This window comes from Sciurus carolinensis, chromosome 13 (genome assembly GCF_902686445.1).
Source record: "Sciurus carolinensis chromosome 13, mSciCar1.2, whole genome shotgun sequence".
Classification (NCBI taxonomy): domain Eukaryota; kingdom Metazoa; phylum Chordata; class Mammalia; order Rodentia; family Sciuridae; genus Sciurus; species Sciurus carolinensis.
In genome coordinates, this window is record NC_062225.1 from 15,790,151 (window position 1) to 15,861,347 (window position 71,197).

The 71,197-nt window shown below is 46.1% G+C and overlaps 2 protein-coding genes and 1 long non-coding RNA gene across 5 annotated transcripts in view; 2 read left to right on the forward strand and 1 right to left on the reverse strand.

The window, feature by feature from the left end:
- The window catches only part of LOC124963552 (collagen alpha-1(III) chain-like), a 22,274-nt gene extending 15,109 nt beyond the window's left edge, over nt 1-7,165 (forward strand). Inside the window, exons 4-5 of the mRNA XM_047523292.1 lie at nt 4,034-4,241; nt 6,713-7,165. Of these exons, the coding sequence (XP_047379248.1) occupies nt 4,034-4,124 (91 nt within the window). The 3' untranslated portion in view covers nt 4,125-4,241; nt 6,713-7,165. The remainder of the gene's footprint in view (nt 1-4,033; nt 4,242-6,712) is intronic.
- A 25,163-nt stretch (nt 7,166-32,328) lies between these two features.
- On the forward strand, nt 32,329-43,961 carry LOC124963215 (TBC1 domain family member 8-like). 3 transcript variants are annotated; one of them, XR_007104681.1, is made up of 6 exons: nt 32,329-32,770; nt 34,175-34,330; nt 36,486-36,604; nt 40,639-40,797; nt 42,509-42,705; nt 43,327-43,961. XR_007104681.1 is itself a non-coding variant. In XM_047522792.1 (5 exons), exons 1-5 carry the CDS (start codon nt 32,692-32,694, stop codon nt 42,644-42,646), a joined length of 651 nt encoding a protein of 216 aa, XP_047378748.1. In that variant the 5' UTR covers nt 32,329-32,691; the 3' UTR covers nt 42,647-42,904. The 3 variants fall into 3 exon arrangements, 2 of the variants coding, with proteins under 2 accessions (XP_047378748.1, XP_047378750.1); XM_047522792.1 differs by lacking the exon at nt 43,327-43,961 and having other exon boundaries at nt 42,509-42,904; XM_047522794.1 differs by lacking the exons at nt 42,509-42,705; nt 43,327-43,961 and adding an exon at nt 41,921-42,001.
- Nucleotides 43,962-44,802: 841 nt separating this feature from the next.
- LOC124963417 (uncharacterized) lies at nt 44,803-48,755 on the reverse strand. The gene is made up of 3 exons (XR_007104736.1): nt 48,004-48,755; nt 46,894-46,970; nt 44,803-44,878 (listed from the first exon to the last, which is right to left on the reverse strand). It is a non-coding gene; the product is annotated as an uncharacterized LOC124963417 (long non-coding RNA).
- Between the last annotated feature and the right edge of the window lie 22,442 nt (nt 48,756-71,197).

Sequence of the window (71,197 nt, forward strand, 5' to 3'; positions counted from 1 at the left end):
TTGTAATAAAAGTTTCTTCTTGGTACTCACAGTGAGTTGCATATATTCCTAAATATATATCCTGTCTGACACTGCTCTGGTGCACAAGGGAAGGTGGACATTAACTGCAAATAGTTTCTTATTCTAATTTTCATATGTAGACTTTCCTTGCTGACATCGTTGATCTGGGACATCTAGTCCTAGAAGAAGAAAGTGTGTTAGTAACTTATAAGTTACCAATAAAGTAGTCCTTAATCTGGAACCTAAGCTGTGATGTTTATTCAAATGCCCTGAGAATGTATACAACTCCAGATTCTGACTTACCAGGGCTGGATGGGTGCCAACCACCCATTCAGCCATTGTGTGAAGCACCTGTAGACTGTGAAGACTTTTGATGATGAGTTCATGTATGGAGGCTGAAATTCTTCATAGGTCTTTGCATTTGGCAAGTCACGGACAGTATCTGAGAAGGTAATCATTTACAACCATGTCCACAAAAATCTCCTGTAGTATGCATAACAGCTCTTGATTGGGTATAGATTATATTTCCTTCTTTGTACTTAAGATAGCTAATAATGACATAGTATTATGTCCTTGTTTCTTCCTTTAAGTATCCCTATGTCTACACCAAGCATTATTGTTGGTAGGTAGGAAGGGAAGAACTTGAAATCATGAAATTTTTTTTTTTTTTTTTTTTTTTTTTTTTTTTTTTTGCAGTGCAGGGGATTGAACCCAGGGCCTTGTGCTTGCAAGGCAAGCACTCTACCGACTGAGCTATCTCCCCAGCCCTGAATTCAGGAATTTTACTGGCATGTTTTAATCTCCTGTTTCTAAATGATTACTTTTAACATATGGAGATTTGCCTCCACTACAGTTTTTGCTGTTGACTTTCCCAGCAGTGGGCATCCAGGTCATCCTTTCACTGGGAAGTGAGCACAGGTGAGGTGTCTTAGGGAACATGAGCATAAATATCCCTCTGCATGTTTCCTTCAGAAACTGCTTAAGCATCATTAGGTTGTGTACCCACAGGTGGAATTTCTGGATCAAAGAATGTATGTTTACTTTTTTTTTTAAATTTGTTTTTATTGTACACAAATAGAATACATACTGTTTCTCTATATATGAAGTAAAGTCCTACCATTTGTGTAGTCATATTTTTACATAGGATAATAGTGTTTGATTCATTCTGTTATTTTTTCCTTGACCCCCACCCCTCCCACCCCTCTTTTCCTTCTATATAGTCCTCCTTCCTTCTTTCTTACCGCCCTACGCCCCACAACATGTGTCATCATTCACTGATCAGGGAGCTCATTTGTCCTTTGGTTTTTTGAGATTGGCTTATCTCATTTAGTATGATATTCTCCAATTTCATCCATTTGCCTGCAAATGCCATAGTTTTATTCCTCTTTATGGCTGAGTAATATTCCATTGTATACGTATACCTCAGTTTCTTTATCCATTCATCAATTGAAGGACATCTAGGTTGGTTCCACAGTCTGGCTATTGTGAATTGAGCAGCTATGAACATTGATGTGGCTGCATCTCTGTAGTATGCTGATTTTAAGTCCTTTGGGTATAGACCAAGGAGTGGGATAGCTGGGTCAAATGGTGGTTCCATTCCAAGTTTTCTAAGGAATCTGCACACTGCTTTCCAGAGTGGCTGCACTAATTTGCAGCCTCACCAGCAATGTATGAGTGTACCTTTTTCCCCCCACATCCTCGCCAACACCTGTTGTTGCTTGTATTCTTGATAATCGCCATTGTAATTTGGGTGAGATGGAATCTTAGGGTAGTTTTGTTTTGCATTTCTCTTATTACTAGAGGTGTTGAACATTTTTTCATATATCTGTTGATTGTGTGTAGATCTTCTTCTGTGAAGTGTCTGTTCTTTTCGTTAGCCAATTTGTTGATTGGGTTATTTGTATTCTTGGTGTAGAGTTTTTTGAGTCCTTTGTAGATTCTGGAGATTAGTGCTCTATCTGAAGTATAAGTGGCAAAGATTTTCTCAGACTCTGTAGGCTCTCTGTTTGCATTGCTCATAGTTTCCTTTGCTGAGAGAAAGGTTTTTAGTTTGAATCTATCCCAGTTATTGATTCTTGCTTTTGTATGTTTACTTTTTTGACTAAGCACTTCCAGGTGTCTCTTCTGAATATCTCAAACTGTCCACATGTCACCTGCATTCTATCATGTAGCTTTCTACCTTTTGATGTGTAGCAGATACAAAGTGACAGCACACTGTTTTCGTTGGTATTTTTTCTTAACATGTCTTCAAGTGCTTTTCACTTTGGGGGGATTTTCTCTTGTGAAAATGAGGTTCCTCTTGATCCCCATGTCCATTCCTCTACTTGACTACTTTTTTCTTTCTGCTCATGAATGTTGTCTAGAGTGTGTGGGATCATTTGTCCATTTCAAGCCCTATTAGGTCCTCTAGAACTTTCAATTAGTAAAATTCCTAAACAGTAAGTAAGCACAGTAATTGGTATACCAATTTGAGAAGAAAAGTGTTGGATGATAGATTCAAAACACAAAGTTATATTTTATTATTTACAAAATAATAACAATATTTATAAAATAATAAAAGAATGAAGCCATGACATAGACTGAGATAAAATATATCCTCAGGACCTTAGACATTCTGTAATAAATCTGTATCTCTTGAAGTGTGGAATTGATCATCTTTTGGTAATGAAAGGAAGCAAAAGTAGCAAAGCAAATGATTATCTGTTTACAATTTTCTGTGATTTGGTTGAAGTGGTAAAGGTGTATGTATTCATTAATGGGTCAAATAAGTTGATAATTGTTTTCGGCATCCATTTAGGTGCCATCAAACTGAGGTTTTTTGGCTGTGCATCAGGTTTCTGAGGAAAGCTAGGACTGTTCAGTGACATGGAGCCATCGCTGTTGGGATAGCCAACTCAGACTCCTGCAGCCTGAGTACAATCTTGAGCAGGCAATGTGTTTGTTCCTTTTCCTAAACTTCAGGCTATATTTGTAAGTATCCTGGAGAAGTGGAAGGGTTTATCTTTAGATCTGTCATTGTGTTTTTTTTTTAAACCAAATTCACAAATTGGCAGACCATTATATCAGATGTGTAATTGGATGCCATTTAAATGACCCACTTTTAGATTTTACGTATTTTTCCATTAATGCTGCATTTTTCACCACTTTTAAAAGCAGAAGATCTAGGGCCAACCTACCAATGGTTAGGTGGAACCTGGTCTTCAGTTTGGCATATCCTCCCTCAGTATCCCCGAGGTCATCTGCCTAGTCAGCTTCCTTACTCCTATTACCTCCCCGGCTTCCATAGTTACCACATGCCATATATGAATCGGGGACCCACGTGCTACAACATTGCATTCTCTGATTATCACAATCCCACCTTTCACTTAGCCATGCCTGACACAGCCAATATTTACAAGCAAATGTTAGATTTTAAAAGATTCTATTCTATGTGCTCCTTTCTAAAAGAGCATTAGGCAGGACTATAGCACACATAAATATTCATTAAAGAACACAGTGTTTTAAGTGTCCTCCATTGAAAAGTTGACACGTCTCTGACACACTTTTTATTTGGGGGTATTATTTATAGGGAATTACAGCAGGTATGTGATAGTGAAATAAGAAGTCTTCTATCCATTTTATTCTTTTCCTCATCATGTTTGTGAATAAGGATAAGATAGTTATTCCAGTGCAGATGTTTCCCACTTGTATGAATGGATGCTGGGTGTCGCCTGCTGCTTGGATGTGTGCATATTATGCTTGACACTAATATTGTACTTGGTGAGTGGCAGGAAGTCAGTACTGAAGTTGAGCTCTTGTTTTCTAGCAGCTGTGCTCAAGCTCCTTGGTGTGCCTTCTGCAGTTCTGGCTGCGCTCTTCAAGTTCTTCAAGGTGACTGCCTGGTCATCAGAATCATGGCGTCTGCCCTTAGAGCATGTAAAGCATTGTTCCATGAGTGTGGAAATGGTCATGTGGAAGGTTCCTGGGAGGAGAGATCGTTGATAATGGACTCTGTGCCTCACCAATGAACTGTTTTTTCTTCTTTGGTTTTCAGGAAGAAAGTGCCTTCAAACACCTGTGCACCTGGGAATCCAGGCATCTGCTTCACTTCAGAAGATGCACTCATGATTCATTTCAAGACTTGAGCAGGAAGAACTGAGCTGCAGGTATACCGCAGGTACCTTGCATTGCAGATGGGTTAGAAGAGAGAAGAGCTGCTTCATGGGATTTGATCACGTTTTTCCTGAAAGTCCCACACACAGGTGAGTCCCCAACATACTTAGAAGCCACTTCCCAACCTTTTTTATGGAATTGAATCAGAACCCCTGATGATGTGGAAGAGCCATAATTAGTTTGGATGTTAATCGTGTATTTCATTCCTGAGCTCATTGCTCAATGCAGCCATTCTGCCTTGAGTACGTGAGCTTCTCCTCAAATCGCAGGCAGTGCTCTTACTTTGTGAGAGCATCACCCTGATTCCATGAGCCCGATGCAGGCTGCAGCCACTCAGTCATCTTGTGAAGGCCTATTGGTGTGGCTGGTCTCTGGCATCCTCGTCCAGCCCTGCTTAGAGTAGGGGGTTAAGGGTCCAGGCAGGTACCTTGTTACTCTCAACCTCCATTGCCATTGGGCCTCTCCAGTGTCCCTGGACTATAGCCTGCTCTTGTGGCCTGGGCTCAGTGAATCTGAGGTTTGGAATCCCACTGTGTGGCCAGATTCCAGGCACTCCAGCAGCCTCATAACTGGTACAACCTTTCCTAATTTTGTTTGAGTGGGAGAATTCTCCCACCCATCCTCCTCCATTCTTATCACACATTTTGTAACTTCACACTTGAGGACCTTTATTCATTGACTTAGTTCTTGGTGATGATGGTTGCTAAGACTTCATCGCTCATTCAGGGTCATACCACTTGCATGGTAGGGCTACAGCACTGATCTTCCTAATATATTTTGCAGGACTCTCTCATTTAGGCTATGACTGCCTCTGAAACACACACTACATTTGGAGTGTCAAAATTCTTGACACTGCCTCTTTGGCAAGTATAGGTTCTCTTCCAATTTGGAATGTCTTAATCATTCCCGTTTGGATGTTTGTGGAGGTAATGCAGAAGAAATTTCATTTAAAATATAGAAAACACAACAAATAACAGTCCTATATTTTACACTAAGCACCTGTAATTAATATCCCTTTCTTTGTGCTTGTATGAGTTGCTCCTTTGAATTTTTGAAGAACTATTTGCTGGAGAGCAAGGTCTGAAGAAATAGATGTCAGTCATTCTCAGTGTTTTGAAGTGAAGAATGTGTTCAGGATGTGAATGCTTTCCAGCCAATGCCTATCTATGGCTTCATCACAGGTCAATCAGAGGTTCTCTTGGGTAAACTGTTCGATGCCAGTAACACAGGCACCAGCCCCCGCAGTGTGTGCCTAGCCCTTTCCCCACGTGGACTGACTTGGCACTTTTCATGCCTTATGACTGACACCGTGCAGTCATTGGAGTGTGTCTGTGACCCAGATCTGAACTGCATGGCCAACATGCTGCAGGCCTGGTGCAGGCAGGTCCTAGGCTGCTCCAACAAACCCTGCAAACTAGGTGCCATACAGCAGAAGAGAGGCCTTCTGCCCAGTTCCAGAGGCTCCAGGCAAGAGGTGTGGGCTCTTCCAGTGCCACAGTCCCTCAGAGGGTTCCCAGGGAGTGTCCCCCCCAACTCTCCCAGCTCTTGCCCACTCTCCTGCTACTGCCCACAATCTGTTTTTCCTTTCTGGGCCATCCAGTCTCTGCCTCAAACCTCACGCAGCCTGTTTACCCGAGCCTCCCTGGGTCTCTTTGTCCAAACTCCCATTTCTACAAGAATTGCAGACATTGGATTTGGGACCTGTTTAAACTGTGTTCTTTCATGTGACCTCTCCTTAGCTTGATCAGTGTACAAAGACTGTTTCCCCACAAGCTCGCACCCACCTTTGGGTGAACGAGAAAATTCAGGGGAACTTTTCTCTCAACTACACTGGCCTTATTTCAGAGCTCTCCTTACTGAGGCTTCCTGGTACCCTGTGTCCTAATTGGTGTCATGGTAGGTTTCGGCTTCCTGAGAGGATCTAGTGACCTGGCAATTCACTCTCTCTGAAAACACCACACTCTGCAGTGTTCCCCAAGGGCTCTGCAGAGCTTTGCATTTGAGCTACTCTCTGACATGTGCAACGTGTCCTAGAAAGTGGACCGACCCCCTCCCTCCTGAAAGTGCAATGCTTGATACCCTTTGAAGTAAGTTGTTATTTTGGATTCTTTCTTTAGTAGGCAGGTTCTTGAATCCTCTCCTTGAAGGTTTACAGGCCTAAAGACCAGATGTGTCCAGATGCTGACTTGAAGGATATCAGCTCCTATAAGCCCTCATCTTGGCGGTAGTTTTTCCTCCCCTGGATGCAAAGCAAGAAAATGCAGTTGGCCCTGTGCCCATCCTCCTCCTTCCACAGACCCAGCAGCTGCAAATCAAAAGTATCAGGAAAGAAATTGTATCTCTGTGGACAGTTACTTGTCATTGTTTCCTAGATCATACAGGGTTATGGAGAATTACATTGCCATTTTATTGTATTAGGTGTCAGAAACATCATTGTGGGTGGAAGATATGGAAATACTCTGGCATTTTTAAAAGAGACTTGAGCATGTGAGGACTGTGGCATTCTCTGTGAACTTGGAACAGACCTCCCATGTATTTCCTTGATGTTTCTGATTTCCAGACTTGAGAACCTTCAGGGCTTCACTGTGAGTCAGCCCCATGGGAATGCGGTAGGTGGGCAGTCGGAGGTGGTGTGCAGAACCTCAGTGAGGTCTTGAAAGACCACATCCCACACCACAACCAGGAGCAGGGAAAGGAGCCCTCTCCCCATGTTGTAAGTTTATCTCTTGTTTTATAACAAGATCATGTCTTGTGAAATTTTGCACACATTCTGAATCATTCCAATAAGTTTGGATGATCTGGGAAGCATGGATTTCATTCTGTTTTTTCTCCCATATGATGTGTTACCAGGTGGGAACTTGAAGACATGATCAGGCCATGGAGTCTCCTCCTTTGGGAAGGGGCTACTCAAAGAAATCCTTGTTCCTGTTTTACCTTCTGCCAGAGGAGGACAGAAGAAGATTTTCAGATATGGGTACCTGACTTGCAGCCTCCAGAATTTGAGAAATAAAACTTGTGGTTATAAATTACCCAGTGTCCTGTATTCTGCCTTCACAACACACACAGTTCTTTGAGAGTCGATCAGCAATTCCCTTATTTTTAAATTCTGGTAAAATACACCAAACATCCCTTTTTAATTCAGAGGCTTTAAGCATAGGCATGTTGCTGTCTAGACATCACACCGTCCCTCTCCAGATCTCAGGTGGACATTCCCTTCCGCCAGACTGACTTCGAGTCCCTTTCACAGGCCCAAGAAAGGAATATTCTTCTTTATGTTTTTATGAACAGGACTATTGGGAATCCGAGTTAAATCCTACAAAATTTGTCCTTCTTGGACAACTTCATTTTCAGAAGTGTACATCTCACCCCCACTCACCCGGGGCTCACCAGGTCCACTGCCAATTCTGCAGGTGTCTCAGTCTGGGTCTCAGAGAGTGGTGACTGTGTACCTGAGCTGTGTATCCATGTCAGTGGGCAGCTGTGACCCCAGGATCTAGGGTATTGGGTCCCAGCCTGTGGGTTCCGCCACCCTCCAGGTCTTTCAAGACCAATGTGCTCCAAAGCCGTGTGCATGGTGGGTTCAGGAGGTGCTTGTAGGATGAGTCCTGAGGTGGTAGGAGGGGCCATCTCAGTGGTGGAGAGGACCCTTTTGTCTAGCCAGATGTTGCGTCCTGGGTCATGATAGACTAGAAGTATGAGCAATGCCTAGATTGTCCTGGTCTCTGTGGGCCCAGCCTAGGAGCTGACAACTGGTGTGGCCTCCTAAATACTAAGACTCAGGCATTTGAGAGGAAAGGGCTAGTCCAGAGCCAGTGGAACCTGAGTGTCTTTAAGAGCACTTTTGTGCTGGGAGGCAGGGAAACATTGTTGTGATGACACCTGATGCAGATGTGCGTGCTTCAAGTCCAGGAGGAGTTGCTGAGGAGCAGCCTGGGATGGCGTGTGGCTTCCCCACCTCCACACACCTGGGGCATCCCGGGGCTCTGAGAAGCACAGCAGCAGGATGAGCACTGAGGGAGTCCACTGTCTCTGCAGAGTGAATGGGCTTTCTTCAGGGCCCCCAGCAATTCCATGTCACACCATCTGATCCCAGAGTCCTGAGCACCTTGTTGAGGCTCAGTCAGTTGCCACATTTCTCTACCTTGCAGAACCCTCTTGGCTCCCTCTGCACTCATTTCCTTGAAAATCAAACCCTGGAGGGTGGGCTACACATCATCCAGAGCTACCCAGACATATTCCACAGTGTCACCATCTCTTTGTGGGACATGAACAGTTGACCATAGCAGGTTGGGGTGGGTGACAAGCACCCTGGGATCCATGTTCAAATCACATCAGGACAATCAAGAAACTGAGGAAGAAGTGAGGGAGGATTGATCAAGGCAGTTGACTCAGGAGGGCAGAGTACAGAGTGGAATGGAGAGTTCTGGCAGTGGCGATTTTGAGGTTTAGAAATGGTGTGCTGCTGGTGTCTGGGGTGTCTTCATGCTTCCCAAAGCCTTCACAGGAGGAAGATGCCCCAGAGTGTTCATGAATAGACACAGTGGGAGGTCCATCGGTCACCTTTTTCCTGTTGAAGTATGAGGCCCCCTTTGTGTTTAGGGGCATTCTAAGGGAAAGCCTCACTTCTGTTTAAAAAAAAAATAAGAAAATTGATGGGGAGAAAAAGGTGCATGGGACTGTGACCAAAGGACATACATGTTCCCAGAATTTTCTGGTGGCCATAGTTGTCCATTCATCCATCCATCCATCACCCACTAATGTCCTTGGGTCTTTAGAAAGGGCTCTCCCTTTCCTGGGTTTCCTGAAGAGAAATCATCTTGGGGTCTCTGGGAAATAGAGACATGGGTTCAGCAGAGGGCATTTGTACACTGAGTATCTCAGAGGAAGTCCTTTTTGGAACCCAATGTTCCTCATTTTGGAATGGGCTAGGGTACTAACCATGGTTAGGGTGAGGACACCCTGGGACCTGCAGAGGGAAAGAGGGACAGTGGAGACTGATATTGCCCCTGGATTTGAGAGGGCTTAATTTGTGCCTGGGAACCTGAAACCTCACTACCTTAGGACACACACACTCAGGTCCAGGTTTTGAGAGCAGTGTCCTTTCTGGGGTACAGGGCTGGTTTTAATACCCAGAATTTCACTGCTCTCCATTGTAGTGGAGCCATTGGACCCAGGAAAGAGAGACTGTGGACTTCCTTTGTCCACAGCATCCCATGTTATGGGTCCTCCCATCACCAGCATTTCTGGATAAAAGAAGCCACTCAGACAGAGCTTTCCAATGAATTGTCTTCTGTTCACTCATGACTGTGATCTGGCAGTTACCCATCCAAGGGTCCTGTCAGCATGGACATGACTCAGTCACCACCATGATTTCTATCCTACGGTGGCTGCAGATATGCAAAATCTGAAAGCAAATGCACATGAAAGAAAAGAGCAATAGCCAAGGCCAAAATAGGATCAGGTGTGACAAGGAAAGCAGGAGTCACTCGGTGTGGGGGATGGGCTCAGTAGGGTGGCATTGCCTCTGGAACCAGAATGACACGAGGGGGTCAGCCCTGCTCATTTTGGGAGCAGTGTGTTGGGGAAGGCATGGCATACAGAAATTGGGAAACAGGATTGAGTTTGGCCACAGGAGGAGGTTGGATTCATGGCCAATGTGGCTTGGAGGGCCCAGGCGGAGAGGGATAGGCTAGCGCACACCCCAAAGCGTGGAGGCTGCCTTGATGTCCACGGTTCTGAAACACCAGCCCTCTAAGTCATGACTGACAACTAGAGGCATTGATGAGGTCAGTTTCTATGCACCTGCATCCAAGGTGGCTCAGCTGGACACCTCTGTTTTCAGGAGGCTGGGACTACAGCCTCCTTTGAGGCTCAGCTTGGAGGATCTTCCTCTGGGCTCATGCCTGTGTTCTTGGGAGGATGCAGTTTGACTGAGCCTCAGTGGTTCTCTGATGGGAGAATGGGACACTGTCATATCTTTCTGACAGGACTGTGTCCACAGGACAGCTCATGATGGATAAATGTTGATTGCCTGGATCAAGAATGAAAGTGAGACAGGGAAGCAATACTGGAGATAGGGATCCAGACAGAAGCCATAGGCTTCCCAGAACTCCATCCTGGAGATGATATGCCATCACCATTGCCCACTTCTAGTCCCATGGATCTAGACACAGAGTCTGATCCACCTCCAGGAAAGGGTGTACTGGCTTTGGGCAGCAGGGTGCTGTGGTACCACAGAGTATTTGTGAGGCCCTCACCTCCTAGCCTTTGAAGAGGCACTTGGGCAATTTGAAACCTCATGAGAGGCCTTGGGCGGTCTGTGCCAGAGAGGTCCGCCTCTGAATCTGCATCCGCTCCAGCTTGTCATGGTGCAGAGTGGGAACAGCAGCCAAAAGGGACCGACCTTGTCCAGAATCCTATGTGGGACACAAGCCTGATTGAGTTGGGGTGCATTCTTTTGTCCCCTTCTTGTGATTGTACCATTTCTAAGTTTGTGCCTTCATAACCTATGAGTCCTGTCTATTGTTTTCAGAGATAGTACAGGTGTTTATGGGCAAATATATCCAATGACATCCTAGAAATCAAAGTCTACAATCATACAATGAAATGAATGGGGACACTAGGGAACCCAAGAGAGGCACAAAGTTTGGTCCAGCGTCACAGAGCTGGTGAGAAGGAGGGTCTGCTTATGAATTCACATTTGAATCCTCACACTGGAGCTCTATTGGGAGCCAAGGTGGGCAGGGTCTGGTGGGTGCCATTGGTGAACATGTGTTCAGTTGTGCACTTGATGTGGGTTGAGGTGGGAGCACTCAGCAGCCCTTGCAGTTTTGGGAGTAGTCTTGTGTGAATAAGAGGCTCGGGTAGAGGCAGCACAGGACGTGACCTCAGTGCCTTGACAATGGATCAAATGGAACATGGAACCCTGGTAACCAGGCACCCACTTCACTGAGCAACCCATCCCAGCTCAGTCTGTTGGAGACACTGGAGTGAGAGGGATGTTCTCTTGTTGTTTCAAAAAATGTTGAGCCTCAGGCCCCCAGGAATCTCAGGGGGACCACCGTGCTCTTGTGTGGGAAGAGGGGGTGAGGTTTTGTCCTAGATGCCAGAGTCTCGGGACACTTTCCCAGAGAAGCTCAACAGCAACACTGAGCAGCACAGGACAGGTGAGCAGAGCAGGCCCTCATTTAGGATCCCTCATGAATGGCCCACTACTCACACTCTGGCTGTGTGTGTGTGTGTGTGTGTGTGTGTGTGTGTGTGTGTCGATGAGAACTGTCCCATTCTGGTATTACTTCATTATATTGGAGTAAAGCAATTTTCTGTTGGCTACCATTTCCATTTTTGATCCCACCATTCTTGGTCCCAAACCAGGGTGAAAATGATCTGTTTCCGAACACCGATGAGCCCTGTGGGATAGAGACCCTTGAAGGAAACAGAGAGGCAGAGCTCATGAACCAGCTGGTGCCTGTCTTTTTTGGTAGGAACCCCTGACTGGGGCAGCACCTTCAGGTCTATTTACTCAGGTTTCATCACCAGCCAGCAGGTGCTGGAGCTGCTCTTCCCAAGGTAAGACCGTCCCTCCGAGACCAAGTGTACCATCGCCTCATGCTTGGGTCTTGAGGAAGCCATGTTTCTCTCAGAGAACCAAATGCTTTGTGAGACCTAGGGGGATCAGAGGACCAAGCTCATAGTATACTGTCAGCACCAAGTGGGTGGCGGTGGGAGTGACCTCGCCTTCTCAGGCAGATGAAAGCACCCTCTCTCACCACCTGGTCCACAGAGGCGTGTGGAGCAGCCTACACACATTGGGCTCTGCTGTTTGAGGGTGTGTACTCAGCTCCATTCCAGGTGGGCTCAGTGAGGCCTGGGGTTTCTTTCTGGTTGCTTGTTCCCTTCCTGCATGGAGAAGCTCTGTGCTAGGGGCCTGACTTTCTTTAGGCCTTGGGGAAAGCGCTTTTGCATTCAGAAAGGATGTTCCAGATTCCACAGTGCTGCAGAACTTCCCTTCCCTTCTTAGTTACAGCCAGACAGGAGTTGGGGGCTGGCAGCTCCCATGCCCAGTGAGATATGTGGGAAGCAGATGTTTGGGCTCCCGCTTGCATGAACATAGAGAAAGCACCCACTGTGGGAAGACATGTTGAAAGGCATGATGACAATTCAGTTGAAAATGTGGTAAAAATCTGCTCTCTTGTCTCTTTTGATGGTATCAGAAGGAGACTTTCTGCATGTGTCACCGTCCGTTCCTCCTTGAGACAGGACTGCATCTTGTCCTACCCCAATGAACATAGTAGACCAAGAGACCATCGTCAACATGAGGTGGAATGTGGCCAAAAGTGAGGGCTGCTGTTTCCAGAGTAGGAAGCTGCCAGGGTTATGGACTTGGGAAGGCTGAGCAAACCCTGCTTCCTGCAATTGTGTTGGGTGCATGCAGTCAAAGGTCTGGAGACTCAACTGTAGGAGGAGGAAGGCAGAGAGCTCTAGGTGGACTCATGGTCACCCAAAGAACTGAGAGGAAACTCTAGCCTCAGAGGAATCTCCTGGGACAATTGATCCCACCATACCTCATCCCAGTGTGACTTTCCCTCCCTGTCCTCTCCCAGGGCCACAAAGATGTAGTCTTCACTCTTTGAAAAGGACAGATCACTTGATTCTCAGGGGAACTCAGTGAGAGCTCTCAGAGAATGAGGAAGCAAAGCCGTCCAAGCCAGGGAATGAGGTGTCCCTGGAGGCCTGCTAGTAATGGACCTGAGCACAGACCCTTCTGGGTGGTGCCTGTCAGGTTGGAGAGCATGTAGCAAACCATGAAGAGGGTGTGGCCTCCCCGAGAATGGGAGAGCTGGTCACGCCATGGTTCTAAACGTCTTTGGGTGTAAGTTTTTTGTCCAGAGAGTTGTCCTGTCACTGTGTACAGCCACCGTGTCTTGGCTGTGGAGGACTGGCCTGTGCAGAGACAGGAAAGGCAGAGGCTGCCAAGGCCAGTTTTGGTGGTGGGGGCTGTGGGGTAAGAGCGTCCAGGCTTCTGCTGACTGCACACCTGCCTGCTCACAGTGCCGTGCCCATCAACCCGGGTGCCTGGATGGAGCAGTACAGCGAGGCTTTCCATCAGCCTCCAGGCCTCATGATTCTCCAGCTGCTGCTGCCTTACCTGCAACTGTACATGGGTGGCTTGAATCTGGAATGCCAAGCACACCACCTGCTGGCCCAGCTGGAGGATGGCAAGTCCAGCGAGGTAGAGCCTGAGTGCCAGGAGACCCAGGGTGTGTACATAAGGGTCTAGAGAGGTCAGAGTTTGGTCCCAGAGGGTGGAATCTGTATGGCTGGTGTTGGGCTGGGAACAAGGAGAAGCCATTGTCCACTCAGGCCATGCCCCTGTCTGGGAAGAGGTTCCAGCGTGGGTTCAGGGGCTGAGATCTTCGTGGCAGACAGTGTGGATTGTCTGTTTTTGCAAAGCTCATGGCCAGGCTGTCATGTTGGAATCTTTTCTCCTCTAGCTACAGGCTCACTTCCAATGCCCACCCCAGGGCTAGAGCCTCATCAAGGAGCTGCTCTGGTGGCCAGTGAAGGAGCAGCACCATCCCCAGAGGCAGAGCTCAAGTCCAGTTCCTCTGGGGTCTCTGCTCCGAGCTCCACGGTACCTCTGTACAACCAGCGAGTGGGAGACAGCTGCTCCATTCATGTCCATCTAGAAAATCAAAGGCGAATGGAGTATAAGAGCATCGTGGTGAGCCATTCAGCAGGGGATCCCTGGGTGCCCTCACTGGGGAAGGCAGAGAACATAGCTTGCACTAGGCCTGCCTTCGTGAATTAGAGCTTCTGGAAGGTCAAATAAGATTGAAGAGGATGAAGAAGACAGAGGTCAGTGTTAAGAAGCTGACCTGAGATGAGGAGAGCAGCAGCGTGCCCCAGCTCCAGGTGTGAGTGGGCCTGCAGGGTGTGGGGTTTGCAGCCTGGAAGTGCAGGGGTACGGGCTGTGCTCAGATGAGGTCAGAGGAACGCATAGGGTGCAGGCTGCTCTCTGAAGCCTGGTGTCTAGAGTGAGTTGGACCCTTGGAGGTTTGTGCAGAGGATGCAGCAGTCATAACTCCTGTGTGCTGGAAGGCATATGTGGAGTGGAAGGGATCCTCCTTAGCATGATGAGGTTAGGTTATTGCAGGTCACAGACAACTGGGGTTTTTCAAGAAAACATGAGTGTCATACTTTGCACAGACCTAAATAGGGAGCTAGCAGCTCCCTTTGCAGAATTTTTCTGGGTGTGGGGTGTAAGCCCTAACTCTCCATGTGTCCAGTGACAGAGGAGCCCTGTTCAAACATTGCCTCAGTGGGGTCCATACCGCATTACACCACATCGAGCAATGAGGCCATGGAGCCCAACAGTCTCCTGGCTATCATAAAAGAGTCACAAGCATACTCTAGTTGCTGAGTCTGCTTTATATCCTGTCTGTCAGGACTAAGGGGTGTAGGGTTCCTGCCTGGACCACCCACAAAGGGATCATGATTCTCAGAGCAGAGATGGGATACAGGAGCAAACTGGACCATTCCTCCCATCTTGTTGGGCCAAGTGTGTCTGTAGAAAGGCTGTTGGGTATTTGCACCCTTTTATCAGAAGGACATAGCAGGGACAACCTGACTGTTGTACCAGGATGGGGCTAGAAGCACATAGGAAGATCCCACATGAACTCTCGAAGGCCCCAGGTAGCATGATAGCACATGGTGCCCTTGTATTAAGAGCTAAGCTGTCTCCTGAATGACTTTGATCATTGTGCTCTGGGTGGCTACTCCAAAACTCATTCTCTGATGAGTTTCTCCAACCCTGATCAGGTGACCTGCCAGGATAGGGCACCCGCGGTCATATGCAGGGCCTTACAAGAACACTTGCTCAATGAGGAGGATCCAGAGGACTTTGAACTGCTTCAGATTGTTTCAGAGCATAAGAGTAAGTGGGTCCACCTGATGGTGGGGAGACGTGACTTCCTGTGGGCTCAGGTCAACGCACCAGCCAAAGAAAGAGGGGTGTGGCCTGAAAAACAACCAGAGTGTGGTGGGTCATTTGTAGAAACAAAGTGCAATGATGGGAGTGTAAATCAGTTCACCCTGGGACTGCTGGGCCTCCCTATCCAGTGTCCTCCCCTGGACCTGATCAGGCTTTGTAAACTTCATATCCATGAGGGGCAGAGGAGATAAGCAATGCCTGGCTGTCAATTTAGGCAGCCTTTCAGGACGGTGACAAGTACGTGAGAAAACTTCTTGAATGAAGAAACCTTGCTTTCGACACCTGACTTCCAATCTTTCCATTCTTGTGAATGGACACCATTTAGGTGTTTTGGGACAGAGGTCATATCTGGCAGAAACGTGTGAAGCAATAGAACACTTCACAGCTTGGCAAACAGGCACTGAAGAGAGATAAAGGAAGGACGAGGAGCAAGAAGAAGAGGAGTAGGTGGACATAAAGGAAAAGGAGTTGAAGGAGGGAAAAGTGAAGAAGAACATGAAGAAGACCACAACCAGAAGTAGAAGATGAAGAACAAGAAAATCATTAAGTAGAAGAAGAACAAGAACAACACAAGATCAACAAACACAAAGAGAACAAGAATATAACAAGAAACAGATTGAATATATGAATTGTTCTCCTCTCTGAAGGAGCCTCTATTGATGGTATGAACTTTGTATTTATCACTTCTGTACATTACCAAACAGGATCTCTACAATTTTATTTTCCTTTCACCTTCCTGATATCAGTTGCCCCAAAGTAGTTAGTAATCTCATGAAGACTTGTTCTAAGTCATCACAATTGAAAATTTCTCAAGTGTTTCCTTTCTTTTTCATTGTAAAATTAACTATTTGGGGGTAAGGGTATGCTAGCAAGAAGCTACTCTGGTTGTTTGTCAGAGGTGTCCTCTTCATTTGTGTTAAGTAATGTTTACAAGAGCAAGAGGTGCTGATAGAATAATTGGGTTATTCTTCCCACTTCATGATTTCTCTCTTATAAACACTGTTTTGCATTATTGGGCTCCACATTTCTTTTTCTCATCAGATGTTTTAAATATATTTGTCTAATTGCCTGAGACACTGTGCTCCCATAAATTTAAATTGACTTTGGTTTGAAAAAATTCTGAATGCAAAGGAGAATGATGAGGAGGAAATGAAGAGTCAGCCGATTCAAAAAAAAAAAAAAGGTTCCTGAAGGGACAAGCTTCCTGTGGACATCCTCCGTCCATGCCCAGCACACCTCCAATTTATACCACCTCCCAGTAGTGTCTTCATGTATGACTGGACTATTCCACTGCAAGGTCAAGGCATCCACTATCACATGATTTCCTGAAGCCCATGTGTGAACACTGCAGCTCCAGCACAGGAGCCACTGATGGCAAATCATGATGCAAACTCCAGCATGGTCTCCGTGGTAGGTTCTAGCTGAACAGAGAGGTCCTCGGGTTCAGGGTGCTTTCTGTTGGAAGCTGGTAGATTGGTTTAAATCCTTCCTCAGGGAAAGTCCCTGAGGATGACTTCGGTGGAACATTATCTAGATTGGAAGGCCCTCAGGTCTAGAGCTAAGCCTGACCTGCCAGAGGCTGTCAGTCATGGGGGGTGTTCTGTTGTGTACTACTTGAGTGTCACTCACCTTCTGACCTCTGCCCCGCCCTCTCCAGTGCTGAGGATTCCTGCTGATGGCAATGTGTTCTATGCCATCAATCCCCACGTGGACTTTGATTTTGTCCTCAGGAAAAGACTCACCAGGAGGTGGGCCAACAGCAAGACAAAGGAGGTAAACACCCACCTTGCTCGCTCTTTACCCCTGGTGCTCCTTCACATCCACCAGGGTGACAAAAAGCCTCAGCTCCTGGACATATGTTCTAGAATGCCCACAGAGCACCCTGACAGGTGGGGGTGGCTGACAGTGTCTGGGCTCTGCTGATGTTTCCATCCCCCACATTCTTGGAGTCCACTTCCTCAGTGGCTCCCACGATCCCATGAGCTGTGAGCAGCAGCTCTTCAGTGGCAGCCACACCACTGCCCCAGGCCACTGAAAGCAAGGACTCCGGTACCAATACTGTCACCAACAGCAGTTCCCTACTGCCTCATTACGATGAGCAGGCAGAAGACAGCAGCTCCCTACAGGTCCACCTGGAGGAGCAGACCAGGAAGGAATCACAGCGCATCCTGGTGAGCCTGCTGGCACGGCTGTCTCCTGCGTGAGCACAGGTGGGGGTGGCCGTCAGTTAAAATAGTAATAACAACTTGTCTCCTTTCCATCCTGTTATCCACTGATCTTTTGCCAAATAACACAGTTCACTCATGAATTAGTTTAACTCTCTCTTCCACCTAGTTTGAAGGAAAAAAAGTACTCTTAAAGGCCCCCCTCTACTTCCCTGTGCTGTCACACAGGAGCCTGGAAAAGACAGGGATCATCCTCACAGGCCGCTCTTCCCATTCCTACTCTTGAGCTGGTTCCACCCAGGGCCTTTCCTACCCTTTCTCTTTGTACTTTATTGGACGCCCACATTCCTGGACAGGGATCCTTTCTCAATGCTCAGCACACAACGAAGTATGAGGGCGAGTCAACGACATGCAAGACGCCCAAGTAATGCCTGCACAAGTACAAGTATCTCAGTCAACAGCACAATCCCCACACCAGAACACACCCATGCCTCCCATCCTCACTCCCCACAAGAGAACCCTGAAAAGAACACTTCACTACTCCGGACCTTCTGAGGGCAGGACAATGGTAGAAAACAAGCCACTGGCAAACCTGACCTGTGACGGCCCAAGGAAAACTTCCTCAGCACCCGGCAGCCCAGTGATGCAGTCTCCTGGCACAGATGTGTAACATGGGGCGGAGACTGCCCAAGTCAGAAACAGCGCTTGCACTTTGCCCCCGGCTATTACCACACATGCACACACCTGGGAAAACCCTGTTAATCAGACACCAAGACTGTAAAGGAAACGGCCACTTCATACCCAACAACACGTGAGTGCCCTGAAACACACCCCTCAGAAGCCTGGCTCACTCACGCTCACAGCTCAGTGTGCTTCCAATCACTAAGAAAGAGACAGACATGTGGAGGAGAGCCAGAGCTCCTGAAAGCAGGTGAGGCTCCCTGGGAGTTACCTGCAGGCTCACCAACAAGCAGATGCTCCACATGCTCAGACCTCAGGGTCTGGAACATTCCAACGGGAACAAGACTCACCAGTGGCTATGGCCCAGTGAACGTCACATCCATCCAGGAACTCTCCACATGCTATGGGAGAGTACACCTGTGAGCCGGGAACTTGAAGCAGAACTCGAAAGGGAGCGACCTCGGTGTTGGAATCCAGCACTGCCTCCAGAGCACCCACCGGGCCACCTGCAAGGCAAAAGAGAAGCAAACACACCCGTGAGCTTAGGGTCGGGAAGACCCGCAGCCAGTGTGCAGCTGCCACTCCCACATGGTCACTGGTGAGAGCCCAGGCACAGCTCCAACACCCCGCACAGTCAGAGCTCCATGGGGCCCAGAGCTCTAGCTTCCTCACAACCTTTCCCCACCATCTGCTGTTGGAGTCAGACTGCCCGATTGGAACCCCAGCTCTACCACTTTCAAGCTCTGTGGCATTAGGAAAGTTACATGATTTCTCTGTGCCCTGCTCTCTTTGGAAGATAAAGCAACCACGATATGCCTCCAAGGGTAATTATGGAAATTAAGTCAACATTCAAAGTACTTAAGACTATTGCCAGGCCCTTCAAGCACCAGGTAAGTGTTGCCCATTAGGATCCTCATCATATCCACATCTCACATGGAAGAATAATCCCTTTCTACTCCAGAAAGGTACCCTGAGAAATATGACAACACATCCAAGACCCCGCAGGACAGAAGGCACAGGGAGCAGGTGAAGGACTGGCATTCTGCTCTGATGAATGGCATCCTGAATCAATGGCAGGTGAACAAACCCACTCCCTCCTCCCTGGAGGAGCTGAAGCCCTCCACCTTCCTTTGTCCACGCTCCTTCACTACTAGGCCCCGAGAGGGCCCTGAGTGGCCTGAGGAGTTTATTTTGGTTTAAGACCCCAATGTTAAAGGAAGTTGAATCACTAAGGAGTACGTCACTAACCTGCCACCCCATCACCCCAGAGTGTGCAGCATGTTTCACACCAGCAGGGACGTGTGCCGACACAACAGCGCACCCCACAATTCAGAAAGTTAACGCTGGGACATTCCTACCCTCTGCTCCTCAGATCCCGCCAGCTTCCAAGTGCCTCACAAACCCGTCCTAAGGGGAACAAACACATCGCCACTTGGAAATGCATGGGATGTATCCACTTGTTCCTCCCGCCTTGGCAGCAGGGCACTCTGTCACTGGATGGCCCTCATGATCGCAGGCTGGCTGGGGCCTGCAGCTCTCACAGCTGCCCCACATCAGCGAGGACTAGGGCACATCCCCAGGAAAAGATCCAAATTCAAAACTGCATGTACGGGGCCTGGGGCTGGGGATCAGTGGCACAGCAACTGCCTGGCACGTGGGAGGCACTGGGTTCCATCCTCAACACCCTATAAAAGAGAACAAATAAAATAAAGGTCTATTAACATCCAAAAAAACTATTTAAAAAAATGTTTGTACGGTTTCTACTGAACACAGGTTGCTTTTGCACCACTGTAGAAAAAAGACTCTAATCCAGCCCACAGGAGTTGAGAACTACCTGTCTTGTGACTCTACCACATTGGACCTGTTCAGAATCACCCACTGCCTTGAGCCGTCACATGACTCAACACACCTTTGACTTCCTTGAACTTGATGAATAGATGATTGCAAGCATGTGTCATGGTTGTGAAGTTTTGAATGGTGGGGTGCTTTCATCTCTGACTGCTCATCACCCTAAAGTCAGCATGCTGTGTCCCTTGCCCCTGTGATGGTTCTGAAATGGCCAGAGGGACAGATGTGTCCTAACCATGCCTGCATCTCCAGATGTGCTTCACCAAGGGCTCCAGGCTGAGGGACTATCATCTTTTCTTGCCACAGGGTATAAGTTCAGGGGAGCATCTGTGTCCAGGGTAGGAGGGGGAAAGTATCTTTGAAAGTTCTTTCCTTTAGACTTCTCTCTCCTTTCTCCATCTGCCAACAGCAATCAAAAAATTTCAGCATCCTGCTAACCCTATGCCCCTTATAACTATTTAGGTGTGATTTTCAAAGGGTTGAAAGTATGGCTGTCATTAAATACAAAACAAACATGGGGGCTGGGGAGATAGCTCAGTCGGTAGAGTGATTGCCTTGTAAGCACAAGGCCCTGGGTTTGATCAACAGCATCAAAAAAAAAAAAAAAAAAAAAAAAAAACAAAGAAAGAAAGAAACGAACGTGGGTGAGAGATTTCCTCAAGTTCTTTGTTCATAAGGAACCAGTAATATGTTCAGATGAATTCAAAGAAGAATATGAAGAACAGATATATAGGCATAAATACGTACATTAGAAAAACTTTATTATAATAATTTCATTTATGTAACATTGTTTTATACTGTACATAAATTTTACATATACAATCATAGTAATTTAAGAATATTAATCTTCTAATCATATCAGGGGTATCTATATGGGCCCAAGGTATTGCTATGGACAATAAACATTTCCAAAATTATCAGCTTTCTCCAAGTAGATTTTAAAGTGTTGAGTGGTTTTCAGTGTATTCACAGTATATTCATACCACATTTTCCAAAATATTTTTACCACTCCAATATGTAATACATTAAATCATGGATCCCAGGTGAGTGTATGCATATTTGTAAATATCATTAAATCCAATCTTACACTTCACCCTTCTTGGTGGAACACTCTAGAATTCACTCCCCTACCTGATCCTCAGCTGATTCCCAATATACATACTTGGGTAAGATATAAGTGGCTCAGGATATGATCTATTTCTCCTTCCCCATCCCCTGGCCGCCTTCAATCCTGCTGCTGGGCTCTGCTGGGAGTTCTCTTATGCTGCTCCTGGAGTCAGTGAGGTGCTTCGGGGGAAGGTCTGGAGAACAGGCATTCACTGGAAGTCCCTGGTGAAGCCGCATGAGGGTTTCCTGCAATAAAAGGAAATTTCCTCCAGTGGCAAGGAGAAGCTACCATGTAGGCAAAGAAAGCTGAGATTTGGCAGTCCAGCTTTGTCTGCATCTGACCAAATGTTCTCTTCACAAATCTAAGGTCCTACTTCTTCCCCATCAGGGTCCCCATCTTTGCAGAGGAACTGCTGAGGTTCAGCATGTCCCCCTTGAAACCATTTTTGGTAGGATCTGAAGAAAACCTTGTATGTCCTGCGATGATGAAGACAAGGGATTCTTTGAATTTCGCTATATGGTGACCTTCACATGAGAATTAATAGTTCATGTTCACTTGTTTCTCCGTAACACTTCCACGGCACACGGGAACAGCCATCTAACTCCACAATCTTATGTGCTGTTCACTGTTGCCACAGAGATCACGCTGAACAGCAGCAAGGACCCTGAATCCTCGTCCTCCATCCACCGCTCCTCCTGCCATCAGTGCTAACAGGGTCCTCCTGCTGCTGTGAAATGGCATGGGCTACTAGCATTCCTTCTGTTCCCTACACGGGCACAGACACGTGCAAAACCCAGCCTCTTGCTATCAGCCAGCGCTGGGCAGCAAACAGAATCTTTCTCTGAATGTTGGAACCGATGTGCTGCTGAACAGCTGTGAGCAGGATTCAGGAAGCATCTGTCTTCTTTTGCTAGGACAGCCCTATCAACGTCCTACAAACGGGGAGGTTTCAACACAGAAGCAGCATTGGAACAGGCTGGATGTCTGAGATCCAGGTTGGTTCCTTGTGAGGGTGCTAGGCAAGAACTGCTCCAGGCCTTTCTCTTAGCTTCTGGCACCTCTTGGCCATATCTCCAGTCTGCACATGGTATTCTCCCTGTAGGTCTGGCTGTTCAAATGTCCCCTTTTTGTAAGAACCCCTATCATACAGAATTAAAACCCACCCTAATAACCTCATTTTCAACTAATTACATCTGTAATGACTCTATTTCTATTAAGTAACATTCTGAGGAACTGGGGTTGAGGACTTGCACACATGGATTTTGGGGGACAAAATGCAATTATACCATCAAGGGGTGGTGAGCCCTCACAAAGGAGTGACAACAGGAAGTTGTCAGCACCTGTGCTGGATGCTCTCCATCCCCTGCTCCAGCTACCCTCTCCAACACTCTCCACCTTGCTCTGTGCTGGAAGGCTGACCTCTGATAACTGCATCCTGGAGCATCCTGACCTCCCATGAGCTTCTGTCAGACTGGAGTAATGGGAGACATGGGCAGGAGCCTGGGGGTTGGGAAGAGAGGAATCAGGCTATACTACCCCATGCTGCTCTTCCCATCCCCTCCCAACTAATTTTCAAATTCCTGTCTTTCCATGCTCCTATCCTATTGAATATTTGACAGATGAAACTGAATAATATTGAAAGTGTGGGTGAATGTGTATGGATTGCATCAGAAGCACATTCAGGAATATGAGCTGATGTTCATGAGCGCCTTTCCTGCAGCTCAGGTGGCTCACCTGGGAGAGCTTCCCAAATGCGCCTTCAAAGAAATGATGTGTGAGGTGATGGATATGCCAGTTATCCTGATAGGCTCATTACCCATCGTATAAAGGTAGCGGAATGTCATTCAGTGCCCCATAAATATGGAAAAGTATGATGTGTGAATTAAAAAAAAAAATCTTTAAGAAAGTGTGCTAACAAGTCCGAACATAACTGTTTTTATTTTTCAAGCTATTTTTGGGAGATCTCCCAAATGTTCTTTAAAACCCAAACACACTTGCTTTACTGGTTTGCATTAGTGCATCCTGTCCTTCCCGAGATAAAGGGCTCTGGGCTGGTCACCCCTCAGCTTGGAGAGCAAGACGTCTCTTCCCCAGGTCCTTCCTCCACCTCTTGCAATGAGGCGTGTGGGGCGGCTCCCGCCACCCTGAGCTCTTTCAGAGGAGTCGCCACCGGGGGGATTGAAGCCGCACAGCTGCCCAGGCGCTCCCCGCCATCTGTGCGGGAGGAGGGAGGGGACCTGGCAGCGGGATCGGACCTCCTCCCTTCACTTGGGAACCCTGAGTCGGGAGGCTGGGATGCAGAAACCCCCCTCCCAACCCCAAGGCGCAGCCGGAGTCCCCGGGGTGGGGGCGGCCTGCGGCGGGGCCGCCGCGAGGCTGGGCGGGACGGAGGCCGGGCGGCGCGCGACTGAGGGATGCGCGGGGCGAGCTCCTCCCACTGCACTCTGGGAACTGCGAGCGCTGGACACCTGCCAGTGTGCGGTTCCCGCGCTATCGCTGCCCCCGCCTCCTGCCGAGCCAACTGGACCCGGTGCTGCTGGTGGCGGGGCGATGTGAGGCGGCTCCCCACAGTGCAGCCGGGTCGCCAGGGATGTGGCTCAAGCCGGAGGAGGTACGTGAAGAACCCTGAAGCTCTGAGTGGCCCAGAGGAGCAGCGGCTACTTCTTGCCACAGCGGCGCTGCGGACACAGCGAGGGGATCGGTCACCTCACTGGTAAGGGAGTGGCGGGGGTGGGCCGGGCCTGGGGTCTCGCTGACCGCCGCGCCCGCCGCTCCCAGCCCGCGGTTGGAAACCCGGGAGGCGCCTGTGCAGCCTGCGGGGCTGAGAGGGGCTCCGGGTGGTGCGGACGCTGCGGTGGCGGCCGGGCAGGCTGCGCGGGGTTCGCCGGCAGCGCTGCTCCCGCTGCGCTTGCGGAAGTGCGAGCGCTGGGCACCAGCCGATCTGCGTTTCCCGCGCAGCCGCTGCCGCCGCCTCCTCCGCAGTGAGCTGGGCCACGTGCGGCCTTGGCCCCGGCGACGTGAAGCGGGGCCCCAGAAGAAAGGGAAACAAGCCCAACGAGGTGCTGCTGAAGGACGCCCTGAACCTCTGGGTGGCCCAGAGGAGCCGGCTCCTTCATCCTAGGGCGGCGTGGGCGGGTACAGCGAGGGGGGCGGTGGCCTCAGCGGTAAGGGGTTCGCGGGGGTGGCCAGCCGCACCTCCCAGCCTCGGGCTGAGTGGCAGGTGGCGATTTCTTGGGAGACATGTCAGGATGGCCTTGCCTCGGGTTTGTTTTCCTTTCTTCTGCATTTCTCTGGCTTGTCACTGGTGTCTACTCCCCCCGCCCAAGGTACAGCCGGCCTTTGCTGGAGTGTTGGAGAGCAGTCGTCATGTTATCCTTCTGCCCTGCAGCTCTGCTGTGCTTCTTAGTTCCTTAAGTTTTTCTTGATCCTTTCCTTTATTTTTCTAAAGAAAAGCATGTCGTCTTTGAACAGAATTTTATTTCTCTTCTCTATCTGTATACCTTCTGTCTCCTCTTTTCATCTGAATAGGAGTGATAGGAGAAGTTGTCTTTTCCTTGTTCCTGGTTATCAGGAAAGTGTTGAGTTTCTCTGTAAGTATGATGTTCATTGTAGGGTTTTGCGGGCGAGAAGGTAAATGATATTATCAAGTTAGACAAGTTCATGATTCCTCGTTTGCAGTTTTTTTCCTTTAATCATGAATGGGTGTTCCATTTTTGTCAAATGCTTTCTGCATCAATTGTAAAAATTTTGTGATTTTCTCCCCCAACTTCTATATTGATGAATTTTCCAATGCTGGACCATTGTTGCATACTTGGAGCAAGTCCACTTGGTCATGAGGTATAATTTCTTTTATATGTTGGTGAATCCTGTTTGCTGGTGGAATTTTTTGTGGTGTGAACAATTGGAGTCAGGGAGTTGGGCATACTAGGCAAGCGCTGTGCCACTGAGCTACATCCCTAGCCCCACCCCTTTCCTTTTCCTTTGTGTGACTGTGACTTGGGTTTCTTGTGGGCCTTGGTTTTCTTTTCTTCCTTTTGTTTTTTTCCTTTTTTCTTAAATCCATTGTGAAAATCCCTGGGTGTTTTTGGTTGGTGTATTTAGGCCATTCACATGTAAAGTGATTGTTGGCATTGTTAGATGAATCTCTACCAGGTTGGTAACTGTTTTCTATGCCTTGTTCTGTTCTTTTTCTTTTGAACCTCTTTTCCTGACTTCTTTAGCAGTTGAATGCTTGGTGATGTCATTTATCTGTTAGCTTGCCAACAATAGGTTGAAAAGAATTTGTACTATATATTTCTGGTTTGGAACATAATTTCCAGATTAGTCAGTGTCAACCTTCAAATATTATGCTGTTTCACATGAAATGTAGACTTTTTTTTTTTTTTTCATGTACTGGGAATTGAACCCAGGGATGCTTAAGCACTGAGCCATATCCCCAGTGCATTTGTAGGTTTATTTTGAGGCAAGGTCTCAGAGTTGCTGAGGCTGGCCTTAAATTTGTGATCCTCCTGCCTCAGCCTCCTGAGCCACTGGGATTATAGGTGTGCACCACCATGCTTGGCCGAGATGCAGATACGCTAGTATTCCCAGATCTTGTCTCATCTTTTCTAACATTGTCATCCATTTCACTTATTTACATAGTGTAATCACTCAATAAATTTTTTGTTAACCCTTCAAACATTTCTTTTAGATTACTTAGGAATAGGAAAAATAAGAAATTTGAATCTACCTTTATTTCTCTCCTCTGAGACACACTTCTTCTCTTTATGTAGCTCAGAGCTACTGACATATGTGTTTTCTTTCTCTCTGACGAATTTGATGGTTAGGTCTGCTGGAAATGGATTTCCTGTTCTCATTCAAGAAAGCCTTTTTTTTTTCAATTTTGAAGGATAATTTCACTGGACACAGCCTTGCATCGTGGTCCTTGCTGATAATCCTACCAATTTAGGTGAAGGAGGCAGGAGGATCACAACTTTGAGGCCAGCCTCAGCAATTTGTTGAATCCCTGTCTCTAAACAAACAATAAAACAAGTGGGGATGTGGTTCAGTGGTAGAGCACCCCTGGATTCAATACCAAGTATCCCCACCCCCAAAAAAATCCTCTCTTCATTTACATTTATTAGTTAGTGATTCATTTCTTTCAACACCTTATTTCAACTCCCTTGATCGCATGCTTGGAGAAGTCTGCTATAATTATCGTGTTCTTCCTAAGCTGTCTGCTTCACACTCCCTTTTCTTTAAAGGTTTTCTTTTTCTTTCTGCAATTTGAATATGATATACCTCAGTGTAGATTTGTCAGTATTTTTCCTTTTTCTTTAGGATTATCTGCGTGGGGTTCTCTGTACTTTTTGGATCTGTGATCTGGGGTGTGTCATTAATTTTGGAAAATTCTTGGTCATTATTTCTTCACATGATTGCTTTCCTCATCTCCTGTTTTTGCAGTTTGGGGTCCTTCTATCTTTGGGAATTATCCCCAGCAGTCAGATATTGTGTGCTTCCTCTGTCTCTGTCTCTCTCTTGGCTTTTCAGCAGGTTTGGGGATTTCTGTTGATCTGTCTTCAAGTTCACTGATTGTTTTCTTGACCGTCCCATGTACTGATGAGCCATGAAGGGCAATCTTCATTTTTGTTTATTTCTATTTATTTTGTTTTTCATGTCTTAGAGTTTCCGTCTGTCTGCTTTCATGACCTAGTCTTCCATACTCTATACCTTTTCTTTAGAGCCCTTCACCTATAAATCACACTTATTTTAAAAGTTCTCTCAAAGTACTAAGATCTGTCATATCTGTGTGTCATTCCGATGCATGCTTTATCTTTTAATCATGTGTATTTTCTTGCCTGCTGGCATGTTTTTCTATATATATATATATATATGTATAGAACTTATTATGGTATATAAACAACTTATTATTTATACTTGTATAAAAATAATAACAAGTGTGGAAATCATCTTCCGCGTGTGTTTTGCTACTCTGCTGGGACTTGGCTCTTTGCAGTTTACTGTAGCTGAAGATACCAGAAGCCTCACATTCCTCCATGTCCCTGGTTGGGTCTCCCCTCTGTCCCTGGGTTAAGAACTTGCCAGTCTCCCTGCTCTTTGAGCTGTGATGTGCTCTCATTTATCCTGGAGCTTTTGCTGTTGGCAAGGGGGAGGGTCCGAGAATCATCAATCAATCTCAGTCATCAGTGGACGTGTGACCCTGGCCTGTGACCTTCCCAAGTGTTTTCTAGCCACTTCCTCCCAGCCCTGTGGGGACAGGAAAGCCAGAGGGGACACAGGAGCCAGAGAATGCCTTTCCCCAGCTGGGGTGAGGCCCTGAGGATGCTGCATGGCCTTATTCTTCCCTTGTCCAGAGAGCTGGGCAGGTCTCCCTGGGGTCTTCAGTGGGAATTGGTGGGTTCTGGTGAGAACACCTGTGCTGCCTTGGGGTTCCTTAAGATCGCAGCACCAGGGTTTTCTTATTGTCTTTCAGTCAGCTCCTCGCACATTGTCAGACTCACTACCCAAGTGTCCTGCAGTTCATGACCTCAGCACTGGGGAAGCAGGTCCCAGCTGTGCCCCTCGGATTACTTGTGCCACTTTAGCTTTGGGAGTTATGTTTTGACTCGTGACCTCAGTTCTCCGATGAGTCCAAGAAAAGCCTGTGATTTGCAGTCTGCTTGGCCTCTGCTGGTATTTATGGGAGGGGTGCTTCCCAAGCTCTTTGCTTGCTGGAACTGAAGCTGGAAGTCCCCTTGTGGCTTTTTGATTGCTGCCCTGCCCACCTGCACAGCAGTTGAAGGGTCCAGGTTGACACAGACCTCCTGACCTTTCCAGAAGCACGTGAGAGAAATCCCCACTCTGCATCAAAACTCGGCACCCCTCTGTGGCTGTCCAGGTGCTGCACACCCTCCCTGTTCTCTTCTTTCCATGTCACCTAGAGTCCCCCAGGCTGCTGTTACAAAGTCTGCATGGGTTCTGTCAGAGATGTGTGAGAAGCGCCTCCTGGGATGGGCTCCGTTCTAGTCTTCCTCAGTGTCTCCACCAGGATTTTTTATCTTTGCTAGACAAACATGGCATTTCACCTGTTCTTTGAAAACAGCCTTAAGTGCCCTTACCCCAGCCTGCTGTTTTCTTCCACTGAGCTCCCCTAAGCTGCCTGTGGGTTCTGTATTAAGTGTCAGCTCTCCATCCAGCATGCAGGACAATCTTCCTGTCCCCCGATCTGTCATCTGACAACAAATAACAAACCCTTAAAGGGTCAGGGGACTAGCCAAAGAATAATTGCTGTAAAAACACACATGTCCTTCCTTCTGCTGGGGAAAGTCATCCCGTAGGGCAGTTGAGAGAGGTGTAGGTGCTGGTCATCTAGGAAGAGGTTGCACAGGGTGAGGAGGGTGTCTCTTGGGTGTGGAGGTTGGCAGCAAGAGAGGGTTCATGTGCAAGTAAATCTATCAGGGGTGGTGGAGGCTGGGCTTCTCTTTTGGAGAAGAGAGCTGTGAACAGGGAAAGAAGTAAGAATGAACACGGGGAGTGGGTCGCAGGAGGCATCGATGTGAACTCAGTTTCTCTGTGTGTAGACTATGTGTACATACACACAGACAGTGTCATTGCATTAGAGATGTGTATGCCTGTGTGCAAATACGTGAGTCATATGTATACACACAGACACTGTTAGCAATGAGCTTCTAGATATCAGCTTTTTATTTTTATTTTATAGCAGGAATGGAACCTAGGGCCACATACCCACTGATCACATTTATTTTTTTTTTATTTTGAGCCACTGTTGTGGTAAGTTGCATGGGGCCTCATTAAGTTATTGAGGCTGTCGTTGAACTCACATCCTCTTGCCTCAGCCTCCCAAGCCACTGGAATGACAGATGGTTTTTGTGTAGCAATCCTCCTGAAAGGAAATAGAATTCCTGGTAAAAATGTCCCATTTCAGGGCTGGAGCAGGGAAAGTAGGAGACAATGTTGGAATATTATCGCGTTCCCTCTGGCCGCAGAGAGAGACACGACAAACGTTTGAAGCTTTGGAATTTTATTGTGCACAGTCTTCCTTTCTTTCCCTCTTTTCTAATCCCTTTCTCTCTTTTCTTTCTCTCACTCTCTTTCCCTCTGCTTAACTCTCGCCTGCTCCGGTCGCTCCGCTTCTCCCACTCGGCTCACGCCTACTTTGGCTGCTCCGCTTCTCCCGCTCGGCTCACGTCCTTGCTCGCACTCTTCTTCCTCACTTCTTCTCCTACTCTCAGCTTCTTCTTCTCTCAGCTTCTTCTTACTCCCAGCTTCTGCCTCAGCTTCCCCTACTCTCCCACCCAGCAGGCTTATATACACTTCAACCAATCAGGGGAGAGTACACGAGGTAAACGCGCGGACAGCTGCAGGCATAGAATAGGTACACGAGGGGGGCATGCTCTAATCACATCGTTAACTAGCCAACATTGGAATTTGCTGGTTGTTTACTGTATAGCTGGCCGCTTTTGGCTCAGTGCCAGGCGCCATCATGACCATGCCCAAGGCTGGGGGTCCCGGGAATCCCGACATATCCCCCTTCTTTATTATTAAACTAAGGCTCGGGACCATGTCTGTCTTAGGCTGAGTGGTCAGCATATGTCCTTACCCGTCATCAGAGCCTGCAGAGTATGCTGCAGCTCCTGTCTTAGGTTGGTACACAGCCACCTCCTTCATTACCCGTCTTTGACTACCGGTCCAGCATCAAGAGCCATACTAATGGGGGGCTGTCGGCCTTTAGGGCGGTCATGGCCTGATGAAAGATAATTTGATCTCTCTATTGGCTAGCTCGTAGATGCATGCCAAAACGAATGAAGAGAAGGAGGCCAAGGCAGAGGAGTACCACCATAGCTCCTAAGCCTGCCCGCTGTTTGACAAATCTATAAACAGAAGAAAAACCATATAGCCATATTAAATACAGAAACAATATACATCCCAGTAGAGTTACAATACGGGCAACACAAACAGCTCTCAGGGAATAAATGCATCCCAGTCCCAAAAGTTCTTGCAAGGTATCCACTTGTTCTTATAGTAAGTCCACTCTCTGATAGAGTCTCTATGGTCTGTAAAGCTTCAGCTGTATTTTCAGCCAAATGATCGTTGTTATGGTTGTGTCAATGCTGCTACTGCAAGGACTGTGATGGCAATGATCACGGCTGTTGCAATGTCAAAGCCTCTCCTGTTTCTTGATAATAGCACTGGCAATTCTATATCTGCAACAGAAACTAGGACTGGTAGGAAGATAGAAATGTGCAAATTGCACGGGTGGCAAAAGAACCATTCCAGCATTGTGAGAGATAGCACACGGTTAGTGAACAGTTAAGAGGTGTAACAGATTTTACTATAGTTATCTCTTGTCTTTTGTTAGGGCATTATCTCCTTGCTGCCGATTTTGTGCATCTATTGAAGCGTATTGGCCTTCTCATCTCAACATTTCTATCGGGAAACCTTGCCACTATGTTTCTGCAAGCAGTTTCAACAGCTATTTCTTGCCACTGAGCTCTCCAATTAGACATTGTCCTCCAGATAACACTGCTCTGCATAGCTGTCTCCAATAGTCTTAACTGCCTCTTTAAAGTTTTTCTAATGGTTGATGGTATCTCCATTTGCTCCTCAAATACGGGCAGGTTCTACAAATTTTGAAGCTCTTTTTATTAGGCTTAGGTTTCTCCTACCTTTTCCCCTTGTTCTTAAGTTTTTACTACCACTTGGTTATTCCTTTTGGGGGTTCTTTGTGTTAGACTTAGTTCCCTTTTTTCCCTTGTTCTTAGATTTTTTGAGCAATTATTTTCTAGGTCACCACCACTCAATTTTTCCTCACTTTATTCTCTTTAAGAGTTCTTTTCTGTTGCTATTAGATCCTGTTCATGAAGATCCCCCTTGTGGCACACTGAGCAGCTTTTCTTCTATAAACCCTGGGCTTATTTCTACTAGGGTTTGAACATATGATCATACAGTGGTTTCCTTATTTTCTAGTCCTTCCCCAGTGTTTCTACTGTAGGGTATTCAAAAAGCCCTCATCCAAAAACCAAGGGGAAACCCTTTTCACAGTATCGAGAAATACTTTAGCTGTTTTTTCCTTTAATGGCGTCTCATGGTTTTTTAATAGCTCCCTGAGGGGTTGCTGCATTCTGAATTTAGACGTTTCAGACCCCATTGTTACTAATTTGAATAGCTTTAGTTATGGCAGTTACAATAACAAACAGTGGCCTAACTGCCAGGAGCAACGAGATTACTGAAAGGAAAACTATCAAGTGTGCCTTAGAATTTTTATAGCGGCTTTTCACGTACTACCTATACCCTAATTGGACTGCTTCAAGCGTGTTTCTACTTTCACTTTAATTGGACCGCGTTCCACGCGTCAGGACCGCTGATGGCGTATCCCGATACCTTTTAACCCGCGTTCCACGTGTCAGGACTGCTGATGGCATATCCCGATACCTTTTAACCCGCGTTCCACGCGTCAGGACCGCTGATGGCGTATCCCTATACCTTTTAACTGGACCGCATTCCGCGTGTCCCCAGGACTGCTGATGGCGTATCCTGATACCCTTTAACTTTTTTATAACTGGTTTAACTTATTAAAATTTTTTAAAGATATCTTATTTTTCATCTTCCCGGGTTTTGGCACCAGTTATCGCGTTCCCTCTGCCCGCAGAGAGAGACACGACAAATGTCTGAAGCTTTGGAAGTATATTGCGTACAGTCTTCCTTTCTTTCCTTCTTATCTATCCCTTTCTCTCGCTCTCTTTCCCTCTCCTGCACTTCACTCTTCTCCCGCTCGGCTCTCGCCTGCTCCGGCCACTTCGTTTCTCCCGCTCGGCTCATGCCCGCTTGCACGCCTCTATTCCCAGCTTCTACTCCTACTCTCAGTTTCTTCTCTCTTTTCTTTCTCTTGCTCTCTTTCCCTCCGCTTAACTCTCGCCTGCGCCGGTCGTTCCGCTTCTCCGGTTCTACCCCTACTCTCAGCCTCTTCTCTCAGCTTCTGCTCTCAGCTTCTGCTCTCAGCTTCTTCTCTCAGCTTCTGCCCTCAGCTTCTGCCCTCAGCTTCTGCTCTCAGCTTCTGCTCCTACTCACAGCTTCTTCCACTACTCCCCCGCCCACCAGGCTTATATACACTTCAACCAATCAGGGGAGAGTACACGAGGCAAACGCGCGGACAGCTGCAGGCATAGAATAGGTACACGAGGGGGGCATGCTCTAATCACATCGTTAACTAGCCAATCATTGGAATTCGCTGGTTGTTTACTGTATAGCTGGCCGCTTTTGGCTCAGTGCCAGGCGCCATCATGACCATGCCCAAGGCTGGGGGTCCCGGGAATCCCGACAGAATATTTTATTGTGGCAGAGACTATGAATAACCGTGAGTTCATGTCCAAAGGACACAGAACCCAACTTGAAGGGATTCCTACCTGCCAAACCTGGGACAATTAGAGCATCTGAGTAAATAATAGTAATGAATTCTTACTCATTGAATAAAAGCAGGAAAGATGAGACCATACCGATAAAAGTGAATAAATTGAAAGCTTGAGGAATGGGAAATTTACATAACTTCATTATGTGTCTGTAGGAGGCTTGTGAGTTACAAGGGAAAAAGGAGTAAGTTCATGGTGCAGAACCCAAGCAGCCACTAACTGAAGAGACCAAGTGAACATCACCAGGAGTGGAAGGAGTTGAAATCATGTCCACCTGGGAGGATGTGATGCATAGCATTCCTTCTGTGAGCCAGAGACTTTAACCTGAATCTGAACAGCATGAGGCAAGCCAAAACGGATTTGCTGCTGAAGAACTGGCCAGTAATCTTTGAAACCGTCAAGCTCAAGGAAGTCAAAGGTGTGTTGAGTCATGTGACGGCTCAAGGCAGTGGGTGATTCTGAACAGGTCCAATGTGGTAGAGTCACAAGACAGGTAGTTCTCAACTCCTGTGGGCTGGATTAGAGTCTTTTTTCTACAGTGGTGCAAAAGCAACCTGTGTTCAGTAGAAACCGTACAAACATTTTTTTTAAATAGTTTTTTTGGATGTTAATAGACCTTTATTTTATTTGTTCTCTTTTATAGGGTGTTGAGGATGGAACCCAGTGCCTCCCACGTGCCAGGCAGTTGCTGTGCCACTGATCCCCAGCCCCAGGCCCCGTACATGCAGTTTTGAATTTGGATCTTTTCCTGGGGATGTGCCCTAGTCCTCGCTGATGTGGGGCAGCTGTGAGAGCTGCAGGCCCCAGCCAGCCTGCGATCATGAGGGCCATCCAGTGACAGAGTGCCCTGCTGCCAAGGCGGGAGGAACAAGTGGATACATCCCATGCATTTCCGAGTGGCGATGTGTTTGTTCCCCTTAGGACGGGTTTGTGAGGCACTTGGAAGCTGGCGGGATCTGAGGAGCAGAGGGTAGGAATGTCCCAGCGTGAACTCTCTGAATTGTGGGGTGCGCTGTTGTGTCGGCACACGTCCCTGCTGGTGTGAAACATGCTGCACACTCTGGGGTGATGGGGTGGCAGGTTAGTGACGTACTCCTTAGTGATTCAACTTCCTTTAACATTGGGGTCTTAAACCAAAATAAACTCCTCAGGCCACTCAGGGCCCTCTCGGGGCCTAGTAGTGAAGGAGCGTGGACAAAGGAAGGTGGAGGGCTTCAGCTCCTCCAGGGAGGAGGGAGTGGGTTTGTTCACCTGCCATTGATTCAGGATGCCATTCATCAGAGCAGAATGCCAGTCCTTCACCTGCTCCCTGTGCCTTCTGTCCTGCGGGGTCTTGGATGTGTTGTCATATTTCTCAGGGTACCTTTCTGGAGTAGAAAGGGATTATTCTTCCATGTGAGATGTGGATATGATGAGGATCCTAATGGGCAACACTTACCTGGTGCTTGAAGGGCCTGGCAATAGTCTTAAGTACTTTGAATGTTGACTTAATTTCCATAATTACCCATGGAGGCATATCGTGGTTGCTTTATCTTCCAAAGAGAGCAGGGCACAGAGAAATCATGTAACTTTCCTAATGCCACAGAGCTTGAAAGTGGTAGAGCTGGGGTTCCAATCGGGCAGTCTGACTCCAACAGCAGATGGTGGGGAAAGGTTGTGAGGAAGCTAGAGCTCTGGGCCCCATGGAGCTCTGACTGTGCGGGGTGTTGGAGCTGTGCCTGGGCTCTCACCAGTGACCATGTGGGAGTGGCAGCTGCACACTGGCTGCGGGTCTTCCCGACCCTAAGCTCACGGGTGTGTTTGCTTCTCTTTTGCCTTGCAGGTGGCCCGGTGGGTGCTCTGGAGGCAGTGCTGGATTCCAACACCGAGGTCGCTCCCTTTCGAGTTCTGCTTCAAGTTCCCGGCTCACAGGTGTACTCTCCCATAGCATGTGGAGAGTTCCTGGATGGATGTGACGTTCACTGGGCCATAGCCACTGGTGAGTCTTGTTCCCGTTGGAATGTTCCAGACCCTGAGGTCTGAGCATGTGGAGCATCTGCTTGTTGGTGAGCCTGCAGGTAACTCCCAGGGAGCCTCACCTGCTTTCAGGAGCTCTGGCTCTCCTCCACATGTCTGTCTCTTTCTTAGTGATTGGAAGCACACTGAGCTGTGAGCGTGAGTGAGCCAGGCTTCTGAGGGGTGTGTTTCAGGGCACTCACATGTTGTTGGGTATGAAGTGGCCGTTTCCTTTACAGTCTTGGTGTCTGATTAACAGGGTTTTCCCAGGTGTGTGCATGTGTGGTAATAGCCGGGGGCAAAGTGCAAGCGCTGTTTCTGACTTGGGCAGTCTCCGCCCCATGTTGCACGTCTGTGCCAGGAGACTGCATCACTGGGCTGCCGGGTGCTGAGGAAGTTTTCCTTGGGCCGTCAAAGGTCAGGTTTGCCAGTGGCTTGTTTTCTACCATTGTCCTGCCCTCAGAAGGTCCTGAGTAGTGAATTGTTCTTTTCAGGGTTCTCTTGTGGGGAGTGAGGATGGGAGGCATGGGTGTGTTCTGGTGTGGGGATTGTGCTGTTGACTGAGATACTTGTACTTGTGCAGGCATCACTTGGGCGTCTTGCATGTCGTTGACTCGCCCTCATACTTCGTTGTGTGCTGAGCATTGAGAAAGGATCCCTGTCCAGGAATGTGGGCGTCCAATAAAGTACAAAGAGAAAGGGTAGGAAAGGCCCTGGGTGGAACCAGCTCAAGAGTAGGAATGGGAAGAGCGGCCTGTGAGGATGATCCCTGTCTTTTCCAGGCTCCTGTGTGACAGCACAGGGAAGTAGAGGGGGCCTTTAAGAGTACTTTTTTTCCTTCAAACTAGGTGGAAGAGAGAGTTATACTATTTCATGAGTGAACTGTGTTATTTGGCAAAAGATCTGTGGATAACAGGATGGAAGGGAGACAAGTTGTTATTACTATTTTAATTTCCCATGGACCAAAGTCTCTCCAGGCTTGCTACAGGTGCCTCGCTTTAGGCAGAGAGAAGTTGTGAGCATTGAGTGAGTGGCTTGGGGTTGTAGACAGAGGAGCACGCCCCGTCCTTCAGGCTAGAGCTCAGACATGCGCTGTGCTGGCGCTCAGGTCACTTCTTTCTTTCCTGCCTCCCTGATGGAAATAAAAGTTCCAGTGTCTCTCTGGTTGCTATCCCTCCTGTGCCCTGGACAGCACTGGGCATGTATTCAGTGCCCAGTAAAAGCATGGTGGGAAGATAGCAGGGAAGCATGCAAAGAAGGTGACCGAGGCCACTTGTTGAAGATTTGTAAGGCAAAGGAAAGTGACATGTCCAGATGGCCCCCTGAGTTTACGATTTTTGGACTTCTCGGTCATGTGGAAGCATAGCCGTACAAACCTTGGACTTTTCACTTCGGCGTAGTATGCAATAAATTACGTGAGCTCTTCAACACTTATAATACATAGGCTTTGTATTGGATGGTTTTGCCCAACTGCAGGGTAATGGGTGTGTTCTGAAAGTGTTGATAGGAGCTTAGGCTAAGCTGTGATACTTGGTGGATTAGGTATTAAATACAGGGTTTTTTGATAGCAATCTCAATATTGCTGTAAATGGTATGAAGTGTCCATTTGTAAACCTGTGAAATTCCTGGCTGTTGCTTGTCGGTTGACCAGTGCCTGTTGCAGCGACAATATCGTTGTAAGGACCTTCCCAGGAGGTTCTTCCCCTGTGAACATGACTTTGGTACTTCTCCATGGGCCTCTCTTCTCACGGGAGACACTAAATGACACTGTTGAGAATCGTCTGCCACTTGGTGTGTGTTCCATGCTGGAACAGCTATACCATTGCAAATGCTTCTGACACTTGAGTGGTAGGTGCTGTGCACATGATCAAGGTGTGCAGGGTGGTCACAGGACAGTTCCAAGGCTTTCCTGCTTGGTGAGCTGGCCTAAGTGGCCATGGGACTGAAGTTTGTAAGTCCCAGTGCAGTGGCGGGAGAGATCGTGGCACCAGTGGAGAGTGCCAGCATTCAGTGACAAACGGTGACTCAAGGTGTGAGATCCCTGGCACGGGAAGTTTGCAGAACATTAACACAGGCACTTAATGTTGGCAAAACGATGACTCTTGTTTTTCACTCTCTGTCTTTCTATTCTGATCCAGGTGCCACATTAGAGGAAATCAACCAGCACTGGAACTGGCTGGGACAGAATCTCCTCCATACTCTGTCTGTGTTTGATTATAAAGACGACATGGCCAGCTTTGTCAAGGGGAAGGTGAAGGTAGGCCCTTTGATCGCGACCTTTCTCCCCATCTCGGGTAACTCTTCATGACATTTTGAACTTTGCCACGTACCCACAGTGTTCACCAGTCTGATTACACTTTTTGGATTAGTGCGCAAAGCCAAATTAGTTCAATTTGTCACCTGTCAGTCTTTGCAGCACCTAAAGATACACCTGAAATTTAGGACAAAAAGGGGGTGGTGCTTCATCCTCAGGCCTAATTCCTGTTATCTTTTACAGATATAATCATCCTTTTCTTTTCACGTGGGATACCGTAATGTTAAGATTTCTGTTTTTGCAGAGCAACATATTATTGTCTTCCTCGAATTAGTTATTCCTGACTCATTTTCTCTTTAGCTGTAACATTTGTCACCACGTTGGACCTAGTGCTCTGGTCCCACTAATAGTGGATGTTTGTTCTGCAGATGTTAATTAAATGGAGTTACAGTCAGTTAAGGTCTGAGAAGGCAGGAGAGGAATCTTGGGAGGTATTTGTCCATACCTCCTGCCACTTACATTGTTACATAACTGGTTTTGTTGCAAGGACATGATGGTGATTGGTGCTTTAAGATCCTGTTGGGGAGGGACATGTTTCCTCATTCTACAGTGAACTCTCCTTACACACTTGAACACATAAGCCTGCAGTACAGTTTTCTTCCCTTGGGATAAAACCTCCCCAAAGCAATCCATCTTTCCTCCCTCTTCCTGTTGCTCTTTCCTCCCCCTCAGTTCATTTCCTCTATTCAAAGGGTCCCCAGTGTGGAAAGAAATTGTCAAAATAGTGCTGTAAACATACATGAATATACGACAGTGAATTCCATCTTGGATGCATACCTATAAAGCACTAATTAAAGACCAACTATGTAGTAGAGAGCCCACTAAAATAGGAAGCCCAGGGGAGGGAAATGGAGCTCATTCTATTCCATGCCTGTATGATGATGTCAGAGTGAACCCCACTACTGTGTATAAGTAGAATGCACTAATAGAAACGTTGTGAATCTCCCAGACCATGGGTTTTGTTTTTTGAAAACAAACCTGAAGAGTTCCAGCTTTTAGTAAAGGGTGTCAAAGTGAATTTTTGGTTTTACAGGAAGAAAGAGAAGCACTCTTTTCCATTTGGGGACTGGGGGATGTGAGCAGAATGAGTGAAGAGCAGGGGTGACCGAGACCATCCAGTGTTTGGCAGCCAGGGCATGACCTCTGTCCTGTGGGGTCAGAGCTGACCTGGTCTATGGTAAAAGACACACACAGCTCTTGGGACACCCCTCATTCTTGCCGATGGACTGTGCCTCGATTCCTGTGTCAGATGAGACTGAGTATCAGTGACACTTGACCTGCCTCTCTTGGCCTAAGGTGAACCTTAGTGGTTCTTTTCTCGAGGTATTTCCCTTGCTTGGGAGGAAGGAAATTGATTTCTGCTATGCTGCTTCCTGAAACCTTTCTGTAGGAAAACCACCATTCTGCTGTCTCTGTGGAATCAGCTGGATCCCTCACATAAGTAGACAGCACTCAATGTTTTGCCTTGGGCTTTTTTCGCTTAATATAATGTCGTCAATGTTCATCTCTGTCACAGCATGTGTCAGAATGTCCTTCCTTTTCAGGGTTGAATCATAATGCATCGTATGTACATACCCCACTGTGTTTATTCCACTTGTCTGTCCGTGCACGCTTAGTTTACTTTCACCTTCTGGCTATCGTGAACAATGCTGTCGTGAACTGGGCACACAAATTTCTCTGACACCTGCTTTCGATTCTATCCAGTATTTTTACCCAGAAGTGGAATAGCCAAATCATATAATTCTATGTTTAATTTTTAAAAATCAGCTTGAATCTTTTATATTAAAATTGTTTATGTCTTTTAACATTCCTGTATTTTGTTCTTTTTTCAATTGACGTTTCTTAAAAATATCCAAGGAGATGAGTAAAGCATAGCTATAATGCCTTTGCTCATGAGGCAGGTTAGTACCTCAGCATCTGAAACTCTTGTTTTGTAATCGAATTTTGGAGCAGTTTTTATTTAGATTTTTTGAATTAGGGATGCTCAACTGCTAAAGTTTACATAGATCTTGTAAAATCTGAAAAACTGAAATTTATGACTCTTCTGGTCCCAAGCATTTTGAATAAGGCCGACTTAACCTGCAGTGAATTCATTCAGAGCCATGAGGTCTAGTGTTCAGTGCTAATACAAAGAAAGTCATTTTGAAAACAGCAGATCTCTTCCTCCTCAACACATGCACTTTCTTCTGACTGTCTGGTGGGGGTGCATCTTTCTCAGTGATGGTCCTTGAACAGCAGTGTGTTTGGGGTTTTCATGTATTCAGAATGACTTCCCGTCCCTTCCAGCTGTGTGCATGTAGTTCAAACTGGTCATGTGTTGCCACAAAAGGCACAAACAAACAAACAAAAAATGCTCTTTGCAGGTTTCCTTTTTTCTTTTTTCCCAAATTGACCTCCATGTGGCATTGGGTCACCTCTGATATGTGATAGTTCTTTTGGAAGATGGATGGTGCTTATCTCTTCCTTATGAAAGAGACTCTTGGGGCTGTGATCATTGTTTCCTGGTGCCTAAATCCTTTCATCTAGCAGTGTGAAGCATTCTGTGTGGGATTGGCACCTCTAGTCACTTGCTCTGTGGCAGAGCCCCGGAACTTCCTGCTCATTCTCTCACTGGCTCAGAGCCCCTGAGCCAACCTCTCTGGCCTCTGGTTTGCACCATTCTACTCTCAACGCTATGACAGCAACATTCTTAGAGTTAAATGTAAGTGCGTTGGGCATTGTCGACTCTCAGGGACCTTGTGGTCCCCCTGAGGGACCTCACCTTCCATTCTTGCAGTATGTGAACTTCTTTTTCTTTGTCATTTGTAGATATACTTGACCGTCATGTGTACTTTGACCTGTCCTACGTCCATGGAGTACAGCTTCCCTTCTTGTGGTTGTACAAGATGTGGAGCTACACCAGGCGTATGTTCATATACGAACATAGGAAATTGTGTGATTCAGTGTGTGAACTTGTGCAGTGCACTTGGCTGCCCCTGGCTCCCTGGTCCTCCTCTGGAGAAAAGTCAGACTTCTCTTTGGTTATTCACATCTGAACAGTTAACCCTTTCAGTGGGTAGTGTAGGTTTTACAATATTCACAGGACCACACGATCATCACCACAGCCATGGAACCTTTTATTACTCTCCAAAGAAGCCTCACGTTCATGAGCAGCCACTCCTTCTTTTTGTCTGTCAGCCTCCTGTGGGGACATTTCATGTAAATGAACCTGGCACCTTGTGGTCTTTGTGTCTGTCATCTTTCACTCAGCCTGAGGTTTCCAAGCTCTGTCCATGCACACTTTCTGTTGATGGCTGAGTACTATCTACCCTGCTTGAGGGGATGTGCCACATTTGGTGTGTCCATTGATCAACTGGTGGACATGGGGTAGTTTCCACCTTCGACTATGAATCTGCTGCTGTGTTTGTGTGCCAGTTAGTGGACGTCAGTTCTCAAGTGTGTTGGGCGCATTCACCTGGGAGGGAATGTCTGGGTAAACACTAGGTCCACTTTCAACGTTCGAGGGCTTCTGGCTGTTTGCCAACGTGAGAGCGTCATTTGGCCTTCCACGAGCAGCGTGCGAGGGCTCCACCTTCCCCACGTCTCACCGATGCTCACCCCGCTTGTCATCTAACTTCTCCACATGTGGCCTTTGCTGCCATTTTTGGAGTACTTCTCAGTTATTCAAACCAGGATGCAATGCTTATTTGAGTTCATGAGTTTCTGAATTTCTTGCTGGTGGGGACAGCGGGCTCTGCTCCTTGCACTTGCTCGTAAGGTCAACTGAATGTCTGGATGGACCGTGGGGCTCACAGGCTCTGGAGGGGCATGACTTTTTTTCTTTCAGTCACTAAACTATCACGTTGTGCCAGCGAGTTCAAAAGTGTTTTCTTTTCGATCTCGTGTCTGTTGACCTTTCCATATCTTGACCTCTCCCCACCTCTCACCAGGGACCTTGAAACCCAAGCACAGAAGGAGCTGTTCCGAGTCTTTTTCAGGCTACCAAGAAAGGAGAAGCTGCACGCTGTGGTGGACTGCTCCTCTGGATGCCCTTCAGTCGGTTCCACACTGCAGGGCACATGATTTCCTCTGACAGCTCCACCTGCTTTGCCAGCAGAGAAGATGGCTGCTACAATGTTGTCCTTCCGCTCAGAGAGGTACACCCTGCCTCTCCCCTCTGCTTGACCTGCCGTGCACACACTTTGATGCACCCTTTCATCTTTTAACCCATGTGGTTGAGTCCATTTTCTGTTACTAAAACAGAATCCATGATGCCAGGTTTACTTATTAACCAAAAAAAAAAAAAAAAAAAAGGAAGAAAAGGCTTAATTAACTCCCAGTCCTGAGGCTCAAGAACATGGTGGTGGGTGAGCACCAGTGAGGGCGTTGTGGTGGACAGTGTCCCCATGGCAGGAGCATGAGTAGATGGAAACATCATGTGTGAAGACAGGAAGCCAGAGAATGGGGAGGGACCATTCTTTGTAACAAGCCCTGTTGTGGGAACGAACCAGGTCCCATAATCCCTAATGAGGGCTATTCTTCCAGTGATCCATCCATCCCCTACTAGGCTTCACCTCTTAAGGTTCCATCACCATTTAATGGTGCCCCATTGGGGATCAAGCTTTCAACACAAGAACTTTCGGTGGACATACTCCAACTATATCCCAACCAGAGCAACTTGGGCCATCTGATGGCCAGGCTCCAGGAGGGAAGCGTGGCCTGAATTATGCCATTACCCCTTCAGCCTTCCTTTCTTCTCTTGTTGCTATGGCAACCGAATGTTGCCTAGAAGTGATGGTAAAACAACATACCCTAACCCCACACTGTTGATAATGCTGTCATTCAAAAGTACATGCCTCGCAATTCAAGCTTTACCTACAGCTCTTAGGAAGGGATCCTCCCCTTTTGTTGTCCAAAAAAAGACAAAGGAAAAGGCAAACTATGAAAAGCTTCACCTTTAGAAAATACGTGGCAAATTGGCATTTATACTCTCGTGGAACTTGTGAAAGATTTAAAAATGCCTCCTTGTGTTGGGATCAGGTCCCTCCTATAACTCTGTGATTCTCTCATTGGAAACGGGAGTGTGGGCAACCTGAGTTTGCTTCTGAATGCAAGCAGCTCGGCCTTGATCTCAGGCATCTCTGCTGAGGGGGTACCACAGCTGTTGCACATCAAGACCTCTGGGTTTCCTTTCTGGTAGCATAGGTCCTGAGTCTGATTGTTTAGAAACCCAGTGTTTTTCCTCATATGATTTCCCACCTCCATCCCCTCCTTCTGCAGTAGATGTCTTCATTTTGCAAGCATTATTATCAGTGGAGCAAGAAATGGACATGGTGACCTACATACCTAAAAAATTGATTTTGGAATCATGCATAGCATAAATTTACCTTGTAACCAATTTGTAAGTGGAATCCTACAGCATTGTCATTTTGTGATTTGTTTCTTCCACTACATAATGTCCTTAATGTTGATCCACCTCTTATCTGTTAGAATTCCCTTCCTTTGGAAGTCTGAATAATATTCCATGGTAGCCTAAACCACAGTTCCCTTATCCATTTATCTGTCCATGGAAGGTTGGGTTACTTCTACCTTTTGGTGATTGTGATTGATGCTCCCTTGCACACTTTTCAACCTTTACACCAGGTTCTTATTGCCATTATTCCATGTTAGATTAACTTCTGAACATGCACGTGGAGGCCTGCCTTTCTTCTTTTTTGCGGTCCTTCCTGTGATTCCAATCTTTTTATTAGTGCCTTGCAATTATACATAACAGCGTGTTTCGTTGTTCTGTATAGGAACATGCGCAGAACGTAATTGGTCAGTTCTGTTCTCCAGCACCTGCCCTTCACGTGCCGTCTTTTGCATCAGGTAGTGAGCATGGAGAAGATGGAGGACACCAGTCTGCTGCCCAGCCCCATCCTCATCAGCATCAGGAGCAAGATGGCCTTCCAGTTCATCAAGCCAAGGATAGACAGACCTTGGTGGAGACCCTGCTTGAGAGACTGAAGCGGGTCCACGCCAACCATCCTGTACACTATGACACCTCAACCAATGACAAGGACATGGTAGGAGCCTGCAGCATGGTGGCTTTCCATGACGTGACAGTCCCCCTCTCACCACCTGTGTGTCAGTGGGCTCCAGAGGGCATGTGTAGGAAGGTGACCCCCTTGGGTGTGAGCACACAATGTGCTAGAGATGATTGGGCCTCCAGTAGTCGGGGGTGTGAGTCTGGTGTCACCTCTGATGGGCTGGGTGTCCCGAGGGGGCATTGAACATGATAGAGGGGCTGGTTGCGAATCACACCACTGCTCCGAGGGTTTGAGCAGGTGTCCTCCCAGGTTCACGGAGCTGGTGGTGTGCTCCCTGGGTGAGTGTGGAGCAGACACGCCCCTCCATGTCCAGAGTGATTGTTGGGCACCCCCACCTTCCTCACAGGCTGGGGTGCTGCCACACCCCTAAGGTTGCAGGGGTTCATGCCCTTTGGAACAGACAGAACCTGCTGAGAGAGTTGCTCCCTCATTCTTAGGGTTGCATGACTGCAGAAAAGGACCTGGGTCTGCCAGAGCCTCACCTTCTAGAACTTTCATTGACATATACTTTTAAAAACACATTTTAAACTAATACTTAATAATGGTGCATATTTTCCTCTTACTGTTTTTTGTTGTTGTTGTTGTTTTCTTTTAAAGGCTGGACACACATCACCTGTTTTGTACTTGACAAGCATGTGCACTGAGCACAAGTTTGGGGATCTTGAAATGGTGTCCTGTCACAGCAGCAAGGAGCATGAAGACAAGAGCCCACCTCTGCACCCTGGACCCCTGACTGTCGTCCTCCAGCCTTTGGGCAGCCAGAACCCTGACTCTCACCTGGTTGGTGAGGCCACTCCTTTCCTGGTGTGCCATGGGCACTGGAGGCTGGGCAATGACCGTGGAGGGTGTGGCACCTGAGCACCACCTCCTCTGGACCCGGGTGGAGAGGTGGCCATGGACCTTGGGCAGCAAGGGCTCTCTTGAGGGCTCAGACAGCAGAGGGGGAGCCGGCCTTTCCCCTGTCCGTTAGTGGCTCTCATGTCATTCCTGCTGTGTGACTTGGGCAGTGGGCGGTGCCGGCCCTGTGGGTTTTCAGGTGTCAACCAAGTGTTCCTCCCACTGGCCGGTGGCATCTGTGAGCATCTCAGTGTCAGTTTCCCGCTGTGTGTCTTGGGACAAAGGGCTGCCTGTCCTCTAGTTTTATGAACTAAAATTATTTTTGCTACATTCATACTTTTTTCTTTATATGGAAAATTTGAGGCAAACAGACTCCAATTTCATAACTATACTCTAAGTGGCTGTGAAGAGACTAGTTTTGGCCTTGTCACTCCTTGGGCACCAGGTGTGGCTGCAGACCTTATTACCCCACACTCCTTCTCAGTTACTGCAGCTCCTGCAGCACCAGTTGTTACTTTTATTGATCCAGACTGAACCTTTCTTTTCAAATGTGATGCATACCCACACACACGGGAGGTATGGGTATATATATGTGTGTGTGTATTTATTATGTGTGTACATATATATATATATATATATATATAATTATTTCCTTAATCTTTAATTTCCTAAGTATTGAGCATATATGTGTCCTCACATTGCTGGAGAATGCAGGTTATTAAAAGCATTTCACCATAACCAACTCAAATTCTCTCTGAGCGTGTGTACTTCTATGTCTGTTGAGTATGTGCGTGTTTGTGCCTTCATGCGTGTGTGATCATATCCCATATTTCATTTCTCCCATTGGAAATTGAGTCAGAAAATGCAATGGGCCATACTCCCAATACCAAAATGTCATTTTGATCAAATGAAACATTCTTTCATCTAGGGTTGAATGTTTCCACTCGGAATTACTGGTAAAATGAACAGATTCAAATCATGAAAGTGGATCAGAATACACAAACATATTTTAAATAACAAGGACTTAAGGTCAAATTATATATGGAATTGATCAGTAACCATTTTAGAAATAAGTCACTTTGTTCATCCATGGTGTAATGCTTTAGCACTGCCCAGAGAGACAGGAGCAGATTCTTGTCCACAGGTTCCAGCGGTGACCTCGCACCTGAGTTGCCTCATAAGAGGGAGGTTGGGGAGGGATCCAATCATCATTTTCCTCCTGAGGGTAGGTCCTGCTTCCTGAGGACAAAGTCTCTCCTGACATGGGGATTCATCCCATAAAAGACGTTGGCGTTCTTTGGAATCTTCATTTCTGGGGAGAGAGGGGTACAGGTTGGATAGGTGGCACTCGAGACGTGCAGAGCAGGACACCCCAACATCTGGCAGCCTCTGCCAGGAAAGGCCTGAGCCACAGCCCTGAGAGCTGTCCAGATCAGCTCCAATACCACCAGACACATCCTCAACCGTCCTCCCAGGGGAAAAACTAGGTCTAGGACATCACCAGGACTAATGCCTGTTGCCTCCAAAGGCTTTGGGCTCCAGAAGATCACAGTTCCTCTTGATTGTGCCAAAGCATACCCCTAGGGATTACATCTGAAATCTTACACAGGTGACTCATGTGCTCAAGGTTTCACCCCCAGTTCAGCAAGGTTTACAGGTGGGTTTTGTGGGAAGCACTCCATGATGAGTGCTCTGATGTGATCATGAAATACTCAGTCAAGATGAAGACAACACTAAGCAGTGGGAGAAAATGGAAGAAGGTTGGGCATGGATGGAGGAAGACCTTAAGAGGGAGAGGCCCTCAGCACACATATATTTTTGCTGGGGCCCCTCTTTCATTTTTCTTTTTTTTTTTTTTCCTTCCGGTACTGGAGATTGAACCCAGGGCCTTGTGCTTGGGAGGCAAGAACTCTACCAACTGAGCTATATCCCCAGCCCTGGGGGCTCCTCTTAATCCTCATTCTCCTAGTAGTAGTCCTCCTCTTCTTCCCATCTTTCTCTCCTTCCCTCTCTCAGTCTCCTTATATCCCATTCTATCACCTGGTTGGCAAGTGCTCCATAGCTTGCAGGTGCCACACCCTCTGCCATAATGCACAGTCTCAGTTCAGAACCAAATGGAATGCTATGAAAGCCAGAGCCAAAACAGGAGTCCCCTGCTAAGTTATTTTCCCCAAGTATTTGACAGGGAGGAAAGTATGACCAACTGAGACACCTCATGTTAGCCATGTTCTGCCATTGTTGCTAGCCAGCGCCACGTGGACCAGGCATCCTACAAGGGAGGCCACATCCCAAATGCTGCCCTGCTGAGATCAATCATTCCAAAGACCAGGAAACGGGCGGCTTCACTCCCACATTTTCCTAAGATCCAGGGATGCAACAACCCCCAGTGGGTTTCAGATGACCAGCGAGTCCCTGCTCTGAACACCTGTCTCCTGCTGCCCTCCTCTAAAAAGGGCCTGTTCTCTATTTGGGTTTGAATGGGTGTACCTGTGCTATGAATTTCCAAGCCTACCAAGGCTTTAGCCTTCTACTTCCATGAACTCTACTCACTTAACAGAATTAGTGGATTAGGATATGAGAGAATGTTTCAGAGGCTGGTTTTGGATGCGGTTTTCAGTGTGGACAGAAAGGGGATCATGGCTGCTGCAGGGTTTTGGCTCACAGAAAAGAAAACAGCAATGGCATTAATTACAGGTCAGCTTTGTGGCATACGTGCCTAGGAAGCCCTCATCTGATTTTAGTGAGGGAAAATAACCTGGCTTTACTGATTCCATCTAGGCAGTGGACTCAGGCACAGAAGGCTTGGTCATTTGTGCAGTGTCAGACTGTTGAGGCTGTCTCCCAGTCTGTTCTTTTTTCAGATTTAGTCCTGTTCCTGCTTGCTAGAATACTGACAATGCTCTGCACAGGGAGTGGATTTCTGGTCATGGAGAAGGCTTTCAATAGTACTGCTTCAGTCCACAAATGCATCAAGTGCATCCTTAGCCCCTGTGTTCCCATCTTCCTCTGCAAACACTCCTCTCAGTGAGCCCTGGGGCCACATGACCCCTGCAAGAATGCTTTCTTTTTCTCTCCTCACTGATGTCAGCATTGAATGCCTGTTGCTGTCCAGGGTTGGACACCTGGTGGGGAGGTGCACTAGCCCCTGGGGCTGATCAGAGAACCTAGAGACCTTTGCAGCAGTGCCAGTGTGGTTTTCTTTGTGCACCAGGCCCACCAGTCCCTGTTGGAGTGTTCTTCTGGGTCAGATTCTACTCTTTTGGGCTACGAGTTGACCTGAGTGCACTTCCTCAACATGGCTCCCCACCATCTGATTGTCCCACTTACTGTGCTGTTGGGAGATGATTTCTCCCAGCTCATAGTCTCCTGGCTCCTCCTCCATCAGCAAGTGATGTTCCAGGGCCCTGCAAATGACAGCAGGAGCCCTGTCATTGCATGTCACCTGCATCAACGTGGGAGATAGGCCTTGAGGAAATGGGCCTTGGGGTGACTATCCAAGAACAGTGTCAGGGACATTCAGGGGGAAGCTCAGCTCTAAATACAGGGGCACCATCACTTCTCACTACTCCACTACCTGAGGGTGGCCTCCTGGTAATCGCCTGGGGCCTTCCTCAGGGCTATGACACCAATCCTCCTACAATGATCTGCCTGGCCCTGCCATTGCCCTTTGTGGAGCCACATTTCACTCAGGGTCAAAGGACGCCACAGCCTGGGTAGAGAAACACTCTCATGCCACCATGATGGAAGGAATGGACCAGTGACCTCCTCTCTCCCAGGGCTGTTGCGGAATGCAGGGTGAATTTGGGGGTGGCCCAGGCAGAAACCCAAGAGAGTTTGGTTGTGACTGCCAGGGCACAGAACACACTCAGGCAGAAGACCAATGATAGCCGTGAGAGCTCCTGGCCTCCAGAGGCTCAGTACTGCCTGGGATGGAGGAGGACACCTCACTCAGCCAGGGTGGCATGGGAACGGGCCCCTGTACAGCGCCTCCCTGGAGGCGGAGTGTGCTCCATCCACATGAATATCGCTTCTACAGCGAGACCCTCGGCGCCCTGTTCAAGGGGTAGGAAGAATCTGGTGTTGCTCTCCTCCTCCATGTGCACCAGCATTCTCCATCCCACACAGTGCAGCCTGCATCCTGCATCCTGCATGCTGTCCTTTCCTCACCTCCCACCAAGACCTGCCCCTGCACTTCTGGTCTGCACACTGCCATCCAACACACACACTCCCTCACAAACGAGCGTGGAAATGGTCGCACTCTCCCTCAACTCAGGTCAAGCCCTTAACAGTGACCTCTCTCTTCTTTATTCCCATCTCTCTTTCCTGACCATTGAAAAACTCCCAATTCAAGAGGGCAAGAGTAGCCCATGGTAAGGGATTTGTGTTTGCTCCCTGCCCTGGGATAGCACCAGGGGACACCTCTTCCGCCAGGCTTACCAGGACAGTCTTGCCATCCTTTGCACTCTGCTGCTCTAGCCTGATGTTTATGAGGCAGCTGTCTTTCACCTGTTTCTTGGACCGGGGCCGTGAGCATCTGCCCATTATGCATCCGATGGCCCTGGATTTCTTCATGTGTTTTGTGGCCATGGGCTTGGGCCTAGCCTTTTGAGAAGAGATGTGACTGGAGGCTGGGCTGATGTTACACACCATGGCTGAGGCCTCAGAAGTTGATTCTGACAACTGTGGGGGATGGAATATCAGCAAAGGCCAGAAACTGACGGCCACCCCCACCTGTGCTCACGCAGGAGACAGCCCTGCCAGCAGGCTTACCAGGATGCGCTGTGAATCCCTCCTGGTCTGCTCCTCCAGGTGGACCTGTAGGAAGCTGCTGTCTTCTGCCTGCTCATTTTAATGAGGCAGTAGGGAACTGCTGTTGGTGACAGTATTGGTACCAGAGTCCTTGCTTTCAGTGGCCTGGGGCAGTGGTGTGGCTGCCACTGAAGAGCTGCTGCTCACAGCTCGTGGGATCGTGGGAGTCACTGAAGAAGTGGACTCCAAGAACTGTGGGGGATGGAAACATCAGCAGAGCCCAGAAACTGTCAGCCACCCCCACCTGTCAGGGTGCTCTGTGGGCATTCTAGAACATATGTCCAGGAGCTGAGGCTTTTTGTCACCCTGGTGGATGTGAAGGAGCACCAGGGGTAAAGAGCGAGTAAGGTGGGTGTTTACCTCCTTTGTCTTGCTGTTGGCCCACCTCCTGGTGAGTCTTTTCCTGAGCACAAAATCAAAGTCCACGCTGGGATTGATGGCATAGAACACATTGCCATCAGCAGGGATCCTCAGCACTGGAGAGGGCAGGGCAGAGGTCAGAAGGTGAGTGACACTCAAGGAGTACACAACAGAACACCCCCCACACTGACAGCCTCTGGCAGGTCAGGCTTAGCTCTAGACCTGAGGGCCTTCCAATCTAGATAATGTTCCACCGAAGGCATCCTCAGGGACTTTCCCTGAGGAAAGAGCATGCACGGAATCTAAACCAATCTACCAGCTTCCAACAGAAAGCACCCTGGACCCCAGGACCTCTCTGTTCAGGTAGAACCTACCACGGAGACCATGCTGGAGTTTGCATCATGATTTGCCATCAGTGGCTCCTGTGTTGGAGCTGCAGTGTTCACACACGGGTTCAGGAAATCATGTGATGGTGGATGCTTTGACCTTGCAGTGGAATAATCCAGTCATACATGAAGACACTACTGGGAGGTGGTATAAATTGGAGGTGTGCTGGGCATGGACGGAGGATGTCCACAGGAAGCTTGTCCCTTCAGGAACCATTTTTTTAATTTTTATTTTTTGAATTGGCTGATTCTTCATTTCCTCCTCATCATTCTCCTTTGCATTCAGAATTTTTTCAAACCAAACTCAATTTAAATTTATGGGAGCACAGTGTCTCAGGCAATTAGACAAATATATTTAAAACATCTGATGAGAAAAAGAAACGTGGAGCCCAATAATGCAAAACAGTGTTTATAAGAGAGAAATCATGAAGTGGGAAGAATAACACAATTATTCTATCAGCACCTCTTGCTCTTGTAAACATTACTTAACACAAATGAAGAGGACTCCTCTGACAAACAACCAAAATAGCTTCTTGCTAGCATACCCTTACCCCCAAATAGTTAATTTTACAATGAAAAAGAAAGGAAACACTTGAGAAATTTTCAATTGTGATGACTTAGAACAAGTCTTCATGAGATTACTAACTACTTTGGGGCAACTGATATCAGGAAGGTGAAAGGAAAATAAAATTGTACAGATCCTGTTTGGTAATGTACAGAAGTGATAAATACAAAGTTCATACCATCAATAGAGGCTCCTTCAGAGAGGAGAACAATTCATATATTCAATCTGTTTCTTGTTATATTCTTGTTCTCTTTGTGTTTCTTGATCTTGTGTTGTTGTTCTTCTTCTTCTACTTAATGATGTTCTTGTTCTTAATCTTCTACTTCTGGTTGTGGTCTTCTTCATGTTCTTCTTCTTCACTTTTCCCTCCTTCAACTCCTTTTCCTTTATGTCCACCTACTCCTCTTCTTCTTGCTCCTCGTCCTTCCTTTATCTCTCTCCAGTGCCCATTTGCCAAGCTGTGAAGTGTTCTATTGCTTCACACGTTTCTGCCAGATATGACCTCTGTCCCAAAACACCTAAATGGTGTCCATTCACACGAATGGAAAGATTGGAAGCCAGGTGCCTAAAGCAAGATTTCTTCATTCAAGAACTTTTCTCAAGTACTTGTCACTGTCCTGAAAGGCTGCCTAAATTGACAGCCAGGCGTTGCTTATCTCCTCTGCCCCTCATGGATATGAAGTTTACAAAGCCTGATCAGGTCCAGGGGAGGACACTGGATAGGGAGGCCCAGCAGTCCCAGGGTGAACTGATTTACACTCCCATCATTGCACTTTGTTTCTACAAATGACCCACCATGCTCTGGTTGTTTTTCAGGCCACAGCCCTCTTTCTTTGGCTGGTGCATTGTCCTGAGCCCACAGGAAGTCACTTCTCCCCACCATCAGGTGGACCCACTTACTCTTATGCTCCGACACAATCTGAAGCAGTTCAAAGTCCTCTGGATCCTCCTCATTGAGCAAGTGTTCTTGTAAGGCCCTGCATATGACCGCGGGTGCCCTATCCTGGCAGGTCACCTGATCAGGGTTGGAGAAACTCATCAGAGAATGAGTTTTGGAGTAGCCACCCAGAGCACAATGGTCAAAGTCATTCAGGAGACAGCTTAGCTCTTAATACAAGGGCACCATGTGTTATCATGCTACCTGGGGCCTTGGAGAGTTCATGTGGGATCTTCCTATGTGCTTCTAGCCCCATCCTGGTACAACAGTCAGGTTGTCCCTGCTATGTCCTTCTGATAAAAGGGTGCAAATACCCAACAGCCTTTCTACAGACACACTTGGCCCAACAAGATGGGAGGAATGGTCCAGTTTGCTCCTGTATCCCATCTCTGCTCTGAGAATCATGATCCCTTTGTGGGTGGTCCAGGCAGGAACCCTACACCCCTTAGTCCTGACAGACAGGATATAAAACAGACTCAGCAACTAGAGTATGCTTGTGACTCTTTTATGATAGCCAGGAGACTGTTGGGCTCCATGGCCTCATTGCTTGATGTGGTGTAATGCGGTATGGACCCCACTGAGGCAATGTTTGAACAGGGCTCCTCTGTCACTGGACACATGGAGAGTTAGGGCTTACACCCCACACCCAGAAAAATTCTGCAAATGGAGCTGCCAGCTCCCTATTTAGGTCTGTGCAAAGTATGACACTCATGGTTTCTTGAAAAACCCCAGTTGTCTGTGACCTGCAATAACCTAACCTCATCATGCTAAGGAGGATCCCTTCCACTCCACATATGCCTTCCAGCACACAGGAGTTATGACTGCTGCATCCTCTGCACAAACCTCCAAGGGTCCAACTCACTCTAGACACCAGGCTTCAGAGAGCAGCCTGCACCCTATGCGTTCCTCTGACCTCATCTGAGCACAGCCCTTACCCCTGCACTTCCAGGCTGCAAACCCCACACCCTGCAGGCCCACTCACACCTGGAGCTGGGGCACGCTGCTGCTCTCCTCATCTCAGGTCAGCTTCTTAACACTGACCTCTGTCTTCTTCATCCTCTTCAATCTTATTTGACCTTCCAGAAGCTCTAATTCATGAAGGCAGGCCTAGTGCAAGCTATGTTCTCTGCCTTCCCCAGTGAGGGCACCCAGGGATCCCCTGCTGAATGGCTCACCACGATGCTCTTATACTCCATTCGCCTTTGATTTTCTAGATGGACATGAATGGAGCAGCTGTCTCCCACTCGCTGGTTGTACAGAGGTACTGTGGAGCTCGGAGCAGAGACCCCAGAGGAACTGGACTTGAGCTCTGCCTCTGGGGATGGTGCTGCTCCTTCACTGGCCACCAGAGCAGCTCCTTGATGAGGCTCTAGCCCTGGGGTGGGCATTGGAAGTGAGCCTGTAGCTAGAGGAGAAAAGATTCCAACATGACAGCCTGGGCGTGAGCTTTGCAAAAACAAAATCCACACTGTCTGCCATGAAGATCTCAGCCCCTGAGACCCACAGGACCTCTTCCCAGACAGGGCATGGCCTGAGTGGACAATGGCTTCTCCTTGTTCCCAGCCCAACACCAGCCATACAGATTCCACCCTCTGGGACCAAACTCTGACCTCTCTAGACCCTTATGTACACACCCCGGGCCTCCTGGCACTCAGGCTCTGCCTGGCTGGACTTGCCATCCTCCAGCTGGGCCAGCAGGTGGTGTGCTTGGCGCTCCAGATTCAAGCCACCCATGTACAGTTGCAGGTAAGGCAGCAGCAGCTGGAGAATCATGAGGCCTGGAGGCTGATGGAAAGCCTCGCTGTACTGCTCCATCCAGGCACCCGGGTTGATGGGCACGGCACTGTGAGCAGGCAGGTGTGCAGTCAGCAGAAGCCTGGACGCTCTTACCCCACAGCCCCCACCACCAAAACTGGCCTTGGCAGCCTCTGCCTTTCCTGTCTCTGCACAGGCCAGTCCACCACAGCCAAGACACGGTGGCTGTACACAGTGACAGGACAACTCTCTGGACAAAAACTTACACCCAAAGACGTTTAGAACCATGGCGTGACCAGCTCTCCCATTCTTGGGAGGCCACACCCTCTTCATGGTTTGCTACATGCTCTCCAACCTGACAGGCACCACCCAGAAGGGTCTGTGCTCAGGTCCATTACTAGCAGGCCTCCAGGGACACCTCATTCCCTGGCTTGGACGGCTTTGCTTCCTCATTCTCTGAGAGCTCTCATTGAGTTCCCCTGAGAATCAAGTGATCTGTCCTTTTCAAAGAGTGAAGACTACATCTTTGTGGCCCTGGGAGAGGACAGGGAGGGAAAGTCACACTGGGATGAGGTATGGTGGGATCAATTGTCCCAGGAGATTCCTCTGAGGCTAGAGTTTCCTCTCAGTTCCTCAGGTGACCATGAGTCCACCTAGAGCTCTCTGCCTTCCTCCTCCTACAGTTGAGGCCCCAGACCTTTGACTGCATGCACCCAACACAATTGCAGGAAGCAGGGTTTGCTCAGCCTTCCCAAGTCCAATAACCTGGCAGCTTCCTACTCTGGAAACAGCAGCCCTCACTTTTGGCCACATTCCACCTCATGTTGACGATGGTCTCTTGGTCTACTATGTTCATTGGGGTAGGACAAGATGCAGTCCTGTCTCAAGGAGGAACGGATGGTGACACATGCAGAAAGTCTCCTTCTGATACCATCAAAAGAGACAAGAGAGCAGATTTTACCACATTTTCAACTGAATTGTCATCATGCCTTTCAACATGTCTTCCCACAGTGGGTGCTTTCTCTATGTTCATGCAAGCAGGAGCCCAAACATCTGCTTCCCACATATCTCACTGGGCATGGGAGCTGCCAGCCCCCAACTCCTGTCTGGCTGTAACTAAGAAGGGAAGTTCTGCAGCACTATGGAATCTGGAACATCCTTTCGAATGCAAAAGCGCTTTCCCCAAGGCCTAAAGAAAGTCAGGCCCCTAGCACAGAGCTTCTCCATGCAGGAAGGGAACAAGCAACCAGAAAGAAACCCCAGGCCTCACTGAGCCCACCTGGAATTGAGCTGAGTACACACCCTCAAACAGCAGAGCCCAATGTGTGTAGGCTGCTCCACACGCCTCTGTGGACCAGGTGGTGAGAGAGGGTGCTTTCGTCTGCCTGAGAAGGCGAGGTCACTCCCACCGCCACCCACTTGGTGCTGACAGTATACTATGAGCTTGGTCCTCTGATCCCCCTAGGTCTCACAAAGCATTTGGTTCTCTGAGAGAAACATGGCTTCCTCAAGACCCAAGCATGAGGCGATGGTACACTTGGTCTCGGAGGGACGGTCTTACCTTGGGAAGAGCAGCTCCAGCACCTGCTGGCTGGTGATGAAACCTGAGTAAATAGACCTGAAGGTGCTGCCCCAGTCGGGGTTCCTACCAAAAAGACAGGCACCAGCTGGTTCATGAGCTCTGCCTCTCTGTTACCTTCAAGGGTCTCTATCCCACAGGGCTCATCCATGTTCGGAAACAGATCATTTTCACCCTGGTTTGGGACCAAGAATGGTGGGATCAAAAATGGAAATGGTAGCAAACACAAAAATGCTTTATCCCAATATAATGAAGTAACAGCAGAATGGGACAGTTCTCATCGACACACACACACACACACACACACACACACACACACACAGAGCCAGAGTGTGAGTGGTGGACCATTCATGAGGGATCCTAAATGAGGGCCTGCTCTGCTCACCTGTCCTGTGCTGCTCAGTGTTGCTGTTGAGCTTCTCTGGGAAAGTGTCCCGAGACTCTGGAGTCTAGGACGAAATCTCACACTCTCTTCCCACACAAGAGCACGGTTGTCCCCCTGAGATTCCTGGAGGCCTGAGGCTCGACATTTTTTGAAACAACAAGAGAACATCCCTCTCGCTCCAGTGTCTCCAGCAGTCTGAGCTGGGACAGGATGCTCAGTGAAGTGGGTGCCTGGTTACCAGGGTTCCATGTTCCATTTGATCCATCGTCAAGGCACTGAGATCATGTCCTGTGCTGCCTTTACCTGAGCCTCTTATTCACACAAGACTACTCCCCAAACTGCAATGACTGCTGATTGCTCCCACCTCAACCCACATCAAGTGCACAACTGAACACATGTTCACCAACAACTACACCCCCCAGGCCCTGCCCACCTGGGCTCCCAATAGAGTTCCAGCATGAGGATTCAAATCTAAATTCCTTAGCAGACCCTCTTTGTCACCAGCTTTGGGACCATACCAACCTTTGTGCCTCTCTTGGGCTCCCCAGTGTCCCCATATTTGACTGTCAGGAGTGGTCTTTCATGGAATGAAAATGCCAAGGAATTCATTTGGGGCAAATGCTTTGTTGGTGTCTTGAAGAATGCCGAAACTCTTCTCATAGAAAAAGGTGTCACTTGTGTTTCTTAGACAATGCTCAGGGACACTGCCATTAGTGCTGTCTTGAAAGTACAGCAATAAACCTTGATGAAATGAAATAAACAGGAGGCCATTAGCCTGAGATTGTCTGTGTACTTGGAGCTCTTACTTTATGGACCCCAACCTAACTTGACCTGGAAACCTCGTTTGTCATTTTAAACTTTTTGTTACAAATAAAGATTTTAGCCAGTCACGAACACCCAAGCTTCTGCTAACTAAGGCAGCTAACTGATCACAGCAATCCTCCAAAGTGGCAAGCACCCAGGCATTAGCAGATCAAGTGACTTTCCTTCCCTGCTTCCAAATTCAACCTGTAAAAACTCACTGCTCACACTGCCAGGCAGAGTGTTCTAAACTTCTCTTGTTCTGAGTGTGTTGTGTCCAGATCACGAATCCCCAAAGACCACCAGGGAGCTGTCTCCGATGCAAAAGCAAAATGGTCTTTATTGCAAGCTCAGCTCGGACTCACAGCATTCACTGATGCAGCAGGTACTGACTGAGAGTCCTGAGTCTCAATTCAGTGGGATTTTTATGAGCTCCACAGTAGAGCGGGAAATTTAAAGAAAGCAGAGTACACAATTGACTGATCTTTCAGCATGTGTGGTTTGGCATGTTTCCGTTGGCTTAGGGTACCCAGGTCTTAACATTTTGACATATATGGTTTGGAATGCTAGGCATTGGCTTGTTAGCTCCTGGTTGGTTGTTTGCCAAAGGTCAGTCCTAATCTAGTAGCCTTCCTGGAATCGGCTATCAGGGCCTGAAATCTTTCATGCCCTAAATGCAGCCTGTCATGGCCGCGATTTAGCTCCATTTTCATTTCCCCCTTTCTCTTGTACCTAGGGGAGCCAATATGGATCCTGGGTTGAAAATTTAGTTTCTGTCTCTTGTATTGGCCTATATTGAGTTATTGAACAATCTATTAAAGATACAGGAACTGAAGGTGAGCAACATTAGTAAAATAATCAAGGGTTCCAGCAACAGATGGTTTTCATGGCCTCCATTTCCTCGATTTGACCCAATCCTCTATTTCTACACTAACTGCCTGTCCCCAATTCTGGCTGCATTCCCCCGCCCCCAATTTTAGGAACTCCTTGCTGCTCTAGGAAAAGGGGGTGATGACCATTCTGGCTTCTTCAAGCTGGAGGGGGGCAGCATGGGGCAAGCAGTTTGGAGTTCCCTTTTAAAAATCAGGTCAATCGAGGGGTCCATGGTAGAAGTCTGGTTGGGGAAGAGCAGGTTGTAAAGTCATCTGGGGGTGGGTTCTATGAGAGAAGAACAAGAAGACGTGAGTATTGAAATGAGATTAGTACAAAGTAAATGTTGCAGCATCTGGAATATGCCAATGAATATCATGAAAATGACAGAAGTCAATCTCTCACCAGGAGGTAGAAGAACTGAGAAATTGTTTCCATAATAAGGCCTAACAAAGGCTGGAGAGGACAAGGCCTTTATTTGGGAACTTTAACATTGTCCAGGTTATCAGGAATGTAAACACAACATTTAACTCTTAATGTCATTGATGTCCCCAGAAAATATAGTTAAGCTACTTAATGTCATCTGATTTTTATAAAATATCCTTTTATAGGTATAAGATGTGTTTAGTAGAGATCTCTATATTTCTGTTACTAGCAAACGTAAATTAAACCTACCTGTTTCTGTAAACCTTAAACTGACTAAAAACTTCTGACTCTGGCAGTTTTTATTGATAGTTATCAGGCACGTTTGCCTAAGAATCTTTCATTTGTAGCTTCCAGTCTTTATTCTAGTGGGATAACATGTGTACATCTTAAGTTACATTTAACTATTATTTCTTTTAAATGCCCAAGAATGGCTATAGTTTGGTTTTAACTGTTTTGCTAGGTGTCTAAGATCAAGCTGGTCAAATTGACCTGTTCCTGTCTTGTTAAACAGTCAGCTAAGTTCCCACAGGGGTCACTTGTAGAGAAGTTAAGAACAGCTTCTTAGCTCCATTAGTGCTCTTGGTTAGGCAGGGTCTCCTCAATGAGGTGGCTTCCCTTGGAAGCATTAGGGGTGTCTCCCTTTTTCCATGACCCTCCTCTGCAGCAGGTGCACTGATTGACTTTTGATCCTCTAATGGCCTCATCAATCTCCTTGATCAGGAGGTTGTGTGACCCACCCAGAGTTGCAAAGCTCCTTAGAGAATTCCTCTTGTTCCCTGGATTCAGTCTGACTGAGGGCAAAAGAGCCAAAAACTGGTCTATCTTGCCCTCTGTATTTAATCTCAATCTCTAAGTTTGATTTTAACCATCCAGCAAGCCAGTCTCATCAGTCATAAAGTAAGAGTACTGGGTTTTAACTTCAATGTCTGTAACTTTACAGTTATATACCTCTTTTATCTAACTGGAGTCTTATTAGTATTGGAAGTTACCACTACCTGTTCTATAGGTGATGGCTTATTATCACAAGTTACCTAGGTTATGTGTTCTGGAAGAGGCTATTTCTGCAAAACAGTAACAGGTAACAGTTTTACAAAATGAAATTAGCAAGAGTAAAAATATATTTGGCTTGTATAATAGCTATCTTAAATTTTGTCTGAGCTATACATTATATACCCTGTTTGAGATCACAGTCTTTTACAACAAGAACCAATCTTTTGACTATAACTTTAAATAAGCTGAAGTCTTATTTATTTATTTTGGAGCTGTTCTACATGCAGTGAGGTGGGAGGCAGAGCCTTATCTCAGGTAAGGCGTGGCTCTTTACAAATCTTAAGTGTTCTAATTCTGATGTTGATTGTTAGGTCAGAATTTAGGCCACTGTAGGGGGCAAACTGAGCAGCCAGAACAAAGACCAGTCCACCAAAGGTGACCAGAAAGTTCACAGCAAGGTGGATGGCAAGTTCCACTGACCCTTCACACTCACCTGTCACTCAACAGGACCCCCTCCCATCCCAGTCTACAAAAACCCTGGGCAGCCAGGGCCACGGGTGATTTTCACCAGGTCGCTATACCCCCGGAGGTCTGGGAATTTCACCCAAGAGCCAAATTTCAATAAAGCTTGCTTTGGTCACTTTCTGTCACATTTTATTTGGCCGCTAACTGTGTCCGCCTGAGCTTACATTTGGTCCCACTGCTGAGACCTGCCAAGCTTACATTGATCTTTGCTTCTTTCTTCAATGTCATTTTAAGAAGTTTACATATATTGATTCTTGAGTCTTTATGAACACTAGTTAACACAATTTAACATTATATCTAAAACATGAATTAAAGAAAACCTGAGAGAGCTTTTAACATTCCTTTTGTGTGACCGAGTGGCAAAATGTTTTCATGTTTCACAATATTAACCTTTAAACAAATCAAGCTCTAACTTTTAGAAATATTTTTACATTTAAAATTCTTTATCTCAGTGTAAAAAGTAAAAAATTTTACATATACCCTATTGATAACAGGTCCTATAATAGAACATTAAATGATAGAAATCAATTCCCAATAAAATTACTCTTTATAAGTTTAAAATCACCATTACAGACAAGTTTAATTTAGAGAATAGCAGCTTGATAAATTCCCTGCTTTAAAAAATTGTATACCTGAAAAATATGAACACATTTAATATACAAAGAGTGACCATTTCACAATTACCTTGACACTTTTATCTTACCAAATTTAGTTTTTAAGGAAATATTTAGACTCTGTAACATAGTAAAATACTCTAACAGTTGTTTAACCATATTTGTATAAACCAATTCTTAAGACTAATTGTTCTAAAGAATAAAACTTAAGACACAAAGTTAAGAATAAATTAGTGTTTCTAAGAAATCCTTGTCATTTTACCATATAGATTAAACTTTGATTTATATCAGAACATTAGTATTTCACCTTAGGATCAACCTTAAATAGCTTTAACTGTCTCACATATATACAACCAACTCAGTTACATGCAAACTTGTAGAAATTTGCCCTTTACTCACACAGACTTTCTTAGCACTTACTTTGACCCTTATGTATTTCATCACACAAGCACTTTCTTACCCAGAAACATTTCCTTTACCTTTTACTAAATATATTTCCATATCCAGAACCTTTTATTTTCTCTTTCCTATCTGTTGACCCCTTTTTGTTCACGTTCTGAAACAACTCTTATTTCTGAATTTAGATAAATTACTCTATTTTAATAAGATTAAATATTTTGTTATTTATAGTACTCTAATTGAAACACAGTTGAAACCTTTGGAACCCTTTGTATATAGAATGGTACCTGTTAGGACATAACTCTTAGTAAACTTGTTTTTAGTTTAGTGATGACACAAAGCAATTTTAAACCCTTTTTATTTACCAACCTATGAAAACACCATACTTAAACACATGTTTAAGTATGTTACCCCATGGAATTTAAGGAGTTAAGAGTACTCCATGTTATTTAACAATTAGCATTTTAATATTGTAAATTCATCAGATGTCTCTACAAACACATTTGAGTAATCCCATACATGTCAACTCTAATTCACTTATTTTCTTAAAAAAAAAAAAAGATATTAGATAAGTGTCCTGAACAGTATTTGCCATCTCTTTCTTGTTGAAGAAAAGTCCTAGAAACAGTTGATATTAGACATTTTATTAACATCAACATTTTATTAGTTTGACCACCTAGAGACCTGCGAGTTATTTTCAAAGACATTTTGCTTTTATTAGTTTACCGAATTTGAATTGAACCTTTTTAAATGACATGAATTAAAAGTGTCTGGATCCATTTTTATATTTTAATTTTAGGAGCACTCAGTTTTGATACAGACAAAATATGACATCAGACAGCACGACATACAAATAACGCAAAATCAAAGGCCTTGTAACTTTATAGATGAATCTTCATTGCAATGTGACAGATGTTCAAAAACTCTAGTTGAATAAAAAAATAGAACTGATCAAAAAGTCATGAGCTCAAAAAACATGTAGAATTAAAAAAAAAAAAAAGAGTCCTGGAAAAAACTATACAGCCGTTAATTACTTTAGTAAAGCACCATAAAATTTACTTTTGCTGGAGTTTAGGTAAGACTTTTTTACCTTTTTTTTTTCTTCCTTGGGTTTGAGACTGGTCTCCTACTGAGTCTTTAGGCTTCCTCTATTTACATTTAATGTAAGCCTTGACTGACATCTGGAAGGAGCTAACAGGTTTTAGCAGAAATTTTGTGCCTAGGGCATTTTAGCCATTTCTATGTGAACAGGCTTGAATGTCAAAGAAAATTATGAGACCTTATTTCCCATTACTTTTGAGAATGAAGCTACTATGCTAAGCTCCTCATTGAGATATGCCATTGGTTATTGAGCTGCCTATAGCTGCCTATCTGGGATTTATTTTCCCTTCAGTGACAAACAGGTTAAATATTACTTCATGGGTAAGCTGAGAGCAGGAGCTTGAAGTAAGGCCCCTTTTTGATATTCCTGGGGCAGAATATTGTCCTATGGTGACTATTTCCTGTAGTATTAAACCTGTTGATGACATAATTAAGTTTTTTTCTTTTTTTGAGATCTTATAATTCCTATCAGCTAAGAAGTTTAGGAGTTCTGCAATGACCTTTTGACATTCCTCCTGGGTGAGGCACATAAAGGATGTCATTTACATACTGGAGAACAATTACAGATGTTTTATCTCTGAATTTTGTTAAGTCCTTAGCTAGGGTTTGTTCAAACAGATGAGGGCCATCTCTAAATCCTGAGGCAACACTGTCTAGGTTAGTTGAGATACAGTATCTGGTGCCTCAAAGGCAAACAGAAATTGCTATTCAGAGTCTAGCATATACAGGAAAACCATCTTTTAAATCTAACATAGTAAACCAAGCAGCAGCTGGAATTTCAGATAACAGAGTGAGAACTACAGGGTGGGGGGAAATTACTGCTTCATTATTCTAAGGTTTTGGACTAGGCAGTTTGCTTTTTAATTCCTAAAATGGGTGAATTGCATGGGTTGTTGCAAGGCATTAAAATTTTCTATCAGTTTGAATGATCTTTAATAAGCCCTTCTTCTTGTCTTTATGCTCCCTTGTCTTTCTTTTTGATCTCTATTAAAAATGGAAGATGCAAGTTGGAGAAGATCATTTATGGAGTAATCAGGGCCACATGCCAATTTTCACAATTTCCTCTAAATGTTTGGGGCTGACTGAATGACAAATTTGTACCTTAAAATTAGGTGGCCCTTTATGGATTCAGGATTCAGGGTGGTGCATTTTCTTATTGCCTTCCTGAGTTTCTCCATGAAAATAGCAGGATTTTTCTGAAGGTCTCATAATAGTTTTCTAGGCATCCTACTCATTCGAATCCCAGTTAGGATGGTTTCTGGGAACTGCCTGTGCTCTAGATGGTTAATAGCAGAATTTTTCAGGTGAAGTCAAATACCCAGCATAAGTTTTGACACATCTCAATATTTATTAGGATCCTCCAAAAACCTCCCTAAATTTGGTTCTTAGGCATATAATTCCCTTTTCTTGGAGGGTCTCATGGGAGGGCTTTTTAAATGTCTCCCTCTTGCAGCTTAAAGAGAACACAGTGAGCACATTTAAACACAGGAACAGTAATGGGGAGACTCTAGATAGACTAGTGAAGGCTAACTATGTGAACAAAGGGAACCTGGGCATTTTCACACTAATTGTCCTATGTCTTCCTCTTGATCCTACCATCTGAATGCTTAATGTCTGATCGGCGAGCAAAGGGGAACATCCAGGAGGGAGTGGATGTATGGGGGGGTGCGGTATGGCCTATATGGAGGCAAAGGTAATTGGCGCTTTCCCTCAGTGCCATTCATCTACTGACCACCCTGGATACCCCTTAGGGTGGTCGGGAGGGGGAGTCCAAAGAAGGAATCTTTGGGGCCCACCCGAGAGTAGCCCGGGCCAGAAAACCCTGCAGTTGTTCCATCCCTTCCTCCGCCTCCATGCATCCTGGGTAGGTCAGGACTAGGGACACTGTGTACTGATGGCAATTGTGCTCTGGGCCTGGACAGAAAAGTAGGAAATGGCTTCAGCAGAGTCCAACACGCCTGGTCTGTACAGAGCAGGTGATTGAAAACTGCCTAGGCCAGAAACCTCTCACCCGAGTCTTGAAGGATGGCGGCTGAACGAACTGCATTTAAGTAGCCAATGGGTGCCCATTTTACCCTCCAAAAATAAAGAGACAGAAAGCTGCACCTCAAACAGATGTGGGGTGTGTGGAGAGAGAAGCTTACTTACCTTGGTATAGATCTCGGTGCGACCTCCAGTTATAGAGATCACTGGTGGCAAAGGGCCAATAATGGTACTGCTGGTTTCCCTCCTCATCATGGGGCCCCATGGTCCTGAGGGGAAGGACCATTGAATCTGCTGGTCCTTGAGCAGGGGGAACCTGTTCGGTGGTTCCTTGCTTGGGTACAAGTTGCTGGTTCTGCGACCAGTTGGGTGGCCGAGGCTGCGCCATCCTGGGTTGACATAGGGGAGGAAAGATGACTTCTTCCTCCGTGCCTCCTTGAATTGAATGCGAAGAATGAGGGGGAGCAGAAGGCTTAGGTTTGGGGCACTTTTCCTCCATGGATTGTGCCTTTAGTGCCAGAATCTTTCCTGCTGGAATAAATGGTTTTAACTAGGGAGGGGGATTTTCGACAAGATCCTCCCAGGCCAAAATGTAGGGGATTTGGTCCAGGTGCCCCTCGGGTCCTCTGAGAAAGACCCCTGATTTTACACTTCTAATCTTCCAAACATCAAAGGTCCCCTCAGGCGGCCAACCTACTCCAACGGATCTGCAAGGAATCCTTAGTTTTACTTTCTTTATGTCCACACTGAGGTTATGAGCATGAGCGCACACATCCTTAAGAAGATCAGTCACCAGAGTCAAGGGAGCCATCTGAGTTTGTCCCATGTCATCAGTCACAAAAATAGTCACAAATAAAAGACTTAAGAAAGGAAACAGACAAAAGAAGAACAGAAAAACGCCAGAGGTCGACCTAAAACAGAACCAAAAGTAAACCGACATCCTCACGCTGTAACACGGGAGCAACCCATGACTGGTTTCAAATCATACAGGAACTTGACTGACTTCAAGTTCTTCAGGGGGACTTACATTACCTTCAGGAGGACCTGGAATGTCTTCCAAGACCCTCCATTGGTGACCCTCCAGCGCGTCCACCTAGGTCCTCTGCCAACTCTAATACAAAAGACCTCTACAGGAGCCTGACCAGTTTCAAGTTCTTCAGGGAAAAAGGCACCACACACACAAAGACACAGACACACTTACAGGCCAGTGATTGACACCCCGGTTTGGGAGTCCCGGGGGTCTTGGGGGATCCCAGATGAGCCCCCAACTGTTGTGCCCAGATCATGAATCCCCAAAGACCACCATGGAGCTGTCTGCAATGCAAAAGCAAAATGGTCTTTATTGCAAGCTCAGCTCGGACTCACAGCATTCACTGATGCAGCAGGTACTGACTGAGAGTCCTGAGTCTTGATTCAGTGGGATCTTTATGAGCTCCATAGTAGAGCGGGAAATTTGAAGAAAGCAGAGTACACAATTGGCTGATCTTTCAGCATGTGTGGTTTGGCATGTTTCCGTTGGCTTAGGGTACCCAGGTCTTAACATTTTGACGTATATGGTTTGGAATGCTAGGCATTGGCTTGTTAGCTCCCGATTGGTTGTTTGCCAAAGGCCAGTCCTAATCTAGTAGCCTTCCTGGAATCAGCTATCTAGGCCTGAAATCTTTCATTCCTAAATGCAGCCTGTCATAGCCATGGTTTAGCTCCCTTTTCCAGTGCTTCCTGGTTCACCACTCATTCTTTGCTCAAACAAATTCTGTGAAATTGACTTCATCTGAAGTTGTTCTCTTAACACATGTGTAATAGTATTGTCAAAGCTTTCAAGGCTCTGGCTTGGACCAGAACAAGAAAAGGGTCAGGCAGCTGACTTGCTGGAACCATAAACTCTAGGTGTCACTAAAACAGTAGAAGCACAAGCAGTCATAGAACAAAATAGGTAAACTGGACTTTGTCAGCACTTGAAAGGTTTATACTTCAAAGGATACTATCAAGAAAATGAAAATACAAACCAACTTGCCAATTACTCTCTGATAAGAGACTGGTATTCTGAATATACAGAGTACTTTTACAACTCAGAAATATGACCCAAAGTCTTCATCCTCCAAAGATATACAAATGCCAATAAGAACAGTAAAAGATTCTCAAGTCCTCAGTCTTGAGGAAAATGTAAATTAAACCTACAATGAGATACCCTTTTCACCTGCTAGGACTTCTATACTAAAAAAGATGGACAGTAGCACAATGAGCAAGAATGCCAAGAAATAGGAACCCTCATACATGGCTATGAGGAATGCAAATTGGTGTAGCTCCTTTGGAAGGATTTATCAGTTCTTCAAACAACAAAGCATAGAATTACCTTATGAACTGGGACTGATGGCACATGCCTGTAATCCTAGCAGCTCAGGAGGCTGAGGATGCAGAATCTCCAGTTCAAACCCAGCCTTAGCAACTTAGTGAGGCCCTGAACAACTTAGCAAGACCCTGTCTCTAATAAAATATGTATATTAAAAAAAGGCTAGGGATGTGGTTCTGTGTTCTTAAGTGAACCCGGGTTCAATCCCTGCTAAAACAACAACAACAACAACAAAAGAATTACCTTATAACTCAGCAATTCTCCTAGGTACCAAGAGAAATGAAAGCATGTCAACATAAAAACATTTCAGAAACGTCCGTAACATCTTTATTCAGCTTAGCTCTGAAGTGGAAATGACTCAAATGTCCAGCAAATGAAAAGGCAATAAAATGCGAAAAGGCCAAACAATAAAATATTATTTGGCAATCAAAAGGAATGAAGTGTTGATTCATGATACAACATGGATGAATCTTAGAAACATGCTAAGTCAAAGAAACCAGACACAAATCAAAGGTTCCATTTCTATGAAATGTTCAGAATTAGCAATTCTATTGAAACAGAAATAGATTAATGGATGCCAGTAGCTGAGGAAGGGGTGAATGGGGAGGGACTGTTCCTAGGTACTGGGATTCTTTGGTGGGAAGATAAAAGTGTTCTGGAAATAGAACCAAGTGCCCTGGTTCATGCCTGCAATCCCAACAACACAGAATAATGAGCAACTCAGAAAGATCACAAGTTCAAGGTCATCCTGGGCAACTTAGAGAAGCCCTGTCTCAAAAAATAAAAAGAAATGGGAGTATAACTCAGTTTTAGAGCACTTCTGGGTTCAATCCCTAGTAGCCCCCCGAAATACACAAATTCAAGAATTAGATGGCAATGGTGTTTTCCCAACTTTATGGATATACCACTAAATCACTGAGTGGTACATTTAAAAAGGGTGATTTCTATGGTGTAAGAATTATGTCTTGATGCTGAGTTTTAAAGAAATCATGAGAATATATGGGAGGTAGGGTGCCCTCACTCCAGCATTCACACAAGAATCTTCACACAACTGGCAAACGATCCTCAAAGGAAACAAAAATAAAGATCAACCAGTGCGCCATTCCCCAGCAACACCAGTGAATTACTAGTGAGCAGTGTTAGTCTGCATTCTGGTAAGTGCAACCTCAGACATACCCATGAGTCTGACACCAACCAGCTGACAGCCCCCTGATGGCAGACAAATCAGTGTGTGGGTTAGTGCTAGGAACAGAGATGAGTGATTGATTTTATTATCTACATTGTAAACTCTTGAATATTTTTGACAGGGAATTGCCAAACCCAGAAACTACCAGAAAAACAAGCAGTACAGAGATGTAGGGAAGTATTTGCGATGTGCAAAGCAGAAGAAAGAACAGGTAAGTATGTTCGGAGTATATCTTTGGAAGTGTAAGCCAGGTAGACTGTCCAGTAATAAAGAGCAGAAATATGGTGATTTGAAAAACAATCGTAAGAAAAATGTAAATATCAGATGGGGATGCAGCTTAGCGGTAAAGTCCATGCTTAGCATTCACAGGGACCAGGAGTCACATTGGTACATGCACACACTCAAAACCTCACTTACAATATTCAAATGGCCAGGTACTGTGGTACACTACTCTAAACCCAGCTACTTGGGAGGTTAAGGCAAGAGGATAGCAAGTTCAAAGTCAGTCTTGAAAACTTAGTAAAACCCTGTTAAAAAAAAAAAAAAACATGGGATATTGTTCAGTGGGAGAGTCCCCTGTGGGTTCAATCCCTAATACCACAACAAAAATTTTGTTTCTAAATTGTGAATGCTGTCATTTACAACCTGACAATGTCTGAGTCCCATGCTCATGGAAAAGGGCAATAAGATGTTCACCATCTTACTGTCTTCTGACCAACTTTTGTGTACTGGGAAAATGGCTAACTCTCATTATAAACAAAACCACTCCTTCTGTGTAATTTAGATGAGACTTGCTGCCCAGTTTTTCTCCTGATGCTGTGGGCCTTGTGATTGGTTCTCAGGTCTACCTGCTTCATTCGACAAAGTCCTCTTCCTTTACTTGAGGAACCCCTCATTCGTGAATGCTCTTTTTTCTTGCAACACTTTGAATAATGGCTCCTTAATTTTCCAGTGCATTTTTGTCTTTCAGAGGCACATAATAAACCCTTTATTTTTAATGTACAGAAAGAGGTGTACAGATTTATTAGCAGACAATCTGTTCTTTCTACCCCAACTAAGAAAATGCTGAAAAAATATTTAAAGAATGACTGAAGGGGTGTCAAATGATTTGCCATCGATGGGGACCCACAATTAGTGTTGTCTTGACCAAGTGCCTGAGAAAAGCACTGTGGAGCTGATATTTATTTATTTATTTATTTATTTATTTATTTATTTATTTATTTATTTATTTTTGGTACCAGGGATGGAACCTGGGGCACCTAACAACTCAGCCAATCCCCAGCCCCCCCCCCTTTTTTTTTATCTTTTATTTAGAAACAGGGGTTGCTGAGTTGCTTAGGGCCTTGCTAAGTTGCTGAGGTTATCTTTGAACTCTCGATCCTCCTACCTCAACCTTCTGAGTTGCTGGGGTTAGAGGTGTGCACTACTGTGCCCAGCTGGATTTGACACTTTTGAAGGAAAATTCACCTTAATATGGTGACAAATTGAGGAGTTTGAAATTTTGGAGGGCAAAACCTCTTCAAATGAGGAATAAATTTAATTTCTAGAGTTATGATTCATATTCCAATGTCTAGAATTATTTATCCATTTCCAGAGGTCTCCAAATGCCAGGTATCTAGCTTTGTCTAGATACATCTCTTATTTTTAACTTCATTTTATGACCTGATCAATTTATCCACATTATCATGCTTCCATCTTATAAATTGCACATGGCAAATAAAATGAAAATACTCTACAATGTCACAATTTAACAGCCCATTGAGCTGACTCAGCAGTGACATTGTGAATAGACACCTTCTTACCTGTTAACGTGGTATATCATTTAATCATCTGGATCCTTCCATCAGTTCCTGGATACCTCTAGTCATCTAGTGGGAAGCTCAGGGGCTGAACTATCAGCATTTGCTGGAATCATCTTTATTTCCCCTATATTGAACCATGGGGGTTTCAGGAACACAAAATTGGGCAATACTGCACATATGTGGTAATGTCTTCTATGATTTTTCCAAGGGGGATCCAAACTGGTCTTGGCCTCGGGCAAAGTGATTGGGAGATGTGTTGCTTTATGGAAGAATCTGGAAAGTCGGGGCTGAGGAAAGAGTGTGATCCATCTTGTACATTGTCTGGGATTCCCAATCTCAACAGGTACACAATACAATTTCAGGCCTGTTCTTCTGGCCAGAGTAGAAAGAACACTGCTTGCCACAGTCTGCCACAGTTTTGTTGGTGCTTTGGTGGCAGGAAAGCCAAATCCTCACATACTTGTCCTGGTGTATGTGTGTCACCTGGTAGCAGGAAGAAAGAGAAACCCCTTCCAATGACTCTCCTATAAGTATTAGGAAGAAGGGATTAGGTGGCTATACCAGAAGATATCTGAGCTGGGAGACCTTAGCTGGAGGCCGCAACTATCACTTCTGGGCTGGGAGAGGCTTGACAGGTCATTTCCCTGCTTTGAGCCTGTTTTTCTTCATTTATAAAATAAAGGAACCAGCCAGGTGTGATGGTGCACATCTGTAATCCAAAGCAATGGGACAGGCTGAGGCAAGAGGATCATAAGTTTGAGGCCAGCCTCAGCAACTTAGCAAGAACCTGTCTCAAAATAAAAAAAGTAAAAGACTGGGGATGTAACCCATTGGTAAAGTGGCTCTGAGTTCAATCTCCAGTACCAAATATTTAAAGGGACCAGATCAAATGAACCCCTTTTAAAATCTTTGGTTTCTCAATTCCTTTGAAATGATACAAAAGGTTTGATATTGACCTAACAGGGTTCTTTCTAATACAGTAGCCCCCCTTATTTGGGGGGGACAAGTTACAAGACACCCCCCCCATAATGACTGAAACTGCAGGTAGAGCCACCCTGATCTATACACACTCTCATTTTCTATATGTGTATACATACCTATGATACAGTTTCATTTGTGAAGCAGCTACAGTGAAGAGACTAACTACAATGATTAATAAGAAAATTAAATTATTATAACAATATACTCTAATTTATTTTAATTTATGAGTCATTTACCTCTGGAATTTTCCATTTAATATATTTGGACCGTGGGTAACTGAAACCATGGAAAGTAAATAATATATATAATGGAGCACTGCTAGAATGAGCTTCATAACAGTAGGCTTAGGTGTTTCTGGCAAGACTGCTTATCATTCTCCTAAGACACATTAGTAAAGCACCTACAAGGCACTTGGTAAGGCAGTGAAAAAGCACAGATCCCTACCCTGCCTGGAACGCACATCTTAGCCAAAAGATGCAGACCCTCGATGATAAACAGAGCAAAAGCAAACATACAATGAGCAATGAATAAGTTATTTGGATAATTCCAAAAGAAGTATCTAACCAGATACCCCAAACCAACCTACTACTGAGTTTGGTTTGAATGCTTTGAATATTTTGATGCTGATTTTAGCCAACTAATAGATGAACCAGTTGTAGAAAGAGGAGCGGGGTGACCAAGAAGCCTGGATCCTTTCCCAAGAGTTTTGTTGACAAGTAACGGGCTCCTTGGTACCTTTCCTAACTAGTTCTCCCCAGCACCTGTAACAAACTCACAAACATTGTGGATAATTTCTCAGATGCTCATTTGTTGTAGATGCAAAATTGCTAAGAAGAAAACAAAAGATTTGAATTCCCCTCCCTTCTTCTGGTGCCTGTGTCTTCAGGGAGGACAGCCTGGTCCATGTGGAGATGTACAGGCTCAGGGAAGGGAATTTCTTTCTTTCATTTTCTTTTCTCCTTTCTTTTTGCAATACTTGGAACAGAACCAAAGGGTGCTCTACCACTGAACTATATTCCCAACCTCCCAACCTTTTGTTTTCTTTGTTTTGTGGCCCTCTTGCTAAGTTTCTGAGACTGGCTTGAACTAGTGATCCTCCTGGTTCAGCCTTCCAAGTCACTGGAATTACAGGTATGTGTTTGGGAGGCGGATTTCTGAGGAGTTGGATATCAACTGTACTTTTATTGGATACTTGGAAATCATTAACCTTTTGATGTAAGTCCAGAGATAAGAAAATGCAGACAGAGGTCAGATAAATTGCCTTAGCTCATAGAGGATCAGAAGAGCATCCCTCCAAGAGAGGATGCCAGGGGACCTGCCTGCTATATCCACCCCTGGTGATGGTACTTTTAAGGACTGAGTTAAATAAGCCACAGACATAGAGGGCCCCAGTGCCTTATATAAGGAAGAGAGCACTTGCTGTGTTGACTATAATTTGCCCTCAAATTCTTTACCTGTGGGATATAAGGTGACATATGTATCTGATAGCTGGTTTTAAACTTACAGACAGGGCCAGATTCTGTAATCCTAATCATGAATACACACTCTAGGGTTGGCTAGGGCACATAAAATCACCTGTTCTCCAGTTGCCTTTCTTTCTGTCAACAAAAAAAATTTGTTAGTAAGACTAATGGATATTTGAAGAGCAAATTGTGTGTGTGTGTGTGATACTGGTGATTAAACCCAGGGCCTTGTGCAGGTTAGGTGAGGGCTCTACAATGCAGCCACCATTGCAAGCCCTTTAAGAGCACTTCTATTGGTGAAATTCATTACTTTCCAGAAGGTGGGCTGGCTAACACTGATCTGGATGACATCTAAGGCCTGACTGCAGTGGTAGAGTTCCAGTTTCCTTCTCAGGATTCTGATTTCCTGATGAGTTGACTTCTAGGATGTATTTATATTTTTGATTTGAGATAACACTTAATGCAAGGTATGGTCTGAGCCCTGAGCCCTCAGGAGTTGAATGCAGGACCCCATCTGGGCTTTCTTCCTATTCAATGTTGAATACATGCTTGAATGTATAAAAAAGTCTGTGATGCTTCCATTTGGACAAATGACCTCTATTTGTGGAGTATGAGGAGATGGGGAGAGGAGACCTATCATCTTCATGTATGTCAAATCATTGGTGGCCAAATGGGCTAAGGTCTATTTGCACCAGTGGTTCAGTGTGGACAGGTGTGATAGTCAGCTTTGCATTTCTGTGATCAAACTATCTGGCCAGAACTACTGTTATGGGGTGCAACTTAAGAACAGACCGATCACCACTGAGAAGTCCAAATTTGAGAGTCTTTATTAAACCAGCCAGTGACTATCTCACACAATACCCCAAAAATGGCTATTGGGGGAACAGCCCAACCACAGGGTTGTGGGGGTTCTGATACCAAAAATCACATTAATCATAAGTGTTTGTTGTTATGATTCAAAATTACACGTTAACATCATGGGATCATCAACAAAGGGGGAAGTGGGTCAAAATGACCCTTACATAGGAACAAACTAAAGAATGGTTACTAACATCCACACAATCACCATTCACATGGTACATTGTTTAGGAGCAATTGGGATCAAAAGAGAGCAATGTTTCTTTACATAGGAATTATTCTGTATCGTTAAACACGTCACACTAAGTAACTGATGATGGGCACAGAAGCAGGGTATTCCCATGGGAGAAGCTTATTTCCTACATAACATGGAGTCTCAGAGAAAAATGGAGTCTGTTTAGTCATTTCCCTTAGAGTCTGGCCTCTAATGTTCTCATGGAGCCAGATCTGTCAGCCCATCACATTCCCCACTGGTTTTTTGTACATAATCAAATCATTAATTAATT

What these genes read in the sequence shown, in the direction of transcription:
- LOC124963215 (XM_047522792.1), top strand. Translation starts at nt 32,692, where the DNA reads ATGAGGCAAGCCAAAACGGATTTGCTGCTGAAGAACTGGCCAGTAATC. An exon ending in TTGTCAAGGGGAAGGTGAAG is followed by an intron (nt 36,605 to 40,638) that starts GTAGGCCCTTTG and finishes AGTCTTTTTCAG; the next exon opens with GCTACCAAGAAAGGAGAAGC. An exon ending in TTGTCCTTCCGCTCAGAGAG is followed by an intron (nt 40,798 to 42,508) that starts GTACACCCTGCC and finishes CTTTTGCATCAG; the next exon opens with GTAGTGAGCATGGAGAAGAT.